Source organism: Vicugna pacos, chromosome 17, assembly GCF_048564905.1.
Source record: "Vicugna pacos chromosome 17, VicPac4, whole genome shotgun sequence".
NCBI lineage: Eukaryota > Metazoa > Chordata > Mammalia > Artiodactyla > Camelidae > Vicugna > Vicugna pacos.
In genome coordinates this window covers 43,490,373-43,562,461 of record NC_133003.1, presented here as the reverse complement: position 1 = coordinate 43,562,461, position 72,089 = coordinate 43,490,373, and the positions used below count along the sequence as shown (strand labels likewise).

At 34.8% G+C, this 72,089-nt stretch overlaps 1 long non-coding RNA gene across 2 annotated transcripts; it reads left to right on the top strand.

Moving 5' to 3' along the window:
- The first annotated feature begins 21,031 nt into the window (after positions 1-21,031).
- Positions 21,032-50,614, top strand: LOC140686606 (uncharacterized). 2 transcript variants are annotated; one of them, XR_012060443.1, is made up of 4 exons: positions 21,032-21,180; positions 29,179-29,235; positions 30,648-30,758; positions 50,442-50,614. It is a non-coding gene; the product is annotated as an uncharacterized lncRNA (long non-coding RNA). The 2 variants fall into 2 exon arrangements; XR_012060444.1 differs by lacking the exon at positions 21,032-21,180 and adding an exon at positions 21,655-21,731.
- The last annotated feature ends 21,475 nt before the right edge of the window (positions 50,615-72,089 follow it).

Sequence of the window (72,089 nt, the reverse complement as noted above, 5' to 3'; positions counted from 1 at the left end):
GGCAGCATGGTACATTTAAAGAGATGAAAGAGAAAAATCTACAATGAAGAATGCTCTGACCAACAAGACTCATTCAAATTTGATGGAGAAAAAGTCCTTGTCTTTACAGACAAGCCACCGCTAAAAGAATTCAGAACCACCAAACCAGCTCTACAACAAATGTTAAAGGAACTTATTAAGGCAAAAAAAAAAAAAAAAGCCACAACTAGAAACAAGAAAATTACAAAATGAACTAGCTCACCAGTAAAGGCAAACATACAGTAAAGGCAGGAAATCATCCACACACAAACTAGTAGGGAGGTTAAAGGGCCAAAGTAGTAAAATCATCTGTATCCATAATAAGTAGTTAAGGAATACCTGAAACAATTAGATATAAAGTATGATACCAAAAACAATAACCATGAGGGGAGGAGAGTACAAATGAAAGATATTTAAAAATGCATTTGAAATTGAGATCAGCATCTTAAAACAATCACGTATATATGTGATTTGTATGCTATACAAAAACCTCACGGCAACCTTAAACCAAACATCTATAATAGATAGACACACAAAAAAAGAAATAGGAATCCAAACATAACACTAAAGATAGTCATAAAGTCACAAGAGAAGAGAAAAAAAGAAGAAAAGCAAAAAAGACCTACAAAAACAAATCCAAAACAATGAACAAAATGGCAATAAGAACACACACATTGATAATTACCTTAAAAATAAATGGACTAAGTGCTCCAACCAAAAGACATAGACTGGCTGAATGGATACAAAAGCAGGACCTGTATATATGACACCTACAAGAGACTCATTTAAGATCTAGAAACAGATACATGCTAAAAATGAGGGAATGGAAAGAAGTATCACATGTAAATGGAAATCAAAAGGAAGCTGGGTAGCAGTACTTATATCAGACAAAACAGACATTAAAATAAAGACTGTTACAAGAGACAAAGAAGGACACTACATAGTGATCAAGTGATCAATTGAAGAAGATATAACAATGGCAAATATATATGCAACCAACCTAGAAGCACCTCATTATATAGGTAAATATTAACAGACATAAAAGGAGAACTTGATAATAACACAATAATAGTAAAGGACTTTAACACCCCAGTTACATCAATGGACAGATCATCTAGAAAGAAAAATCAATACGGAAACATGGACTCTAACAATACATTAGGCCAAATGGACTTGATATTTAGAGAGCATTCCTCACCAAAGTGGCAGAATGCACATTCTTTTCAAGTGTACATGAAACATTCTCCAGGAAAATCACATATTAGAGCACAAGACAAGCCTTGGTAAATTTAAGAAAACAAATTGTATCAAGCATCTATTCTGACCAAAACACTATGAGATTAGAAATCAACTATAAGAAAAAAATTAACTGCAAACAAAACAAAACAAAAACAAAACCTCTAACGCATGGAGGCTAAACAATATGCTACTAAACAACCCATGGATTACGGAAGAAATCAAAGTGGAAATTAAAAAAAAAATACCCAGAGACAAATGGAAACAAAAACATGACTATCCAAAACCTATGAGATACAGCAAAAGCAGTTCTAAGAGGGAAGTTTATAGCAATACAAGCTTACCTCAGAAAACAAGAAAATTTTCAAACAAACAACCTAACCTTACACCTAAAGCAATGAGGGAAAGAAGAAAAATAAAATCCAAAGTTAGTACAAGACAAGAAATCATAAAGATCAGAGCAGAAATAAATAAAAGACACAAAAAGTAGAAAAGATCAATGAAACTAAAAGCTGTTTCATTGAAGAGATAACAAAGTTGATAAACCTTTAGCCAGAATCAATCAATGTGCTACACCAAATTAAGAAACTGAAGAATAAAAACCATATGCTCATCTCAACAGAGGCAGAGAAAGCTTTTGATAAAATTCAACATCCATTTACGATTAGAAACTTTCCAGAAAGTAGGCATAGAGGAAACATATGTCAACATAATAAAGGCCATATATGACAAACCCACAGCTAATATCATCCTCAATAGTGAGAAAACTGAATGCATTCCCTCTAAGATCAGAAACAAGAATGTCCAATTTATTGAACAGAGTTTTGGAAGTCCTAGTCATACTGATCAGAAGAGAAAAACAAAAGAGATCCAAATTGGAAAGCAAGCAGTAGAACTGTCACTGCTTAAAGATGACATAATATTCTACATAGAAAATCCTAAAGATGCCAATAGAAAACTACTAGAACTTATCAGTAAATTCAGTAAAGTTGCAGGATACAAATTAATACACAGAAATCTGTTGCACTTCTAGATAGTAACAACACAATATCAGAGAGTTAAGTTAAGAAAACAATCCCATTTACCATTGCATCAAAAAGAATAAAATACATAGGAATAAATCTACCTAAGGAGGTGAAAGACCTATATTCCAAAAACTATAAGATGCTGATAAAAGAAATTGAAGACAACACAAACAGATGGAAAGATATACTATGTTCTTGGATTGGAAGAATCAATACTATTAAAATGGCCATACTAACCAAGGCAATCTACAGTTTCAGTGCAAATCCCATCAAATTACAAATGGCATTTTTCACAAAACTGGAACGAATAAAATGTTTAAATTGTATAGAAACACAAAAAATCCTGAATAGCTATAACAACCTTGAGAAAGAATAGTGGGTGCGAGAGTCACACTCCCTGACTTCAGACTATACTACAAAGCTACAGTAATCAAAATAGTATGGCACCAGCACAACAAACAGACATAGATCATTGGAACGGAATAGAAAACCCAGAAATAAACCCACATACTTACATCAATTAATCTATGAAAAATGAGTTAATAATATACAATGGAGAAAAGACTACTTATCTTCAATAAGTGGTGCTGGGAAAACTGGACAGCTACATATGAAAGAATAAAATTAGGACATTCTCTAACACTATATACAAAAATAAATTCAAAATCAATGAAAGACCTAAATGTAAGGCCAGATACTATAAAACTAGAGGACACCATAGGCATAACACTCTTTGACATAAATCATGGCAACATTTTTTTGGATCTGTCTCCTTTAATAATGGAAACAAAAGCAAACATAAACAAATGGGACCTAATTAAAAGCTGTCGTACATCAAAGGAAATTGTAAACAAAATGAAAAGACAATCTACAGAATGGGAGAAAATATTTGCAAACAATATGACCAACAAGGGATTGATTTCAAAAATATTCAAACAGCTCACACAGTTCGATACCAAAAAAACAAACAACCCAATCAACACATGGACAGAAGACCTAAACAGACATTTCTCCAAAGAAGATATACAAATGGCCAACAGGTACATGAAAAGATGCTCATTATCACTAATTATCAGAGAAATGCAAATCAAACTACAATGAAGTATCATCTCACACTGGTCAGAATGGCCATCATCAAAAAGTTCACAAATAATAAGAGGTGTGGAATAAAGGGAACCCTCCTACACTGTTGGTGGGAGTGCATTTGGTGCAGCCACTATGGAGAACAGGATGGAGATTTCTTTAAAAAACTAAACAAAGTTACAGTAAGATCGAACACCCCCTTCCTGGGCATATATTCGGAAAAAAATGAAAAGATACACGCATTCCAATGTTCACAGCAGCACTATTTACAATTGCCAAGACACAGAAGCAAGCTAAATGTCCATCGACAAATAAATAAAGAAGTGATATATGTATATAATGAAATATTATTCAGCCATAAATAGGAATGAAATAATGCCATGTGTAGTAACATGGATGGACCTAGAGAGTAACATACTAAGTGAAGTAAGTTATACAAGGAACATATATAACATATGACAAATATCATATGATATCACTTATATGTGGAATCTAAAAATATGACACAAATGAACTTATTTACAAAACAGAAATAGACTCACAGACATAGAAAACAAACTTATGGTTGCCAAAGGGAAAAGGGGCAAAAGGATAAATTAGGAATTTGGGAAAAACAGATACACACTACTGTACATTAAATAAACACCAAGGACCTATTGTATACACAGGGAAATACATTCAGTATCTTGTAGTAATGTATACTGGAAAATAATCTGAACAATTATATAGATATAGATAAAGATGATATAGATATATCTGAATCACTGTGTTGTACACCTGAAACATAGTAAATCAAGTATACTTCAATAAATAATAAACCTATAGTCACTAAATAGTTTTCATCCCCTATTTTTCTCAAGCAAGTTCACAATTATTTATCATCTATGGATGACAGTTCCACTTCACAGGAATGACAGATAAACTACTTTCCCTCAGTAAAATTACATGACATGACATCTAAATTATATGAGCATAACTCTATGTTCATATAATTCCCCCACAATTTAACAACTGAAAACCACATCTTGGTTCTATCAAGGATCTAACTTCATTCTTTACCTTGCTTTTCATTATTCTATTTTCAATTATTTGTGTTGATTGAGATAAGGGAAAGCAAGAAAAAATTTATCCATTTTTCATCTAGCCATTTGTGCACAAATATTCAGTCATTCTAGAGCAGAGTAACCAGTGACAATTTGGGTGCCTTGGCACTTTAGTCTCCATTATCCTACTTTTTTTGGAGAAGGCAGGTAGTGAACTGAATGCCAGACTGGAGGGATGAAGAGGATGGGGGACAAAGGATAGGTATGATGCCTAGATAAAGATAAATTGCCTCCAGCCAGGTAAGAGTTGTGAGAAAATGTGTCCAGGCCTCGGCATGTACTCTATATGTTAGTGGAACACCAGCCAGGCAGGCGGGAAGTAAAGCCACAAGTGGATGAGAATGAGAAAATGTTGAGACTAACTGCTGGAACCCTTAAGGGCAACTGGAATCTGCGTCTGTCAGTATCATCACCTTGATGCTAGGGGGACTTGCAAGAGAAGCTGGCTTCCCTCTTGATGAACTGTAGACACAACTGGCCAAGGGTTAGAAGTTGAAAGAGGAGGCCCAGCTGGAGGAGCTGTGGGTCTGTGTGCTGCTGTGTATCAAGTTGAGCGAACAGATCGATGATAACGTGTGTGATCAGCCATCGAACCTGGGGCTCAACAACGAACTCTAATATATAAAAATTTATATAGGTACTACTTCACGTTCTCCTTCGAAATCTTACGTATAATGTCTCTTGTGCCAAGTGATATCCTGGAGACAGAAAGAGAAATGAATTCTAGGAAAAGTCATTAGAGCTTAACCACGTTGGCACAGTATAAAGCTATCATAACTGGTACTAGAGAAAAGACATTGAAAGAAATCTATTTAAAAGGCAGATCAATACTTCACTCGTTTTTTAGGGCTAAAAACATAAAGCATGATTGAAACTTTATCTTGAAAAGTGAAACTAAAATTTATGAAAAAGTGAATTTATCTCATTTAATAACATTTATCTCTAAATTCAATTATGTGTTAATTTTTTTTGGAAGGATAAAAAAAATCAAATGTTGATTTCTCTTTTTTTCTCATATACCTTTCTCGTATATCTCTTTTTCTCATATATTATATATCAATATTGATAACATAGTATGTTATTCTTTACTTGTCAGTTAACTAGTCCAGGAAAATCATAATGAGGGTTGTTTTTAAAGAATAATTTGGAGGCTTCTCAAGATTTTCAGAAATTTCCTCAAGAACTCCTCTTAATCCTTTGGGTCACAAAGCATTCTCATTTGAATTGCCTATTGTCTCTGTATTCCCATTGATTTCCTCTTCATTTTAACTGGTCTATCTCTGACATACCATCAAAGGATTTGCCTGGAATTGATTAGTTCTCCATAATTATCTTCAATGACTTCTCATTATCTTGCATCATGTACAAAATTTGTAATTGTTTACTGCATGTTAGGAGTCTGACCTACAAAGACATTGATGATAGCCGAGATACACAGTAACAAGCTGAGAAGAATGTCTGAGTGGCAGTTCATTTTATAAATGGTCAATTCATTAGTGAATACTGTGCAATGGCCACTTCCTTCTTTCAAGGCAGCTGCAAGGCTTGGGCTTAGATAAATGTTCTGACAATGAGGACTCAGAAACTATTCAATAACCGAGGAATAAATCGATTTCCTATAAAGAGGAAATTTCTAGAGAGGACGATATGATTATTTTACACACTGACAGGCATTTTATGTAAATTTCCTCACACCCAGAGAAATGTATAACTCTTTAGCTTCCCTCAATTTTATTACATCAGTGTAAAGGCCTCCTTTTATTTCTTCTTCCAGTGACGGGAAAAACCTGTCTACTCAGTCCAAGAGTAGAAATGTCATACAGGCTCTCACAATGGTTTTTCCCACTGATGACCCCTTTTCATAAATAGACTCTGAAATTATTTATCTATGGTATCTAACATTTGACTAATAAAACTGCTCTTAAATATGAAATAGAGACATAATTTATCATTGCAATACTCAGCTTCCAAAGTAACCAGCTAACCATTGATTTAAATGCTTTTATTTTCTAAATCATTATTTATTTTAATTTTGTTAAAATGATGTGAATACAGATCACTTCAATATAGATTCCCAATCTGATAACATTTAATTAGAATGATGCTTAGATATATTAAAGGCCACTTGATTTGCAAGTGTTGGGCTTTGAAGAAACAGTAAAAAGATGTTTCTCAGATTCCAAGATATAAGCTTTAAACATATCAAGTTTAAAAAAATGTCAAGGGAAGGATGTAAAAGTCAAAAAAGAATATAAACTATACGCTACTGAATAAGGGAAATATATGGTGTGATCCCTTCTTCCTGCCCAACATAAGTAAGATTTTTAGAAGAAGTGGGATTCAGAGCAGGATGAGATAAGAGTGTAGACATGAATGGGTGCCTAAGAAGAGGATTCTTTTTCTAACTCGTCCATGAGTTTGCAGTGGGGGGCAGTGGGGCAGGGACATTCCAGAGCAGAAGTGCTTCTATCACGGAAGACAGACAACCTCTTCTAGATGCCTGCACCCGGCAGACACTGAAGCATCAGGGCATTCGAGTTGCAGTAGAATAGCAGTGACTGTGAGGGATTTCTTAACCTGAAGGGAGAATAAATGTCTCAGTCTGGTGTGGAGAAAGCACAAGGATCAGTGTGGAAACGTTGAGAAAGCCACTGGACGAAAAGAAGACTCAGGCGTAGACTAGAGGTAGAGCAGGCATGGGCTTTGCTGACAGGAAGCAGGAAAGAGAGGATGGCACCCCGAGACGAGGTGTGGACTCACAGCTCAACAGAAGCAACAATGATCAAAGGCAGCACATGCAGCGAAAGCCCGGATGATGCAATATCCCCTACACACATAAGACTCAGTATCATGGCAGAGTAGAGGGGATGAGAGGAACAGGGGGAATCTTATATTTAACCGAGCACGTACCTGGAAGTGACTGAGTTTTAAATAAAAGATGATTGATACACTTTGAATTAACAAGTATAAGTATTTTCAATAATTCATTGAAATGAGAACTCACGAAGTACATTGAGTTCAGTGACTGAAAAATTAAATCACATATTTTCTGACCAAGGTTGTCTTTATAAATTTCAGCATCATCACATGTTGATTTGAACAAGCCAATCAATCTCCACCTAAGGAATCTGCCCAAGAGAAATATAAGCTCACACAAACTAGCAAAGATTGTTGATTATAGCTTTTCATTTTATGGTAAAAAGCTGGAAGAAATTCAAATGGCCATGTACAGGGATTTGTGAAAAAGAACTGTGGTATATCCATTGTACACAGAATGGTATTCAGCTGTCAAAAACAGGTGCTCTGTAATTTGTATTTTGAGGGATTTTATTGAAATTTATTTAAGGTGACTTGGCAGGTTATAATGAGAATGTAAATAAATGTTTGGCATTTATTATGAGGTGAATTGTATTTATTTTAAGGTGAATTGTTGACCATCACATAATGGAATAGAAATTCACATGTAAACTTCTATTTTGTATAGAACGCTCTGTTTAAACAACACGGCTTTCAAATACGTACTGCTTTAGAGAATCCTTACTTTAAATGTACCAACCTATTTGAAATATCTACTTCAGCTTGAAAATTTTAACGGCAAAGAAGATACAACTTTAGCGAGTCATTGCGTCATTATTTTGAATACTAGAGAGAACATTATTAAGATATTCTTAGTTCATAGGACTGCTGTGAGACAACAGTAGGCTTTGTATAACTGAATTACAGGTAAATCCCCCAATGCTTGGGGAAAAGGGGGTTCTGTTTAATTAAATATTTCATCTTACTCAGTGTTGTCACATAAACCATACATGGTTTCAACTTTAAAGTATTTGAAAAATATTTAAAAATATAAAATCTCTGCGGACAAAAACTGGAATGGACCATACCTTAATTTGTGTTTATTTTTAGAATCTTACAGTGTTTCAGAGTCATGGGAAAAAACTGTTAGATACCAGCCAGAGAGGTATGGCACACAGACTGAAAACTGTTTAGCTTCCTTGAATTTACCTCCTATCTGCTATGACAGAGTTCCACAGAACACCGCAGGCTTAAATGACAGGGATTTATTCCTCACGGTTCTGGAGACTAGGAAGTCCAAAAACAAGATGCAGGCCAGTTTGGTTCCTTGGTGAGAGCTCTTTTCTAGCTACACAGAACTACCTTCTCACTGTGTCTTCACAGGGCTCCTGGGGGAGGGAAGGCAGTATGGTCTGTTCTCTCTTCCCCTTCTTTTAAGGACTCATTACAGAGGTCCCACTCTCATGACCTCATCTAAACTTAATTACCTTCCAAAGGCCCGACTTCCAAATATCATCACATCATGGGTTAGGCCTTCAAACTATGAGATTTGAGGGGGGACACAATTCAGTCCATACGATCCACTTACTTTACGAATGGGAAAACTTCTGCTCAAAGAGGGAAGAAATTTACTGGCAGAGCTTAGCTAAGCCCCATTGCTCCTGATTTCTGGTCGGTAAATTCTCATAATACTTTATCAGACTCTCTTCTAGGAGACAATTCCCATTCTTCCTTATTATAGTTACTTGTCTGTAAGTCGCATTATCCTACCAGGTTGTAAGTTCCCTGAATAGTGAATCTACATCTATAGCATCTATTGAGTTGATGTCCATATATTACCTATTTTATTTTTTCATAAAAATTAAGGTGTGCATTCAGGAGGGATATTGTATTTCTGAATTTTCTCACTGTCATGAATTCAGATATATCAAGATTTACAACAGTATTTTAATGATATATTTCATTCTTATTACTTTTGTCATATTGCAATTTTACATAGTTTTATATTAATTAAGTTTTGAGCAATAGCATTTATTATACATTATACATGTTTATTCTCCATGTTGCCAATCACTAGTGTTACAACTATGAAACTGAACTTTTTCTTGTGTGGTTTGGGTTATATTACTTTTCATTAGATTTCAGCTCATATAGGAGGCATATGGAACATGACAATGCCATACACTATGTCTCTTTGGTTTACTCCTTGGACATATGCTTTACATACAAAAGTTATTTCAGTTCACCATATGTGATCCATATTTAAATGTAGAAATGGAGCCTCACAGGAGATGTATCAAAATAGCACATGCAAACATTTACTATTTGTGCCAGTAAGTGGATCTTTAGTAGAAAACTCAACAGCTACCATATGCAGCAGCTGTTATTCAGTGGACCAAAAATAACGGCCTGGAACAATGCAAGCTGCAGTTTCAGCGTATTTGAACCCCATCCACTTAACTTCTCAAAATTCATTCAGATGCCTAAAAGATTCTTTGTTTGCAATTAACAATGGTCTGACCCAGACATGCTAGTTACGGGGAATCACTCCAAGAAAAAAAAAATTCTGAGCTATCAGGTAATGGCCAGTTGGGGGATAAAACAGCAGACAGATTGTCTATTCCCCAGGACAATTTTTGGAACTCAACATGAACTATTTTTTGAGTAAGTCTTCGGATGGCCAACATGGCTGAAACAATACCTCATATGGTTTAAGAATATCAACCAGCTTGCTAATTAGATGCCTCTCTGGCATACCACAAAACAGCTATTTTCTATGTATATTATTTGCTCAGATTGTTTTTTGGTTGGTTGAGATAATCAACATGAGTATGTGTTATTTGTTGGAAGACAGTTAAAGTAAGACATGTTGGGAGTTAATATTTTATGCATTGGGATAATAATGCAGAAAACTCTGATGGTTGTCGCTGAATGGTAGTGAGGGCAGCAATGTTCAGCAAACAAGGTCACTGGCTTAGAGCTCCAGCTCTATCACATGCTTGTAGGTAAGGCCCTTACAAGCCTCAGTTTCACTTCTTACAAAGTGTAATGATAATACTCTTGACTTTTGTTTATTTCAAAAAGTCATTGTGAGGCCAGCTGAACAATGACTACTTCCACTATCTGACATCACTTACTGAATTCACACTATGAGATAGAAACTGTGACATTACTTTATACCATCATGTTATTTAGTTCTCAAACCAACCTGCAGTGTAGTTTATTTCTAAGCCGAATCAACAAATAAACCTGCACATCTCAGTGGTTTAACACATAAAAATCTGATGTGGAATCAGCTGAAACTTCAGAGAAGCTCTCTGGCATGCTGTGACTCAGAAATACATGCTACCTTCATTTTGTGTTTTGATAGACACTCCCTGAGTCTGCAAATCTGGATAAGAGAGATCTGGAATATTGCTATCCACTTTTATGTGCCCAGAAGTGACCCAGGAGAGCTCACTGGCTGTCATGTGGCCCTGACTAGCCTCTGGGGGCAAAAATTATGGGGGAGCACATAGATATTAGATGGGCAATCAGAACATCTGATGTAGACAGTGTGATTTTTCCCTGTTTTACAAATGAGGGAACTGAAGCTCAGAGTTGTCAGGTAAATTACCTAGTCATTTAGCTCTTCAGTAGTCATACACTATTGTCATCCTAAATCTATTTGATTTCGGATTACTATCCTAATCATAATTTTATTAATATTTTGACGACATTATCATGTATTAGTGAATCACAGTAGGCCCAGAAAAAGCACATTTTTATAATTATTCCTTAATGATCTTCTCATCTGGTGAGAAGAGAATTATTTCATTTTTGTTCTTCTTCAACATCGTGAAGAAAAAGAACTTATTGTTTAATTTCATATATTTGAGAATTAACATTCAAATTACTCAGACACTTTTATAATAGAGAAATTACTTGAAATAAAAATTTTAAACAAATATTTAAAAATAAAGTTTAGATATTTTGGATAAACATATACATATTGTTTCAAGTAAAAGAAATAAAATCCCATATTGGATGTATATTTAAAAACATTGAAAAAACTAAGAAAGCAAACTAATTTGGGTACTTTTATGTAGAAACTAAAAAAATTAGAAAGCAAAAAGTTTTAATTATAATATTTTCTTCACTGTATTTTTGAGAAGTGCATATCCAAAAGTGGGTTAGAAAGTCTCCCAGTATTAAAATAGCAAAATAAATCAACAATAAATATTCTAATATAATTGAGACTGTACAATGGAACAACAGATAAACATCTAAAGACATAACTGAAATATGTAATGTACTACTAGAACACAGCATATGGCTTAATAATTGGGTGTTGCATATGGTAATGTCTGTCATATTTGTACTCTTATTTATGGCTTTTCAAGAACTACAAGAACAGTGGGATTAATCCAACAGACTCTGATAGGACAAAAAAATCGACTATGATTACGTGAGCTTTGCAGAGAGCCATAGGCAAATAAAATTGTATGCTAGGACAAAAATGCTGGGTTTTTTGTACTAATGGGTTAGCTTCAAAAGCAGTGAAATTCCCCCAAATTAGGTATGTATCAAGTAATTCTGGGAAGCACTTTTATTGTAACCATTGATAATATTAGTTTATGTAATAGAACAATCTTCCTCCATCTTCTTCTATGAACCACACTCAAGAACTGCAATCTTTGTTTCTATTTGCAAGAATTTGAACACCTCAATTCATTCTTTCAAATTGACACTTTAGATAAAATTCAATCTCCTATTTGTTTTTCCTACTCTAAATTCAAAAACCATTTGGTATGGTTTGGAAATATACTATTCATGTGTAAAGATACATTATGGAAATGGATACGTGTATTTATATTTGGACAGCTGAGGGAAGGAACAGCGCCAAAGGCAGTTAACATTTCTTTGGTAGGTACAGTATTCCATTCCCTCTTCTAAGCTCCAGTGTGTTTTACACTGTAATAAATAACTAGTAATGAAAAGGATACTAGTCTTTATTGAGTTCTCTTCTCTTTACCAGACTTTGTTCTGAGTGGTTTACATACATGAACCCGTTTGGTCCTTACAGCCTATGAGGAGAGTGCTTAGTTACCAGATGAGAAACCTGGTGCTTACAACAGTGAAGTGAGTTTCAACAACCCACTTGGGACCGAGCTCAGTTTTGAGTCTATGGCTGTGTGATTCCTAAGTGTGACTTTTTAAAAATACTATGATGCTCCCTCTATCTACTTTGCCCCTTCAGCTACACCTAAACAATTGTGTGATTGTGGCTTCCTGGCCAGTGGTTTGAGTCAGGGTTAGGAAAGAGCGTTTCTATGCTAACAGAGTTGTCAATGGTACGATTAGAAATTGTTGATTTCAGGATGATGGCCATGATAAATCTGACCAAATAAGGCTCAAGGAAATTAATTTGTTTTTCACTCTCAAGTAAAAAGCATTAGAGCATTTCATTCTCTTTACAGGAGAGATTAAAGAAGAACAGTTAAGAGACAAGGCTGTTCTCCAATGCCTACAGAGCCACCATAAAATACTGTACGTCTTTCTTAAAATGGGAATATTGGCTCCCACTAATAAGGAAAAAGCTATTCTCAAATTACTACTTAATGTCATGCGAAATAAATGAAAAGCACTCTTAAGCTGATTTTAAGACTCTTGTCAAAAGAATTGTCTACTAGATCATTTCATAGTCCTTATGCAAGCTTCCATGGAAGGAAGAAAGTTCTTTTGTGGAATTTATCTCTAGGAAAGTCCTCTTCTCCCCTAAGGAACTGTGTGCCTTATCCAAGTAATGTGCTTTATTTTTCCTCTGGAGGTTGGGAAGCTCAGACCCATTATGAACACTTTAACAGAGAACACATTTAGCATCTGTGGCAGAGGCCCTATCATATTTTCCAGCCTCCACTGCAGGTAGATAACTAATTCTAAAGAAAACAATGTAGGTCAAAGGATGTGTGTGATGTTCAGGCCTGGCCACCCACTGCTGAGTTTTCCCTTCCCCAAACTACCTACTGATTTACAATATCTAAGGTCATTTTGAAAGGTGGATGTAGAAGAGAGCAGAGTATCTTTCAAACCCACTCTCTCATTACCCTGCAACATTTGTAGCTTACAAGGGCAGTAAATAAACTTCTAATGCATGAAGCCACCAAGGCTTCAGAGTCTATCAGTTATAGTGACTACTAGCATGTTCATTATTATAGGAATTGGTAATAGAGATTAGGCATTTCTTTTAATTTTCCCCTTTTTCCCCTTTGCTTTCAGCTTTCTGGAGGTAAGACATTGTGTGTTTCTGTAACAAAAATTAGAGCACAGCAGAGTGGGTCCTGCTTCACACAGACATTCAGGTTCCCAGGTTGACAGAGGCTCTGCTATCTTCAAAGCATCCCTCTCAAGGTTGTTCTTTGCTTAGTAGTTAATTAGTAGGCAGCAAGAAAAAACTGATGTCAGAATCCAGAAAGATATAAATGCAAATTGTTCAATGGCAAAGCATTTGTTTTCCTGTGACAACTTGTAGATAATATATACACAAAGCCTTTGGCTATAGGAAAAGGGGTTGAAAAACAGTGTCATTGATGAGTATTGGTTGCCACTGGCTGTGCAAAACATGGTATTAGAAGCAGGATTATGGGTTGAACAATAATTAGCTGTTTTTCACAGAGAAAGAAAAGAGAATAGAAAGTTTCCGGAAATTTGAGATGTTCCTTTGCCCTTTTAATCACAGGTGGCAATCCATAAAGAGCCACACTGCGTCCTCACGGGGGTGGGGGGTGTGCTTCATGCAGAGACCTCAGAAACTGAGCTCCTTGCAGATCCTGGGTGGGGCTTGGGAAGGAGATGGATGGGTTCTACGCATGCAGTGAAGACTAACCAGGTATTGATGATGAGCAGGGTGGATGGTGGCACAGATGAGATAGATAGTTACCAAACCACTTCCATTGCCTTTCCCTCTGGAGTATAGTGTTAGACTTTATTTCCCAGTATCTGTTGCAGTAAGTTGTGGCCATATGGCTGAGTTTATGCCTCAGGAATGCCAGCAGAGGTGATATGTGTCACTTCCAGGTTTAGTCCTTAAAACTTTCTTGTACAGTCTCATCTCTCTTCTCCAGTATCTGCTGAAGGAAGTTAATGCTCTGGGAAAACTTGCAAGGAATATGTTAAAGATGGTAAAGTTTCGTCAGCCTAGATCCTTGAATAACTATCTTGAGTAAATGCCCACTTCTGCTATAAATGACCTTTACTTAAGACAGAAATAAACTTCTGTTTTGTTAACCTACTGAAATCTCAGTTTTCATTTCTATCATCTGGAATTATCTCACTCCATTTCCTTACTTTGACTTAACTATAATTTTTGATGATATATTTCAATATTTTAGGGGTGTAAGCTATCTTAAATCCATTCACTAGAAAGAGGCAGGTGTAAATAAAACATTCAAAAAAGTGGATAACTGTGAATTCATGAAACCTAGGAAATAAATTGTCCAATCTACTTCCATGAAATTAGGAAATTCAGTTCTTCCAATTCTGGTTACTTTAAAAAATGAGAAAGGATAACTGTTACAAATGTACATGTATATTTTGATAATCCTCTCTTTGCCTAAGGAATGTATTTCTGATATGACCAGATATACTATGGGAGCAATTACTTTTATAACACATGCAGTGTTTGACAGACTTTCTAAGTGAGATACGATTATCATCATTAACTTTTAAAGTTATGCACAGCAAGGTCAATTGTACAGAGCAGTACTGAAGAGCTGTCTCAATACTCAATACTTTGAGCTTCCTTTAATAGAGAGTAGGTTTAAAAAATGTTTTTTAGAAAATATCAGAAAATATCAAGCTACAAATATGCATCTATGACCTTAGAACTGATCCCCAGGGCTCCCTAGCTGTAGAGTAGGAGCCAAGCTCTTCAACAGATTTAGGGGCTGCCTGAATTTCTTTTAGCTATCATTATGCTCTCCTAAATTCCCGTCCACTGATGACTAAGCTGCTTCTCATAATTACAGTCTTCCCTGACTCAGTGTGGCCTAGTCATCGGAATGTTCTCTCTACTTCTGATCCTCTTATTTCAGCTAATGATACCACTAAGTCTTATAATTACTCAAACTTGAAATCTTATAGTCAGTTTAATATCTTCTTCCCTCAACCCTGTATCCCCATCCAATCAATTTCCAAATTACCTACATGCTATCTCTGCAAAGGTTTTCACATTTTTAACCTTCTTTCTATTCCTGCTGCCTATATCTCAGTTCAGATCCTCATTACGTTTCTGCCTTCTGTACTATAATACCCTAGTAATTGGCTTCTCCACTTCCACCTCTCTCCACTTCAATCCATCTTGCACACTGCTGCAAGATTAATCTTCCTAAACTGCATCTGTGATCACAGAATCACAGACTCTTAGGATAGAAGAGGACTTAAAGGTCAACCGATCCAACCTCCTTTCTTTTCTTTTCATTTCTTAATAAATTTAAAAACTGGATATATGCACTCAGTTTTATTACAGAAGTTTAAAAAAAAATTGAACAGTACAGAATAGCACCAACTAAAAAGCAAAAATCTTATTCCTCCCCTCCATCCCAGTTTTATTTCCTAGAAGCAACAGCTATTTGCACTTACAGTTTCAGTTTTTATTCTCCTAATGACCATCATTAAAACTTTACATAATAGTTATAACTTTATAACTTTCTAGATATAATAACATTTAACACTATGTCTACTGACTTCACATTACAAAACAGGAGTAAATTGGTGCATTTACTCCTTTTACCTACCTTTTAATTTTTGTTAGTTTTATTATTGTCTTCTTTTTCACATTTTCAAGGCTTATGTGATTTAAATTATGTTCTATAATTACAATTTAAATCCTCAATGCTTTGTGTATCACTTAACTCTAAAAATCAGAAAAACTCCAGCTTTTAAAATACTACAATTATTAAACTGTAACACTGCAGAAGCAGCAGTGTAGTTAGAAATCTACAACGGGAAATGAGAATGAGCAAAAAGGAAGAGGGTGGTCACACAGACTTAAGCAGATTGTGTCATATACAGAAGTATCTGGCAAAAGTGGTGAGAGTAGCTAAGGTCCTGGGCACCTTAGCCTGATGACATCACTATCTTCCCATTTCCAAGAAAGTTTCCTACATGCTACTTGAGGCTCTCAGTGGAAGGAAAGCAAGATAAACACAAGGTCATCATCAATGAAAGTTTCAAGGGAGAACAAATAATAGAGTGTCAAACCCTAGAAGAGACTAAATGCAAAGAGGAATGTGCTATTTCCCACTGGTTACCAACAGGTTATTTGTTACTGGCAACTTTAGCAAAAGCTGATATACTGAATAGATCGGGGTGGAAGCCAGGTTTTGGTGTTTTGACGAAAGTATATTGAGGTAATAAAGTCTGAGAATATAGACAATTTTTTCTAAAAGTTTGAATGTCCAACTGAAAGGGAAATTGCCTGCAGGATAGTCAAATCTAATAATTCTTTTGTTTATAATTTCTTTTATTACTTTTGTGTTTAGATTTGTCTGCAACCTGTGACATGATGGAAGTATTCACTTATTTCTTCTACTAGTTCATATGTAATTTCATATTTAAAAGTTTAGTTTTAAAACCCACCTGTTATATACTTTCATAGATGGTATTTTATAAATCTTTAACTTGAACTGTTCATAAATGGTCCATTGTACAAATGACCCACCTTCTCTCTGATGAGCTGGAACATCACCTTTATCACTTCATCAATTTTTATTTTTGGGGGAGCATTTTTCAGATTCCTCTCTGTTCCCTTAATCTAACTCTCAATTACTGAGTCAGTACCAATCTAGTTTAATTAAAGTCCAATATTTTGTGATTTTTTTAAATCAGAAAGCTCAAGAAGAAACTAAGGAGAACATTCTTTGCGTAGCTCTTTGAATCTTACTTCTGTCCCATTTGTATAGGTTAGAAACACTCATCTGAAAGTTAAATCCCCATTTTCAGTCCTGGCTATCTAAAATTTTTCTATCGTCATTTTTCATTCTTTTGTCCTTTTCGTCTGTTCTGGTAAAGCATCTCATCATCTTCTTCCAGTGATTAAATTTTCTGCAATGCCAGTTCAACTCCTTACTGCCAACAACCTCGCTATTGAACCTATAGTTTCCTGCAATTTTTCTTATTCCATTCAACAATGTACACCTCTAAATTGTGACTTAATGTCTCCTATAGCTTCTTGCTTTTTAACATACTTTAAATTTTATTTAAAACATAAAGCATATTTTTCATATTTTCTTTTCCTCTATAAAATGCTTTTTAAAATACATTTTCCTCTAAATTATAAATGAAAAATAGACCCTTTTGTGGCACAGAATCTTTTTCTGAGGTCCCCTTTATTTCTCTGTACTTAACTTTGCATGGGGAATTTTTGATTTTTGCTTGTTTGTTTTTATTAAAGTATAGTTGATTTATAATATTTATTTCAGGCGTGGAACATAGTGATTCACATGTGAGAAGTTTTTATAACATCTTATCCTGTTTCATTTAAAAATCGGACAGTAGATTCTTTATTGTTCCATGCCACACGGCTGCTGCTAAAATACTCTTTTTAATAAGAAATTCCAGTGCTTTTACGTCAAATAGGAAGTATCCTGTAACCGTTTACCAAATACGAGTATGTGTCTTGAAGAGGGTATGTCTGGTGTTACCTGACCATATGACAATTTAGAAGTAATTTTATTCCTTTTTCATTTGAAGAAGTGCTTGGTTTTTCTTTTATCAGAAGAGTGAAAGAAAATAGTAAAGCTTTTCTAGATTCACTCTTTTGTGGTCATTTCTATTTTTCTCCCTTCTCGCTATCAGCTTCTCATCCTGGAATGCAGTGCACACCACCACTGTCTCCTGCTCCCCTCTGCCATTATGCATTCCTGGGAGTTGAAGAGATATAAAAAGTGATATTGAGGTGAGAGATGGAATAGTAAAGGAACCCTAGCTGCCAACATAGTAGCTGACAAAGAGTAGGAAGAGAAAGGGAAAGAAGGTAGATGGTGATGATTAACTTTCTAGTAAGTGACAGTTAACTGATTTTTAAGGAAGAGGACACTGGAAATCTTCCCCTCACTTTTCATTATGCTATTTGGCCTTATTACCACTTCTGACAGAGAAAATTCCTTCTGCTTCAGGACAGATTTTAGCCTTAAAGCTTCATTTTTTTTTATTTGTAAATATTAGATCAGCAGTTGTTGCCTAATTTGATGTGTTGTGCATAACCAATACACTGCTCCAAAACAGTAAGTGTCCTATCTCATAAAGAATAGAATACTGCCTCTCCTGCCCTGAAGCCCCTGCAACACTGCCCCAACCTTATCTTATCTACAGTCTTATCTCTTTGAAATTCCTTTCCTTTGTATATTCTACAGCCAAATTGCTTTCATCTCCTTACTTGTGACCTTCACTTTCTTGCCTCCAGGACTTTATGCATCTCATTCTCTCAACTTGTAATTTCATTCATTTTTAAAGAGAATTCCTTCTTGACTGGTCATCTTCACAGGGTGTCAAATGACTATTGGACATGAATGTGTGGTCTTTATATACCCAGTTTGCTGTTCAGTCATTGTGTATATAATGCATTAGATCCTGTTAATGAAGTCTGTGTAAATCTTTTATTTGTCCTGAGGCCCCAAATATTGTTAACATTTAAAATGGGTGAAATAATGATAGCAAGAACAATGAATAACAACGGCAATGACAACAATAATTCTAACCAGTAGAAGAATCACACTTGAACCTCACTGTATTTGCTAGGCTGGGCTCCCAATAGCTTTCTGTAGCGTCTGTTTTTATTGTAATTTTTCTTACACAGATGTGCCAGTCACAGGATGGTTGTTTTTTTCTACAGGTACTTTGCAGCAGATCTCTCTGCATTTTATGCTCCTCTTAATTGCTATTGCTTCTGTAGGGGCAGCAGATTGTGCTGCAGCTGTCCTTTCGGTGTACAAGGAAGTAACGAGTTTCCCTTGTAGTGTCCATTGCAAGCGTATGTGTGTGTTTCCCAACCAACCAGCAATTTCTGGTTTTCTCTTCCTTTTAGCTAGTGCTTGCACCCTCTCTATGTATCTAGATCTGTCTACCTCTCTATCAGCCTACCTCTATCCATCTATCTATCCATCTATCCGTCCATCTATCTACCTACCTATTTCCACTTATATTATCATTCTGATCAAAAATCTTTGCTATAAAAACAGCCATTTAGGAGACATCCTCATTTTATTTCCCCCTTCTATGCCTTATAGAAGTAATGCTCCAACTTGGTTCCAAACTTCCAGTTGCTCTTAAATTAGCTAATCATCTAAATGACAGCAGTGACATTTCGGAGTGCAGAACTCTCTTCCATTAACTTTATAAACCCATTAAAAACTTTTTTCATTTACTGACATCTAACAGCTTGGAAATAAAGTGTTTCTTGAAGCCTTGATGAACCCAGATTTGGGATAGAAAATCAATTCAATTTCAAGAGTTTGGTTGAAGAAGGGGCACTAAACCAGTAGGCAAATTTGAGGACTGAGAGTAGCATGGTGCAGGAAATATCAGAACTGGGTCTAAGCAGCATGGTTTCCAGTCTGATGTAACAGTTCAGGTCTTAGCTTCTCTATATACTAGGTATGCGATCTTATACAGGTTACTTAACCATTCTAAGCTTCATTTTCCTCATCAGTGGAATGCTGAAGTTTAGTGAGTTAACAGAATATAAAGTACCTAGAATAGTGTTTGAATTAATGTTGGTATTATTATTATCACTGTCCCAGGTCTGCCACTATATTGCCATGGGACTCCATATATAATATTTGAGTTAGCAGGGCTTTTGTTTTCTCTCCTATAAAATTAAGAAATTTATCAGATGATTTCTAAGTCTGCTTTCAGTTTTTAAAGTTTATTTCCTCCAATTCGTAGAACTGATAGAATGATGGTTGATTTGGTCTCATTCTAGTGTGTGCTTAAGTCTGACCAACAAATCTCAAACCTTTAGGATCATATGTATAATAGTTCAATACTAGTTTCATACAACACAGCTCACTAGAATGTGTCCTAAAAAGAAAATTCACAACATAGTGCCTTCTGGCCTATTAGTCAATCAATGGGAAAGTCATCTTTTTTCTTTGGATTTGGGAGACCCTGACATTATTTACTAAGACAACAAGAGTTGAAGGCAAGTGACACATTTCACCTGTGTATTTCTAAAGTTACCTACAGTCGTGGCCTACTGTACGCAAGTACCATTTAGGAGCAGGTCCCTGAGGAAGGCACTGTTCTGCCTATAACAGGTCTCCAGCTTATAGTTTAGATTTGATAGAACATTAAGGTGAAGCTTAAAAGTGAGGAGGATCATGCCAAGTTCAACATGATTGTATTCTAACAAGAAAATTCACCAGACTTTTCATCTCTCTCAAACACACTTAAGCCTAGCCTCTGATTCATCTTTCTATGATGGGTGGAAAAAAGCTGCTATGATCTTTTAAATAATGAAGCCCAACAAATGCTGCAAGATACTTAGAATGATGAGTAGGACAACTAACTGTGTGACCTATGGAAAGCCGCTAAACCAACATGGGTATGTTTCTTCATTTTTTAAAATAAGGAGTGGATTCAGATGATGTGTCCCTGAGGCAGAACTACTTCTATCTCTCTGGAGTTACCATACTAAAGGTTCCATCAGAATCCTGTGATTAGTGTGTCACAAATGTAGATTTCCATACCCCAAGTTCATTTATTCTGATTAATAAAAAATGAGCCTGAACATACGCATTTTTAACATGCACGTATGAGACTTAAGATACAGGCCTGTGGTGATGGCAATGGTGAGGGTGGTGGCAAAACAACCTCCTTTCATGAATGGGTCACATAAATGTGCTAAGACCTCATAAATCTTCACAGAACAGCTTGCTAAGGTAGGTACCCTTTTGCTAATGTTACCTTTAAAGAAACAGGATCATAAGGAGCATGTACATACATACAGTTAACAGGTGGAAAGCACAAGGCTTTGAGCACAGATTGGCTGAACCAGGATTTTGTGGCCTTAACTCCAACTTTTCATTGCTTTTTGGGGCCACACTAAAGTTTGCCATAGCTGTCAGCATGTCAGTCTCCATTCCTCTAATTTTGATAGACTGTCACATTGGACCTGGAATTTCAAAACCACCGAATTTAACTTCACTTGTTCAGGCCTCCCTGCTTATGTTTCTGAACTAGCTGGAATGGTACCATGATTGTTAATCTTGGAAGTAGAGAGAATCACAAAAGCAGCTTTCACTTCTTTCATTCAGAGCTACCAGGGCCCTGCAAGAACCATATGGTGCCTTTGTATGAGTCAGAGAAAGGGACTTCCACTGGATGATCCAACTAAATCCCACCAGGAGTGGGACTAATCCCAAGACTTCTTGGTTCATACTGATGCAGAACCACCAGGATTGGGGCTTGGGGAGCAGAACTCAGCTTGAAAGTAAGTTCTGATTTATGCCATTGACTGGGTGCCTCGTTCAGGATTCAACGCATACGAATGTGCACTGTACCACTACAGGGCTGGAGCATTTTTCTCTCTCTGCCCTTCAGTTTTCCCTTCAAAGTCCTATACTTAAAATTATCTGATAAAGTTGTACAAACAAAAAAGCAGGTAGGAAATGGGGTATTGAATACGTAAACTAGGTTTAACTTGGAGTCCTCCTTATGTGGATGTCAACACATAAAGGACAAACGTGCAGGAAAACGAAGTCTATCCTGGGCAGTAATTTATCTTTGTCAAGTGTCAATGGACCTGGCTTTTATTTGAAAGCAATTTAATTAATGAGATTAGTGCTCCCAAAGTTCTTCAGTGCTGAAATAAAGGAATCCATACATCCTAAAGTCTTGTATGGATTTCCTCCTTCCCCTCACCCTCAGTTTAATATACTTTTCAAATACCAATCATTGATCATTCACTCATCAGGATTTAAAAACAACAACAACAAGAACTTAAAATCAGCTTTGGATTTAAAGAGAAGCAAAATACACATTTGATAGGGTTGAGACTGAAACCATATCGAGGTTTGTGTTCCATGAGATTTGTTTATCAAACAGAAACCACCCACCCCCCACCCTCCGCCAAAAAAAAAAAAAAAAAAAGACAAATCTTACTTTGATGCTATTTAAAAGCCCAAAGCAGTTTCTACCCCATTTGTATTTCTGGATTTTTTTCAGCCCCATCTGTTTATTTTCTATTGAGCAATCATAGCAAAACAGAAAGCCAGTTTCTGAGGATCTGAAGGCAGGTGGGATTTGGAGATAATTTGAAAGGCATAATGATAAATTCTCAGAATAGAGGATTTCAGATTGGCTGATACCATTGGCATTTAATACTTCCTTTAAGTTTGCATACTATTTGCATGAAGGATAATTTATTTGTAGTGAGAAAATCTGAAATGTTCACAAATCATCAGAGTTGAGATCTCTAAATGTGTGGGTTTTTTTTTTTTCTAACTGTGAGACATAATTTTGGATCTTTAAAAATATGGAAGAGGGCTTTCTCAAATTCTTATAATAAATTCCCGGGTTATAACATCAAACCCAGAAGATATATTTTAAACTTTCCTCATTAAATGTCTAAACATTTGATTCTGATGCAAGACATTTCAGGAACTCAGATACTATAGGATTTTATTTAAATAGTAGCTTCATTCCAGATTATTGAAAGTGATAAGGTCTAAAACACAGTATATTTAAAAGGAGACAGATTTCCCTAAAAATGAGAGGAAATGATGGTAATGTTACCTTGCTTTAACTTTCATTTGACATTTTTTTTAATGACAAAATTTTGACATAAAATCATCCTTGCCAAGAATCTGAGCAAATGTCCCTGGTTTTCCTGGACTTTTGCCAAAGGGAGGTACAGCTTTTTATGACTTACCTCAACACACAGGGACAATGGTGACCATCACAGAAATTTTACACACCCCTTTCATTATGGGTGAGTAGAACCTTCTGTCGACTCATATACTAAAGACTATAGGTAACAATGAGGCCATTCCCTCATCAGATATGCATCATCATTTCCAATTTCTATGTACTGAAAACCCAGATGCTGTAAAGCTGGTGTGGACAATGGCTGGTCCTGGGCACTCTGCTAGTGGCTAACACATACAGGCTGTCTTCCAAGACAGGGTGTCTCTGAGGTGACAGAAAAGACATGCATGGATGAATAGATAACTCCATTTTTTTAACCCATGGACAATGAAACTTTAGTACTAGTCAGATTAGCTTAGGCTATGCTAACCTCCAAGTCTCAGTCACTTAATTCAATGAATTTCACACAAAATCTTCTCCCAGTGCATGTTGGGCTGCCATTATGTACCTCGTAGCCATGCTGTCTGAAACACAGGGCTTCTAAGAACTCTGCAGGGAAAGACAGGAATGGGTGAACTATCCCAGCCCAGATATAAAACATGTCATTTCCTGTCAGTATCCAGCGGCCAAAGTAGATACATGGCTCCAGAATAACTGCAAGGGAGGCTGGGAAATGGAGAGAAGCAAATGGAGTAATTGGTGAGCACTAAATATTCTGCAAAAGCTACCCAGTAATAGTCTGAGGTCTTCATACTAAAATAGAAAAACATATTTATTTTAAATGAAGAATCTCGTTTTGCATATCTCCTAAGGTTAGCCTTGGAAGCTATTTTCCCCTGGTGAAATCTTTAAAAAAAATGAAAGGATACATGGAATTTATTGAATATACTTCTGCACTTTGGGCAGAGCAGTCAGCCGTTAATTTACTTAAGCAGTCTGACTCAAATCTGTTTACTTATATTAATAGCCAGAGTTTGAATGAAATAGTATTAAGAGCTTGAGTGCTAGAGACAACTGCTCAGCTTCAAAATCTTTCTCTAGCTGCTGCATGGGCAGGCTATGGAAGCCCTCTGAGGCCAAGCTGCCACACTTGTGGAACAGGAGTAATGATGCTAATAAGCAGTTTCTGGGCTAACATAAGAAGTAAATGGAAAAGAGGTGTGTAGTACAGCATTTGGCCCATGTACATACTCAATAATGTGTTGATATTTTAAATTTAAAAAGCCAAGGGTGTTTGTTCTGTTTCCTTAGAGTTCCTTGTGATCAGTGTCAGTTCACTAGCTATGACAAATAGCTAGCAATAGTTGCTGTTGGTGACTATCCACAAGTTTGCATCTTATGCATTTGTAGCAAGAGGCACAATACTGAATGAAGAATCTGAGAGGGGCCCCACAAAGGGACTTATTAATTCCCTGACAACGGAACTGTTAAGGGCTATATCCCACAATATTTTAATATCTTCACAACAGTTAACTCCTGCCTAGAAACCAAGTTTTACTAATTTTATTATTGAATAAATGAATGAGTGATGTTGGGGTAGTATCTTTGATGATATCTTGTGTTTGAGGGGGTAGCCCACAAGATCTAGACTAATTTCCTTGTGCTATTACCACATTGAATTCTGAACCAAAATAGATAGTTTTCAGTGTTTTATAATTTCTCTGTATGTTTTTTGATTACCCACCAAGTTTCATAAAATGATTAAACTTATTTTTCATCAAATAACTAACTAGATACTCTTTCCATATAATATTTTATAAAGATGTCACAAGAGATCATAGTATTTATTATTTGCTTACATTTTACTTTCATCTCAGAAGTTTTCAGTGAGGGGACCATATCAATTTGAAGCTGCTATTCCATTAGAAGCCCAGATGTATTAAATCAATGAATTATCCACTGAGATTTATTTGTAAATGGTTGAATTACCTGGTTGGCAATAAGCTACAGAATTTGAGTACCCCTTTTTGCATATCTTAATTATATATAATGAGATATTTTCTGGAACAAGCAACCTTTGTGCATTCTTTCCATGCTGCTTCTACATCAAAGTCTTGTGTCGGCTGAAATGGTTCTTCTCACCAATTGGCTGTGAGTGTATGTAGTAACCAGTGACAAGGCACCAGAAGTCAGCTTCTCTTGTGTCTTGGGGGTTAGGGGGTGAGGGTTATAATTTGAGTTTCATTTATTCATTTATTTATGTGAGAATAGCTGATACCAGTTAAGCAAAAATGATTCCAAATGTTAAGAATACATCCTCTAATGTAAAAATAAATTCATATTCTTTGAAAACATTCACAAATGAACAGATTCCATTCTAACTAGTGGCATTCATATTAATATTTACGGGCCATGGGGTATCACTGTCCATTAAGTAGATCTTTATTTTAGAGCATACGTAAGAAATGTCAGTGAAGAAACTTCCTTCAATCTGCAGATTATGTTAACATGGTCCAGGTTTTGAAAATGAATGATGTAGAAGGGCAAAGTCTTAATTATATAAGAGTTCTTGCCACATGATATACAAACAGCTGTTACATATTAATCTAGAGGCACTCAGGAAACAAGAAATCATTGGGGATCAAATAAAGGGCAAAAAAAACTTCAACAAGCAGACTGTCAGAAAAGCCTAATGTAAAACTGAAGCAAAAAGATGGCATCTGCCAAGGTAAGAATCTTGATTAAAGTTGTTCAAGTTATAAAGTTGTTACAGTCCTGAAAATCGGCTCCCAGCAGCAGACTGCTGAAGATGTTTAACAGGTGGCCTGGTTTAGATGCTGTAAAACTCTTAACTATATTGAAGATGAGTAAAAAAAAAAAAAAAGAGTTTGGTATTTTAATGATTTATTAACTTCATACACCCTTTGGAGACTGCTCCCAATTTGTGTTGAAAATAAAAATGTTTTCCTTGTCAAAGTCATGGATAAATGCTACAGACACTTGGGACCCCTCTAAGGGGGAATTGCCTTTGGACTGTCCAACAATTGAGGAGAAGTTGTGTAAGTGGCCGTGAGTGAGATGGAGCAGAAGCCTGGGCTTGGTGGGAGGGCTTGCAGTGACCAGGGACTGACATGTTCAGTGGGCAAGGAAGCCAGATAAAGAGAACAAAGATTAAGAAATATGCAGTTATGATAATGCTGAGAAGTCGGTACTAAATACTAGCAAAATATAACCTCAAGACTGAGACACCGTTCCTATCTAACTAGATGTTTCATAGAGAAATGTATGAACCACCCTGAATAGCACCAGAGAAAGAGCAGATAAACACATCTAAGTAGAAAAAGCAGTTCGAAACATATGAGGTAGATGCTGATTATAGGTTGAATTGCCAAGTGCCCATGAATGACAGCTGTCCCACCTGAGGGACCCCTAAAATGTGGTTTATTTATTCCCATTTCCACCTCACCACTTTAATGTCATATATTTTTAATATTATTTCAGTTTCTTTGACATGAACCTAAATTGCCAGATTCAATTCAAGAATTTAATTCAAGAAGAGAGATGTGGCCAACTTTACTATATTCCATCCAGTCTGTTCACTGCTTTCTTGTCTCACCAGGCAGCACTGGATACTGGGGGAAGTTTGGGGAGGAAAGGGCTTTACAGCTAGATTATCCTGAGTTTGAAATTTGTTATCACTTTCTTCCTTTCTTAATGTTAGTAAAAATTAGGTGAGTTACTTAACTCCCTGAGTGTCAGGTTTTCTTACCTGAAATAGGAAAGAGGAGATACAGCTCCAGCACCGAGTCATAAGATGATGGAAGATAAATTCCTGAAAGAGAACGTAGAAATAGGAATAGGTGGATCATGATTATTTTCATCCTTCTGTTGAACCCTTTCTTAATTACAAAGCGTAACATCATTCCCACAAAACTAACAGTTGCAGGGACGAGTAGTGACGTCCCTGTTTAGGCAGAGCATTGCCATAGTTGCCATAATTACCACAGTTATTGTGCATTGTTATTAACTCATTTATATTACCTACCTATTTCCTATAGGCGTATGAATGAGTCACCTTTATGTAAAATCATACTTAAGTGTTGGTCAGGACCTTAGATTTTAAGAAATTCAAGTATATAGAAAACAAGGTGGCTTGGCAAAATGCCTTGAACATAGTATTCAACAAGGTAAGTGATCCTAGCATCTCTCAGCTAAAACCCCAAACAATAATTTTCAATTCATTTCCATTTTGATATTAATTATTTTTCCTATGTTGAGCTTTTCACATAGAATTTGGAACAGGAGGAAACTTCAGCACTGCCCAGTGATGCTATTCATTTGCCTAATAAAAAAACGGAAGCCTCCAGGGGGAAAGATCTCAGCATGGTAGATCACATAGTGTCAGAACCAGAAATAAACCTGGGCCACTTTATTGACCACTTAAAGTTTCTTCAGATGCATCTCTAATTTCTCCCTGAGTGAGCGTGCACACGAAACATTTAGTATTGTGCCAGGCAGAGTCGGTGCTCAATAAAAGCGAGCTGTTACAATTGCCATTTCTATCTTTCCGTTGTTCACACTGTTTCAAGAACCTATGAAATTCTATTCCTTTCAGTTAATCACAGTCTGACCTGCACTTCCAACTGCACTTTGGACTCTGTTTCTGATCACTACATATTCAGAGCTGGTTCTTTCTCTTATGATGTCCAGTAGTGGTTAGTGCTCCAATCACTTCTCAGCATTTAATCTATTGCCTAGTGCTGTTACTGAGTTTCTTTCTATGTGTATTGCTCAAATTCCCAACAAAATCTCAGTTCCCTGGGAGACAGAGGAATCTCTGCATTGTGCTCACCTACCATAGGGCAGCATGCTCATGTTTTGCTGATGGATTGAAAGACATGCATGCCGAGTGTTCTGAGTAACACAACCATAAAATTTGTGCCAACTGAGCACACCTGTGACCCATATCGTGTACAGCTGAGAACACCAGGGCATCACAGCAAATTATGGCAAACAAAAATTTAAGGTAGTAGATAGAGGATACTATTATTTTTTCGAGAATGGCTATGGCTGAAGTTTACAAAGTACAGTGCCTATGCAACTGCTTAATAAAGAGAATATAAATTCCTTGCTTCTTTCACAACATTACAGAGGCTAGACAACCTATCAGAATCACAAGTATCATTGCACTGGCTACCCTTCTGTCAATGTTTAGTAAGTGGGTCATATTACTAATATAGAAGGGAATGTGAGAACCAGAAGTAGAAACTGTTTAGGAATAATTTAGAGACAAGTGTTTGTTTATTCAACAGTGTATGCATGAACTGATTTCTCTTGTTTTTACCTTAATAATGAGGATGGTGCCAAAATGGACTTTGCAAGTTTAGGGTGAAGACATACACTTCAATTAAACTGCATACAAACGAGTTAATCATGAATAATAATACGTTGGTGAGGTTCAGCCAGTTTTGTAATGCAACTCAAAGTTCCTTTTCTTACTATTTTTTTTTCTTTCTAAGCAGAAGTAAATATGAATTTTAATATAGCAGGTACCTGGAGCATACAATGCGACACAGCAATGAAAATGAAACCAGTGATTGTCAAGTATGTTTAGCTCAGTAACGCCTTGGTTTGGGTAAAAAGGAATATGACTGTGTTCAAGGATTTCAACACTCCACAAAAAGTACGAAGTATTTGAGAAGTTCAATGTGAAACTGTTTCTGATACTTTCTTCCTTTTCTGTTCTTGACTTCCATTTGACTTACGAATCTAAACAAGATCAAGGTAAGTTTGGATTAATGGGAAGTGTGGCATCTCAAATTGCATGGTTCTTTCCTGAGTGTTAAAACTTGCTTTGAGTTTTTAGTAGAAAGCAAGATCAAGCTCCTAAGTGTAACTGATAAACTTGTACAGTAAATCAGTGAGAGAGAGAATGATACAGCAGGTAGATCTTGAGTAATAAGTCACATTTCTGACATGAACAAAATTACTTTAAGTCTTGTAGCATACTCTAGCTCTTACTGATGTTGGTTACCCAAGAGATTGCAAACTAAATGTCATTCTTAAAGTACAGCAGTTGCTAGGGAGAATATTTTCCCTTTTTATTTAATCCTGTATCATTTTCTTTATAGGATCTCCCAAAATGCCACTTCAGTCTCAGCAGAACGCTGGTGGAAGGATCCCACAAGGTTTGTGTTATCTTATTTAAAAGGTGTCACATATATAGAACCAACATCACCATATCAATTATCTGATGGATAAATTACCATATAGCTACTATAGAAGGTGAGTGGAAAAACTAGAATTAGTGCTAAGACTGGAAAGTCTTTAGAGATATCTAAACCCCATGTATTAAGGATCAACCCTGCTCTGTGATATCCTACATGAAGTCCTTATTCATGTTATTCTTCTACAAATTCTTTATTGAGAGTCTGCTATGTGCAAGACATTATGCTTGTGGCTGGATATACCAAAGTATGTAAGAAGTGGTCCCTGCATTCCAAGTGTCATGAGCCCAAGAGAAGAAGGCATGTAACAGAGATTATGTTTCCCCTAATAGATACAATTTTACATTGCTGTTGTAATTATTTAAAAAGTAGACAGTTTAGGACAGAGAATAAGCATTGTTCTTGGTGATTTGTTCTCAGATAATTTTCTGAGATTTCTTTCAGAGTGTAAAAATAGAAAGCTGTTTGGATTGATATTGAGAGAATGGACTGAGAAGAAACAGGCACTAAGTACAGTGGATAAAGAGACCTGAGATTGAGCCTGGATATGCCACTTTTCTGTGGAGATTAAAAACAGGGCTTATCTCTCAGAGATGTTGTAAGAATTAAGTGAGATACTGAAATAATTCTTACAAAAATTAGCACACTGGCTAGCACCTGTGTTTCATGAATATTGTTGTAATTATTGCTATGATATTACATTATGACAAAGATGAAGGCATTATACTTGGGCTATTTGTAATTAGTGTTTTTAGGATTGCAGCCTCAGTAGAATGGATGGGCTCAAAAGTCATACTATAAAGTAGATTTTCTAAATGAATGGGGTTAGGGGTAACAGAGACCCTTAAAGCAGGTACTTTAAAGGATTTCGAAGGTAGGGGGAGTAATTAGAAAGAAAATAGTGAGTTTATGAAGAAGCAGGGCTGAACTGGAGTCCATTTATAAATTCCGGTGACAACTTAAGAATGTCTTTGAGATTGTAGAGCAGAGTGCCAGTAGAGGGAGAGTTTGGAGATAAATGAAAGAGGAGAGCAAGGGAGGAGGAAAAAAATATAGATGTAAAGCAATTTCCACACATAAGAGGTGTCAGAGGGAAATGTTGACACATGCAAAGTCTCTATGTGCACACACATCCATTCTTGGAAGAGCACTGAGGATGTAAGAAATGGATAATGAATTGTGCCAAGTGAAAAGTTCAATAAATTCACTGAGCTCTTTGAAGTAGTACCATATATACTCACTGTCCTTAATGGGCACACTGAGAAGAATTGAAATGCATCATATTTATGGCCTATATGCATATAGAGATATATAGTACAGAAAGATAGGGAGAGAGAATGTCTATTTCATGTGAGTTATTTGTTCTTTTTCAGTCAATACAGCAGGGCAACTGAGATTTCAGAAGATATAATTCACACGGTTGATATGAAAATGTAACTGAAGGGAAAGTGGATTTCTGAATATTTGAAATTTAAAAAGTTTCTGTAAGTGATTGATGATGTGTCCTTTTATCTTATGGGCTTTATTTTGTATTTCAGCATGAAAACCTTTGTAGAACAAGAATATCCAGCTAAAGCATACTTTGTTTTACATGAGTGTAGTGCATATTTGTTGTCTTGCCTGATCAGCTGCCATCTCTCCCATTTTTGGTGACAGCTCCTTGGTTTCCACCTTTACTCTCTGCCCTGCAGTTCGGACATGGCTGATCAATTCCCTACTGCCTAGTGTACTCATAAAACCTGATTTTAGCTAGACATTGTCCTAATTCTGTATCCCAAGCTTGGGAATAAGATTTTAACCCTGTAACTCTTGCTGGAACTTTTGGGAAAGAGGTTTCTTTCTATAGAATTGCTCAGCTGGCTGAATGTAGGCCTCAGGTTGTAGAGATTACCTTAGTGAAAAAGCCTCGCTGAGAATAAAGTCAGCACAGAATTCTTGATAAATCTGTTAGAGTATCTGGATTCAGCTATGCCTGAAGAATATCCCCATACTTAACAGTGATGCGGCCATATCAGTCTGCATTAGATTTATACCATTGGCAAACAACCTGTACTAACAGGTGACAGTACAGATTCTGGTTTCCAAATGATACAAACTCACTGTACGTTTTTTATCACCCACTTTCCTATTTGGCAATCATATGATCAATCGTTTCAACTATGTTCTCATCATCTCTAGCAACCTAGCATGTCTTGCTTATTTGACTTTGACCAAAACAATCTTTGACAATGTCAATCCTGTACGTAATACACTGAATAGTGCAAAAGATCAGATCAGAGCCACAGATTTCTAAAAAAAAAAATTATATATATTTTAGAAATGTAACTTTCCTTTTGACATTCTCCCCTGAAGATTGAGTATAAAAGTGACTTATTTTTAATTATCTTTTATGCGTAGGATTATATTTTGAATGCACCTATATTTGATTCAACACAATGAGGCTGCCTGGCTTTTATATAGGTTATACTTGTAAACAAATAAATGTAATTAAATAATAAAATTATTTTCATATAAAATGAAAAGAAGATATGGCAGGGAAACCAAACAGTGGGCATTCAATTTGTAGCAACAGAGATGGACTTGGAGGGTCTCACGTTTAGTAAAATAAGTCAAAGACAAATACTATATGTTATCACTTATATGTGAAATCTAAAAAATAAAACAGACTAGTGAATATAACGAAAAGAAACAGGTTCACAGATACAGAGAACAAACTAGTGGTTATCTGTGGGGAGGGGCAAGACAGGGGAGGGGGTTAAGTATATATAATTACCATATATAAAATAAATAAGCTGTAAGGGTATATTGTGTAGCACAGGAACTACAGCCAGTGTTTTATAACAACTATAAATGGATTATAATCTATAAAAGTATTAAATCACTATGTTGTATACCTGAAACTCATATAATATTGTAAATCAACTATACCTCAATAAAAAGTATTAAAAAATAATGGGCAGTCAATTGTGCAAAGGGAGAGTCTTAGGAGAAGTTGTGTAGGGAAAGTAAATTTTTAGCCTAACCTTGAAAGATGAGTGCATATCTTCCAGGTATTAGGCTGTTTGACGTGGATAGGTCTGGGCTAAGGAGGTGGGGAAGCCTTCCGGATGATCAGCCTTGCACAGAGGATACATTTCACAAATATTTAATAAATTAGAGTAGCTATAAAGAGGATTTACATATTTAAGTGAAAATTATATGTATCAAATGGCTTTAAGAAATAAAACACCCAAATTACTTTAAAAACAAAGGGACTTGGTCTTACTCCTTTTACTCAACCAAATGAATGATAGTGTTTTTGGATACTCCCTATGTATAGCCTTGCGCAATATGATGGAGTAGTTGGATTATAGAAGTCATAAAAGACTCAAGATCTAACCCTTTGCTGAATGTTGATAGTAGTTCCAGAAGTAACACACTTGCTTATGTTATTGTAGTTCAGATTCCTATTGTAAGAAAAATGGATGAAGTACTAAGCATATAATGTTACAAAATGTTGTTCTACATTTTCCAACTACAGGAAAAAAACACATAATTGTACTTGTGAAATCTACGTATTTATATACACAAATGTGAGACTATACTACTGTACCTGTAAGAACATAGCACTATGCCTGGCACAAGAGAGAATAAATAAATACTTGTTGGATGAATAAATAAATAGAATAATGCTATTTTGTCATTCTTGGAGTTGTGCCATGAAATCAGTACATATGCAAATGTGTCTACAATGAAATATTTTAGTTGCTTCTGTAATTAAACCATGTTGGATGAACTTTAAGGAGGCACTTAATATTGAATTTTGCCTTATAATGAATTGTGTTTTAACAAGGTGGTAATATACTGGAAGACATAACAAAGCTGTACGTACATGACATTAAATGTTCTAAATAAATTCTAAAAAGTACAATAAAAAATAGAGATGCTTCGTTTACCATACCCAGACATAAGGATATTTGAATAGGTGTGGATTAATTGATTGCCTTTTAAAAAACTATTGGTGTAGATGTTTTGCCGAATATCAGCAGAACCAATTAGCACTTTGCCTTTTAAAAGAAAAATAAAGAGATTTAGAATGCTAACATGGCCCAGTGGTCAATTACGGAGAATGTAGGAATTCAATATATGACAGATCTAAATACACTTTTCAGGAATGGCAGAGTTAGTGGTGATTGTGATGATGATGGTGATGATAGTGGTAATGATGATGATGCTACTGACTTAACACTAGTGAATCAACTGCAATCCACCTTACTTTATTTTGCGTTCCATCTTGCAGAGTCAGGTAATGGCATAGACATTAAAATCAATTTTCTTGTTGACTAGATTCTAGGAAGAAGAGCTCCAGATGAATTTTAACTGTCTAATGACAGATTTTATGACTAAGGCATTATGAAAATTGCTTTCAAGGTACAGGGCCAACGAGAGAATGTGTGGTACAGAAAGGTGAACAGCTGTATACCAAATCTAGTGTAGGTGTCTGGGAAAATTCAGCTTCTGCTTTCGCATGGTGTCCTGGGGTGAGTGAGAATTCCAGGCTTTCTGACTTCAATTAACCTCTTTAACAGGTGAAGCCAAAAAGAAAGAAACATGCATAATAACTATTGCAAAGACATATTTCAAAGTCATTAAATGCACATTAATAATGCTGGGAATATATAATTTTGTAGGTGACAGATACTATTTTTACAGCTGTTCTTTAGAGAAAGAATAAGTTTCTCTTCATTAAAGACTAATGAGTGACATTACATTTAAGTGTTCACATTAGATATGCTTCTTTGAATTTAATGATGGGGCAATGAGGCCTTTAATTAAATACTCAAAACTCTCCACTGGGAGAAACAAAACAAATTTATCTGCAATTTTAAAAAATAATGGAATCCATCTGTTACATAATAAAATTTTAAAATTTTGGATATTTAGACATATTATTATTGTACCTTTGAAAGCTTAGTTCTTGATACTCTACTTCATTGGTATAACAAAATAATATGGTACTTTGTGTTGATTATTTTTCTTGTTCTGTTTCCATACCTTTAAAATTCACTATGGAATAATGAAGAATTCCCTATACCACTTGGGTAGTTTTCTGAATTACTGTTATAGTCTCAGTATCCCACAATAGCAGCAAATCTTTAAGCAATAACTAAAAAAAAAATAAAAATTCTAAGATTAAAGATTGCTATCAAGAAATTGGGTTATAACCAGTTTCCTAAATTATTAGATCTTTCTAAATTAGATTTCCTCTATTTTAAACCACAGTATGCTCATTTACCCTATGCTAGAATTCATTATATATTTATTAAAATAGAAAATATAATTACTGTTATTACATTTAAAAAAATCTTAAAATAATAACATTACTGGATTTTTCCCAGTAGGTCACACTTAAACAAAATCATTTCTCCCATTGACATGATTATTTTGAAGGTTTTATAACTTTTGGAAAATCTGGTAGAGAAAAGTAGTAGTTCGGTGCAGCAGAGTTAAGACTATAACAAATCGATGTATCACTTGGTGCATTTACCAGATCTTAGTTTTGTTCTTAGCTCCTGCTATTGTCTAGTTTGGTTAATGGTCATCATTTTGACAAATATTACAGAAGGACAAAGCAAAATGTCATTTCCTTAAAAAGGGAAAGGATTAAAATGCCTTGAGGGATGAAGGGAAGAAAAAAAAATAACTCTCTCACAGTCCATTTTGATGGATTTATGATAAAATCTTTCATTAGGCAAGGGCTTGGGAAGCCTACTGATGTGGGATTAGATACAATTAGATGAGACTTAAAGCAGATGCTACAAAGCTTATGTGAGGCTGGTAATTATTGGTGGTTGAATTTTGTATTTTTCATGGAGCTCAAGTCTAATCTATAGGCTGCCTTTACTTAACAGTTTTACTGAGAATTCATAATAACAAAGAGCAGATCCTGGAGGGTTTTTTCAGCAGACCAATGAAAGAGCTTGGGGGAGACATACTTTTCCCTGAATTAAGTTGGGAAAAGTAATTTCTGAAGTCGCCATAATTTGGGGAGCATTTGACATAAATAACAACAAATCATAGTTTCACACTTATGTAAATAGGAAAGAATTATCTTGAAATATTTTGATGATGTACTATGGGAAGTGAAAAAACATGCAAAATGACTGGTCTTCCATTCATACTTTCAGCATTTTTTTACCAAGGACCTACAGTTTCAGGCATTGTTCTAGGATCCGAAGGTTAAGTAATGAATAAAAGAGATCAAGTGCCTAACTTAGGGATTTGGAACACCATTACTCAAACTTAATATTTGACTATACACTTCTCCAAATTTGCAATATTTATTTAGTTATTTGTTTGTCTCTCCACGTTATTTCTGTTTTTAGATGGACTGATACCAGTTGCTCTTTCAGTTCACTCATTATTTTCTGTGTCATTCTTTCCATCCTGCTGTTGAGTCTATCTACTGAGTTTTTATTTCAGTTATTTTATTTTACAGTTCAAACATTTCCATTTGGTTCTTTATATCTTCTATTTCTTTACTGAGACTTCCTATTTCTTTGTTGAGATTTTAAGTGAGATTCTAATTGCTCAATGGAACATTCAAAATTTTAAAAAAAGTTTTATAAACATAAAACTTTTACATCTTATTTGGCTTCTTTAAATTTTTGCCAGGTAATTCTAATGACTCTGTCATCTACGTATTGGCATCTATTGATTGTCTTTCTTCATTCAGTTTGAGAACTTTTTGGTTCTTGATGTGTTGGGTTATTTTCAGCTGAAACTTTGATACATTTTTGTTAGGTTATGAGACAGGATCTTATTTAAACCTTCTGTTTTAGCTGGTTTCCTCTAACACTCTAGTGGCAGGAGAAGGAGTGGCACTTCCTAATTTTAGCCAAGAGAAGTCTAGGTTCCCCCTTGGTCTGTGTTGACACCCAAGGGAGGGGCAGCACCTTTATTACTGGATTGGGTGAGGGTACCAGTTCCCCTCTAGGCATACACTGATACCTCCCTGGCTTGCAGGGGAGCCAGGTTAATGCTCCCCATATGGCCTCCACTGAAACCACAGTGAGATGGACTTCTAACACTTGACTGTGCAATAGACATCTTCTGATATCACTCAAGCCACTGAGAGATGTGCCTCATTATTTCTGAGTTGAGGTGCAAGTCTAGGCTCTCTGTGTGCACTTTACTGATATTGCAGTGGTGAGGGAGCTGTGCACCTCCTTATCTCTTGACGGGGGTGAAACCCCAGGGTCCTTACTCAGCTTCTCCTGGTGGCGGTGGTAGAGGGGTGTTGGGGTGCCGTGCTATAGTCTGCTGAACATGTAGGACCCACTCCAACTTTGCTGGTGTGGGTGTGCATGACGCCACAGCTTTTTCTGTGGCGTTTGGTTGAAATAGAGCGATTATTGTCTAAAAGTTCTCTGCCTTGTTAGCCTGCCCATTTCCTGGTCCTTAGGCTTTCGAAGAGATTTTATTTTGTCTTCTTGTCTGCATTTTTTATTCTAAGTGCTGGCTACTTCAGCCCAAAGCAGTCTGGGCTATGTGAACAAAAAGAAAATCCAGAAAACCAACTATCATGTTATCCCATGGGATCCAAGGTCCACAGCCAGCCTGCCCTTTTCTCTCCACCCTTGAGATTCTCTTTTTATTTGTTTTACATATAATTAGTGGGATATTAATTGCACATAATGAAAGGAATAGGAAAATGTATGTCTATTTCTTCTTCCTAGAAATCGGTTTCTTTAAAAAAACAAACTCTAATCACTCTAGTTACAGCAGGGAGACAAACCAGGATATATTAATATACTTAGTCTTTTCTTACATATATATTTGAAATGTATTTTAAAATAATTATTTAACCATCAATTTTTATTTTTAAGTTCTAAGTGTATTGTCTTAAAAAGATTTCTAGAATCCCTATAATTCTAAATAATAGTTGGATGTGTGCATGTGTGTGTGTGTGTGTGTGTACCTGTATGCATATGCACAGACATCTGTATTTTGGCAGATGTTATTATTCCTCCACCACAGAACTGTTCACAAGTATTCATGTGGATGTCTTGATACTTCCCCCCAAAATGACACTTCAGTTTTATTAACCAGATTGTGAATTCTTTTATAGTTTCTCTTTTCCTATCAGATTAATTTTTCTATGTCATTTCCCTTTTGGCATATATAAGGCATACTTCTTAATCAGAAAATTGCTATTTATAGTCTCTCGTTACTCTTTATATAATTTGCAATTATTTTCTAATTAGATATATGTTTTCCTACCCCATTGTTTGCATCTAATATACTCTATCTAGTTTATTCTGGTTAAAATCAAAGCATAGTTTTGACCTAACAGAAATGTGGAAGATAAAAATAAATGCTGTGTATGCAAATGTTACATATATATATAGTAAAAGGATAAAAAACAGCTTGTCCTACAGCAAAACTTGATGCTCTTATATGTTTAGCATCTCTGGATGAAGGCTGTCTTTGTAAGTAATAGAGAAAGTTTGCAGATTCCTGGTTTAGAGAATTACAATTACTAAAACCTCTAGATAAATAAAGTAAAGCTATGCATTACTTCTTGTTTCCAAAGGATCCCTGATGTCCACATGTGATAATATATTTAAGAATGTGTGTTCCTTTTAACATTTGATACAAGGAGAAGAGTGACATACTAATATAATGTTGTTATATTTATAGGTGTGAATATGGGTTTGATGCCCTTCATTAAATTAAGTATTCATTCTCTTGAGTGTTCTAGAAAATTCACAGCAATTATCACCAGGTATTTTCTTCTTAATTCTCTCTTTAATTTCCATCTGAAGATCTGTACTTACTGTATTCCCCTTGTCTTTTTCATACTCTCAATTTCATATTCTCTCTTTGATCTGTGTATCTTCTGGTCTACCTTGTAGTTTAAAACATTTCTTCTACAGTATATAATTGCTGCTCAATATTTTTGTTTTCAATTTAATATCTGTATTTTTCCTTTCTAAAAGTTTCATTCTATTTATTTTCAAAAGGAAAATACATCCTTTATTTTTCTATGATAGACTATTTTTTGTCATGATTTTAGTCCTTCTACAATTTCTAATTTTAAAACTTCTCATTTTGCTATTTTTCCCCAAATAATTCTTTTAAGTTCTTTCATACAGTTTGTTGCGTTAGTCCCTCATTAGAGGTTATTTACTTGTTTTAAAAATATCTTAAGTCCCTTTTAAGTTTATATTGCCAGTCTTTTATGATGAAAGTCCTGCATATGTGGAAGTCCTTGATAAGTTTTACATTAATTTTTAAAAAGTTTTTGGCCAGGTATTAGAATTTTTCTAGGCCTTTTTACATGGAGGACAGGGCTTCCAACATACCTGCTTCATACACATATACAGATTCCAGCTCCTTGACTCACATAGGCTTAAGAAAATCTTCTGTTCCTTGGTACATGTTTAGTTATTGGTATAGTTCTTTGAAGTTCTTTGCTACGCTACTCTCCCTCTGATGGTTTTATGAAGAAATCATTCTAGTTTTCTGTCTCTTGGAGATATCTTTTTCTTTATTTTCTTTTTAGGAAGTTTGTGGTATATTTACCCAACATTTTTATATATGTAGTGGTAGACATATCAACTTAGCTCAATTTACATGTTGAAATTAGCCAAGTGGTCTTTTCATAAGCAATTATGGTAAAATCACCTTTCTATTAAAACACTATAATAATCTCTCTATACTCTTAGGATCTGGGATAAAATTTTTACTCTAACCTGAGATGACTTCCTGTTTCAATCTCCCAAACATGATATTCACAGAATTCTTCCCCTTACTTTCTCTGTTTTAGCCACTCTGGCCTTCTTTCATTTCTTTAAATGCACCATATGCTCCCGTCTTAAAGTCCTTACATATGCTGTGCCTTCTTTGTGGGGAGCATTTTTTTCTTACCATATACAATAACCAAGTTTATTGATACCAATCATTGAGAACTCAGCTTACATACTGCTTCCTTGAAGAAGTCTTCTCTGACCCTCTATCATTGTTTAGGCGTCTTTATTACACACACTCATATGATTATATTTCTTTTCTTTGGATTCTTTGTTAGAATTTGTACTCATATGTAATTAATTATGTGATAACTAACTTAGCATACAGCCTTCACACTCCCTCAATGGACTGTATGCCCCTTTCAGAGCAGAGGAGCAGAGCAATGCTTATTGTGATTTATCATTTATCCTTAGAGTCCAGCAACCATTAAATGCTTACCAACATTTGTTAGGAAATTGTTCGATATTATCATATATTGGGTGGCGGAAGATTCCACTTGTATTGATTTTATTGGGTGTGCATAACCTTAAATATATGAATCTAAATATTTCAAATCTAAAACTATCATATTTGATTATGAGTTTGGCCAATGTCACAATGTGAAAAATTCATGTTTATTTCAATTTCCCTTGACCTAAATCAAAAAAAAAAAAAAGGAAATGAGAAACTAAGAGTGCTGCTTAATTTAGAAAAGAAGAATCACTGAACTAGACAGAACCAAAATATATTATCACATAGATATAGCACCAGTGGATTCAGAGACCATCTGTTCTGCCATCGAAAACTAATTAAATTTAAAAAAATCTGAGCAATTAAGAAACAACCATCAGCCTAAAGTCTGAATCAAGAATGACTTGATAATAAAAAACTCTAGCTATTACAAATACAGTTAATTAGGAAGTACCTGAGTAAAACTCTACAAGTCGTTAAAGTAGTATTGAAAACTATGGTGCACAGTTAGTAATGGAAAAATTTACCAAGGGGTAACTATTACCTGTAGCATTGTATTAGACTAACAGGTCTATTCTATCTAGGAAAGAACAGCACACAATTTTAGTAATTTTAGGAAAAAAACTCATAATGTACTTTTGGACCATTAAATACTGACCTATTTAGTTGAAAAGTATAAAATCAAATGAGACAATTCTTTATTATATGCTAGATACCTAATTTTTGTTCTCAGTATAACCCTCAATAAAACTATGTTGATTATTTGGTTTTCAATGAAATAGAGAATTACTGAAATTTCTGTTGATGTTATGTAGGTGTGGTGATACAGTACTTTTCATTTAATATAGTATTTTTCATGTGTTCAGTGTTTACAGATCACAAAATGTTTTCTATTTCCACATACAGGTATTATTTGATCTTTCTAAATCCTGTTAAGTGAGTAAAGCAGGTGGGATTAGTGCCTTGATTGACAGATGAAGAAACTGAGACTTAGACTGGGTGAAAGGTCACATAGATGGATCTTAGTTTAGTTATTCTCACTGTTAAGTCCACTAAGTTTTCTACAACAGTACACTTTTTCTGCTTAACAGATAATTAGTATCTTTATAGGTCGTCAGTAAAACTCATTTGAGAAATACTATGGAAAGATTTTTTTTTCCTGTAAGAGAAAACTGCGTTGAATCCTATAGCAAACCAGGAGCTAGATGAGCATGTGCTTTCACAAATTCTTCAAGGGATAATCATATTTCTTTTACATAAAAAATCTAGTCTATGGGTAGAATCTTCAAAGTAGGAAATGTATAGTTAGGTATTTCTGAGGCTGTAGTATATCAAAGGAAATAAGCAGAGAAAAATCCTACCTTAACCACTTCCCTGATGCTCACCAACATTCCTCAGTGTATGAGTGGATCATTCATTCTTATCATTTGAGTGTGTTCATTACAAACGTAGATTCTGTGCTCCTATTCAGTCTATATCCATGAGGGTAATACCTTGGAATCTGAATGTTTTGTGAGAGCTTCCTGTGAAAACTATATACAATGTAGTTTTAGAACCACTACCTTGGGTGAATCTTTAAATATGAGGGAGATAATTTAAAGCTGAAAGGAAATTAAGTGCTTTGCCATCATAAAGGGATTAGGAAAAAATTCAGAATCTAATAGCAGTAATATGAGTTTTTACCATCATAATTAAGAATAAAAAGTCTCAGGTTTGGGTCACTGTTAGTGCTAGGCTGTGTAACATATAAAGTAAACATAATGCAAAACTTCATTTTTAGGAATCTATCAAAGAGTTAGAATAATTCCTTTTGTTCAGTATCTGATGTTGAAAACAAATATCACTTATGGCTCACATCAACCCAGAATAGAAAAAAAAAAATCAACAATAGTCTTCTGGCCTGGGCAATTTTCTTCTCTGTGTTTATAACTAAACCATAGGCATCCATTTAAAATGGCATCTCTCCCAACTTGCCTCTAAAATACATATTAAGATGCAGAAAAACTCACAACATCACAAAAAAATTGAAACTGATAGAGAGCCTATTGCTAGAAAATGGGAGGAATTTCCACTATCTGTAAAGACATTGGATTTGGATTGAGGAAAAAAAATGATAGCTTTGTCAAAGAGAATAGCTTCACACTACTAAAACAATAGGGAGATACTTTGCTTTCCTTAAGTCTTTCTCTCTTTCTTTTCTCCTTTTCTTTCTCTGCCACTTACATAGTCTGCTCGGTATACCTAATTTGTAGGATCTTAGACAGACACTTTCCCCTTTTCTATATAGTTGTTGCTTTTATAGGTAATCTCAGTCACGTCTGTGTCTCCTTTCCTATAGCAAGAACACAATGGAGTAGGAAGTGGGAGCTTTAAAACAGGAGTGTGTTGCATCATAAGAAGAATGGCTCTCAGAAATAAAGCAGAATGGCTTGAGGCAGAGGGTAGAAAAGCTGTGGGAGAAATACATGCAGTCGAATGTCATGTACAGCTTTAATTTAGAGTGTAAGGACTCCAGGGTGTGGGATAAAAGACATCTCTCTTAATTTCAACAGAAAAGACCCTGGGAATTGGGCCAAGAACTGTGCACATCAATTTACTTTTCATATATAGATCTAAGAAGATGATTAGATTTATAATAAAATGGACAGTAGCTGGGCCAAGGGCATCCTGCTAACTGGTAAACACTATAAAAAGGAAAGATCTCCATTCATATGAGAAAGAAAACACAACAACATGTGTCCTATTAAAATCTAACTGCCATACAGGGAAGGGGAAAATAGAAAATGGTTATGAAGTCTCATTTGAAGAACATTTTATAAAAAGTACAATTTACCAAAGAAACCAGAAGAAAGTGTTAACATACTTTAGCTTGAATTAAACCACAATATGCAAGAAAAAAATTGTGTCTATGCATACATGAGCAGCAATTGTGGAGAGTAAGTGGAACCAGATATGAAACAAAAGGGGGATGGGCTGAAAATAAAACAAGATGAGACACACAGACCAAAGGCTGAGAAGTTAAGGAGCTGATCAAAATAAAGTTTGGCCAATTAAACTGCAAAGGCACAATTAAAATTTGCATTAGAGGCGGTAAAGGTAAGAACTACTATTTCAGCAAATAAAATAATTCATGTGAAACACACAATTGAGATTCATTCCTGCAAATGAAGGAGAAAGACTAAGGAATAAAAAATCTGCTAAAGAAAAAGTGAAGCATACGGAAGTTACAGAAGGGAAATCTAAAATGAGTATTTGGGGTTTTCTCAAAGAAGAAACCAGAACAATTGGAATGGAAACACTCATTAAAGGGCAAAAAAAAGATGAACATTTCCATAACTGAGAAAACGCTGACTCATCTGGTGAAAATGCTCTGTAATATTCCAAGAAAGGGAAATAAAAAGGACCTATACTAAAATGAAAATTCTGATTAGGATAATCAAGATAAATACTCTTAGTAGCATCCAAACAATGAAGTAGGTTGCCCATAAAGAAGCAACTTGAATTGGTCTCAGATTTCTTTAGTACAGTAGTATTGAATAAAGGCATAAATATTACACAAAGGCAATATTTATTGCTTAGAGGCCTCAGGATTTTGATGATGTAAATATGAGACCTAAAAATATAAACCAAATATTCCTCTATATATTAAGATAACAAGAGAATATTTTCAGATATGGAAGTGCTTAAAATATATACTTTATATACACATAAATATATCATATATTTAAATGTATCTATATACCTCTCTCTATTTATATATATATATATATATATATATATATATATATATATATCTTTCTTTAAAATAGATTTTAGTACATACTCCAGCTAATTGAGAATAATGTTTTAAAACTCAAGGATAAGGAACATTACAATCTAAGAGATTTAATAAATTTTGAAAACATTAAAATTATTTCAAGTGTTTATAAAGTCAAAAATAGTTGCTAAAAGGAGATGGTTAATATAATAATAATCTATATCAATAATTTGGATCTAAAACAAATTTTTCTCAAATAAACTGAAGTAAGTTTTTAAAAGACAGGGAAGTACAAGCTTGTTAAATTTTTTATCTTTTGTGAACAGATAATAAAGTAACAAACTGGAATAATTTTATGAAACAACAGAGAAAGATTGATTAATGGAGGTTATCATGAAAATAACAGTCGAACATATAAAGAATTTAAAACTAGAGGAATTACTTCAAATCCCTGAAGAAGATGAGAAAAAATACTTTTCTATAGAAAAAGACAGAAAACAGAGGCAAATTCCAGAAAGCATAAGTTTTATATATTAAACTCTTCTTTCAGAAAATAAAGACAATTGGATTTGGCTGAAAATCTAAGATATAACTGTATGAGCCTCACACAAAAATAATAAAGATGAAATTACACTAAAATATTAAAAAACAAAGAATGATAATAATTTACCCAGCAAACATGAACCAGAATAAGGCAGCGGGAAACAATTTCTGATATAGTGGAAAGTAAAAGCCTTTTAAGAGGCTAAAAAGATCTTTTTCCAATACTGCAAACTTCCAGAGAATCTATTGCAAAGAAAAACAAAAATATAAATGAAGACAGATACAATTTGACAAGGGGTAATGAGAAAAAACTTGAACTACTATATATTAAAATATTCTGTATTACAATGAATATAAAAATCACTGATTGTAATCAACAACATTGTTTTATGTACCACTAAAAGAAAAAATAATTTTCTGTATTATCCTGTAAGAATCATTCCCATTTCAGAAATGCTTACATATAGCAATAGCATGCGAATCAGAACTGATGGATTACAGTATTAAAAAGCTTTCATAATTAAAATAGCATTACACTAGTCACAAACTAGGAAAACAGAAATAGGACAACACAAATAACCCAGAAATGAATGTTTGTATAACTAAAACCTTAATAAACTATATAAGGATTTAAATTTATAATATGATATCCTAAAAGAAGCCTGAAAAACTGACTGCAAATGTATGGCATATTCAATAAATGATATGAAGGAAAATACATCTTTGATAAAAATGCCAAGTTATTGTTCAGTGAATGGATATATTTGGTTAGATATAAAAATTATATAATAAAAGACCAAAGAAAATAAAAGCAAACATTTAAATGACTGTGGATGTTTAGGACTAATTATTAAAACACTGCGAAAAACTTACAAAGGAAAATTGTTAACCAAATGAGAAGTTAAGTTTTCTAAACAGCAAAAACATAACAAAACTGAAAGCTAAAAATTGGGTGAATCATATGGTATCTCTATTTTTGTAGTCAACATGGCCAATTATTGGCAAACTCAGGAAATGGGGAGAAAGTTTAAACAATATGAACATTAAAAGTTGAGTATCATTGATTGATTAAAAAATTATAAATTAAAAAAATACAAGGGGATTAAGAGTTACAAGTTACAATGCATAAAGTAAATATAATACAAAGATACATTGTACAACACAGGGAATATAGCCAATATTCTATAATAACTTTAAATGGATTATAAGCTATATAAATGTTGAATCGCAATGTTGTACTCCTAAAACTAATACTGTAAATCGATACTTCAATAAACAAACTAATAAAATAAAACCCTAATAGAAAAATAGGTAAAGGATAATGAATCAATTTCTAGAAGAAATAGAAATGGTCAATAAACATTAAAACACTTCAACTTAACATATATTTCAGGTAAAAATGCAATTAACAGGGATTATACCAAATTGTTACTTGTGGTTACTGTGGATGTTGGGATTATGGATGATTTTAGTTTGTGGGGTTTGTGGTATTGTTTTGTTTAGTTTATACTTTTTTGTATTTTTAAAATAGTATTCTCAAATGAGCATGAGTTAATTAACATCAGGAACATCACATACATATGTAGCAACTGGGATAGGAGCAAAAGGTATTTAGAAGAGAGACTAGAGCAAATGAAAACTGGAGGCTGAATGTACAAAGTTTCTTTTGGCTGAGGCTGACAGTCACTTGTGTTTCCAAACTCTACACTTTGACAGTATAGTGTATATTCAAGAGATGGCAGTGCCTGGGAAGGACCTGATACTACCTTCATCTTAGTAACACTGATGACATAATGGGTCACAGATGAGGTTGTCTAAAAGGAAAACATGAGCAAAATTGTATACCTAAAGTGAAAGAGCCAACCCCTTTCTGTTACAGACCATTTCAGGGTTTTTGTATCCTGTTTTTGTATCTTTTTGTACCTTTTATATGGTTGATTTAAAACAAGTAACCCATATTCTGATAATTAACTTTTTACATGAGAAAAATGAAACACCAATGGAGATGCTAAAATTGTCAATACATCACAATTGCTAATGATTCCAGGTCCCTGAAACTGTGTATCTTAATACAACCCTAGAAATTGAAAGGTTATCTAGATCAGTAGTTCTTAAAATGTGATTCCCAGATAAGCAGCAGTATTGCATAGGAATTTGTTAGAAATACAACAAATTTTCAGACACTACTCACACCTAATGAAACAGAAACTCTGGGAGTAGGGTCCAACAGTCAGTGTTGTAAAAGGCTCCCCTGGCAAAAAACACACAAACAAGTTTTCCCAAAAAAGACCTATGAATGACCAATAGTAACAGGTACATGAAAAGATGCTTGTCATCACTAATCATCAGAGAAATGTAAATCAAAACCACAGTGAGGTATCACCTCACACATGTTAGAATGGCTGTCGTCAAAAAGACAAAGGATAAAAAATATTGCTGAGGATGTGGAGAAAATGGAACCCTTTTGTACTGTTTTTGGGTATGTAGATTGGTACAGTCACTATAGAAAACATTATGGAGGTTCCTCAAAAAATTAAAAAAAAAATAGAACAATCATATGATCCAGCAATCTCACTTCTGGATCCAAATGAAATGAAAACAGGATCTCAAAGAGATGTCTGCACTTCCATGTTCATTGAAGCATTATTTACAATAGCTAAGATATGGAAAAAGCCTAAACATACATCAATGGATGAATGGATAAAGGCGTATATATTATTCCACTGTATTCTTATACATGACTATATAGGACCATTGTATTCTTCCATACGACTATATATATATATATATATACATATATATATATATATATATATATATATATATAACCAAAGTATAAAGAATATCAGATATAAAGAATATCAGATTTCAATGGGTTCTCCAGAGAAGCAAATGATGATCTCAAAAGCATCATTTTTCAGGGAGTGTTTTCCAGAATCCTTGACTATCAGATGTTTTCTATGCCCTTAATGATTCAGCTTGTAGATTCACAATGCATGTTATCTTACTAAGGATGCTAAGAGGTCCTATAGTAAAGAAACTTTATTGACCAAGATTGTTTAATGTTTCCAGGTATTAGGAAATATCTAATATTACTAGGTAATTAGATATTTAGCTAGCAACATCATTCAGAACTACTGTCCTATGAATCATCCTTTTGTGAAACAATTCTAGCTTCTTCCTCACCATGTCAAAAAGAAAAAGAGAACTGATCCATATTTTAAGTTGAGATTATGGTAGTCAAACTCCTGAAGTTTCCTTTCTTTGGCATGGAAAAAAAATGGGAAAAAATAAGGGCTTAACAGAAACTTGTAACATTCCAAAAAAATAATCTTATGATAAGTAAGATTTAGTGCTGCTCTTTCACCATGGGGAATATTCACAAAATAGTCATTTATTTCATTAGCAAATTCCCCATGGAATACAAAAACCTTGGTTATTCTCATTGAAAAACTTTCTCAAAAATTTATAGAAAAAAAAAAGAAATGTGGGATGTGGATTTATTTTAATTTTATTCTCTTTCATTCTGAAAGTAGCTGAGGTCTAGAAAAGTCTTAAAATTTCCTTGCTCTAAACTTTATGCTTATTTCTGCCTTATGACTTCTGCATTTCTAGTTCTTCACTTGGAATGCTACTTTCCTTATCTTTTCATAGATGGTTCCTTCTTTTTATTCAGAATCCATCTCAGAGGACTTGCTTGAGTACCCAATCTAAATTAGCTACTTTACCACCAGCATCACTCTCTATAGCAATTATGTTCATTTTATTGTCTTTGTGGGACTTAGAGCTATTGGAAGTAATCTTGCATACTTTGCTGTTGGTGCTATTTGTTTGTTTTTTTATTTATGATCTCATTATTCTGGAATGTAGGTACTACACAAGGCAGAGTCTCTGCCTTGATTGCCATTATATCACTACCACATAGAAGAATGCCTGGCACATTAATAAATAGATATTGATGAAAACAGAATTTGACGCTCTATACCAGCATTTGGCAAACTCATTCTGTAAAGAGCCGGACAGTAAATATTTTAGGTTTTGTGCTCCCTGTGCTTCACTCATAACTAAGCACCTCTGCTAGCGGTAGTGCAAAATCAGCAAAGGAGAATATGTACATTTATGAGCATGACAGTGTTACAATTAAATTTTACTTACAGAAAAGAGGAGATAGGCTGGAGGTCCACAGGTAATAGTTTGACAAACTTCAAAAATTGGGGTTAACACTAGTTCCCTTCATCAGTGATGTGAGCCAAGTACAACATGGCTTACACAGAGTAATCCTTGAGGGGCCTTGGGTATGTCCTCCTACCAATTACTTTTTTGAATAACCTTTTTCTTTTAGAGGAGTTTAGATTGACATAAAAATTAGGAAAGTAATAGAGAGAATTCCATGATAACCTGTACCCAATTTTCCCTGTTATTAACATCTTACATTATTATGGTTCATTTGTTACGACTGGTGAAACAATATGAACATATTAGTATTAACTGAAGTTCATACTTAATTCACATTTCCTTAGTTTTTACCTATTGCACTTTCTCTGTTTCAGAATCCCACCCAGGGTATCATGTCACATTTCATGATCATGACTCCTTATGCCAGCTATTTTTAAGGGCATACATTTTTATCTCTTTGACTCTCATGTTTGCCCATTTCCTTTCTTCCTTCTATTTTCCATTCTTCTTTATGCTCTTTCTAAGTCTGGGACAACTGATGCAGATTAAAAGATGCTTGGAAAGACAGCATAGCATAGCAGAAATAAACTTCAGTAACCCATATATGTGAGTCTTTTGGAGAAATGACTTAATTATGTACACATTAGCTTCCACATTTCTAAGTTAAGAAAGCTAAAAACTCCACTGTCTGTTTCATGAAACTGTTTCAGAAGTAAGTGGACTACTTTACGTGAAAGCATTTTTGCAAACTCTAAAGCACAATTCCAGTATAAGGATTATTGTTATTATGAAAGGTCAGAATTGCGTGGGCAAAGTGCCAATCCTTCCTTCCTGACTTCAAGGCTAGAAACTGTTGTTAATAATTAGTTCAATCTATGTTAAAGGGCAATAGGCAGAGTTAAGATTACATTTCAAAATACTTATGGAGAACTCCTAATGATATTTTATCCTTTGACCAAATTGAATAATCATTAGATATTTTACTGCCAAAATAAAATCTAAGCAGATAAAAATGTATGTTCTGTTTAAAATTCATCTTGGTGAATTGTGGAATATTATCAACATGGACATTTTACATGGATAGACAATCTTGAGCCAACATGAATCTTCTTCCAAATATATCAGCATTTGAAAGTGTTACCTGTTTTCCAAGTGTAATGTAAGTAACATAAATATTGATTGGAAAAGCCCCTGTTGTGACTCTGAAAGTTGAAAAAACACTTCAAAGATGCTTATAAATAAATTGGAAAATCAGGTGAGCCTCCATCAGAATTAGGTTAATGTTTGCTGATTTTCCTCCCATTAGAGTCTGCAGGTATTTTTACTTCTAGGCCTTCCTCATATCGCAGACTATAGACTCATCATTGCATGGTGTTTGCTTGAATTTGACTAAACTGTCTAAAGAGGTTGGGCTGTTATTTTATCATCCATGCAAGCCCATTTTTGTACTTTGTGAAAACAGTTCTCTATGGTACTTCCAACCATGGTACACTGACCCTCCTGACTATAAGTGTAAGTATTTCTCAGAGCACCATACAATAGACCTTTCTGTAATGGTAAATGTGTCCATCTGAACTATCCAATGTGGTAGCCACTACCCACATGGGGCTGTTGGGCAATTGGAATGTGGCTAGTGTGACAGGATAAATTATTTTTTTACATTTAATTGAATTAAAGTTAAATAAAAATAAGTGCGTGTGGCTAGTGGCTACCATTATGGACAGCTCAGATCTAGAAATTTCTTTTATCCTGTGCTTTTTAAAAAAATGAATGGCAGTGTAGACAATCTATATTTCCATTTCATTATAGTCTAGTAACTATCTTTGAACCTTCCACTAACTAGTCATGTATGACAACCATAGTTTGATTCTTGGAATTTCTGAAAAACCAACATAGAAAAGGATGTATAGAAAAATTGGGGGCAGCTTCTCTGATTTTTAAAACTGGAAAAACAACTACATTGGATTTTCAGCTATCTCTCCCATTTTGTCCTCAAGTTGTTATTGTTGTTGTTGTTTTCCTAACATTTATTGTTCATTTGTAACCTAGGCTTTGCATGGCAGTCTAAGGTAGCCTGACATAATCAGGTAAGGCCGCATCACACAGATAACAGTGGAATAGAACGGGTGAAAAAACTTTACTTGGGGTCAAACTGGAGTTACTGTCATCCTTGTGCCACTTATCGCAGTTTTAGGACTTCTCTCTTTCTAATCTGTAAATGAATTTGATCATAGCCTGTCTAAAGCCTCTCTCATCCCTGAAGTGCAATGGTGTGACTGTTAGTCCTCACTGAGATTCAGCATGGTATAAATCATCCTTGATATAACCATAGCCACCAAGAGTTGACAACTTGCTGTGTTCCTGACCCTGTGTTAAGTGATATTTGTGTATCATCTTCTCATGATAATCCCGAAGACAGGTAACCCCTATCTTTATCTATATGTTTCAGATGAGAAAACTGAAGAGGCCCAGTGGGAAGCAGCAAAGCCGAAGTTTGAACCCAGGAAGCAGGATTCCCAAGCTTTGTCCTCAACTCAATCATTATATCATGCTGCCTTGTCAAAAACCTGGTGGAAGGATTCATGCTGTTCTAGCAGTTGAAGTCCTTCCCACCTTGTAATGGACTTGACCCATTAAATCTATGTCTGAACAAAATTCTTCTTAATATTTGAATAGACAGTTCAAATAAGAAAATAAGGAATGTGAAAACAAACAGATTTCTCAAAGAATGCTTCCTTCTGTGGCAGAAGTGCCCTAGAGGTAGCAGGCATTCTGGAAATGAGTCTCCAGTGAAAGTGTTGACATATCTTTAGAGGTCTAATTTATCCTGAATTGTTCTCAATTGCTTTCTGTTTGAGAAGATGGCAGCATCCAGTGGTGCCAAAATAGGCCATACCCTGAGTGGTTTAGAAAATAAAGGCCATGAGATACAGAGAATTCAGCAGTGGAAAAGTGACCATGGCAGTAATAATAGCTATCATTAATGAAACACTTACTATGTGCCAGATATTTATTCTAAGAGCTTTATGTGACTAATTTCCTAGTCATGTTGCTCTAGAAACATTTCTATGAAGTAAATACTATTATTATACCTTTGTTGCAGATGCGAACATAGAAGCACAGTGACCTCACAATAACTGGTCCAAAGTCACTCAGATGGTAAATGGTGAAGCAGTAATTCAAACCCAGGCAGTCCACAACCGTCAGGCTGGGCTTTGTCTCTGTCAGCAAACCTCAATGTGGGACAAGATGCCTGTGTAGGGCCACAGAAGGCTGCCCTCATTTGACTTTGATTAGCAAGCGTATTCCCTTTAAAAAAAAAAAAAATCCCACAAGAGCTTGCCCAAGGAAAAAGAGAGAAAAAAATTCAATTATAAAGATGAATGAGATTCAGATTCAACTAACAGGAGGACATAAGAAAATCTGGACTCGGAATGGTGAAGTAACTTGCTATATATAACAGAATCCTTCAAGTTACCAGAAGGCTAAATATTAACTGTCTTTTAAAAATTTTAAATGAAACATTCCTGTTTCTGATTGGAAGGCAGTCAGGAAATGTGGAAAAAGATACACTGAAAAATTGCTCAGATTCTAGGATAATTTTGAAAAAACAACAAGAAAGTTTCAATTAAACAGTGGCATTCGGGGACACTTATTCTGTGCAATCAATCTTTTAAGAGACTCCATAATCATATGGGAAGTGTTAAGGACCTCTGGGAATGAAATACTAGATATAACAATTTCTTAAAAGAAGAAAAACAACGTTTTGATAAATTATAATGAAGATTTCTATGGGCTATGAATAGAATTAGCACAACTAATAGTGTATTAGACATTTCATTATGTTGTTTCTCATGATCTTAGCAAAAAAATTGTGCACCAGTAGACATACAGAACACCTTAATTCAAAACAAACCATACTATACTTAACAAAGTTTAATCTGACGGGTAAAGGCATCCAGTGAGTGGTGTACTTTTTCTCAGTATTATTCATTTTCCCGCAGCTGAACAACCATACAGTCATCAAATGACAGAAACCAGGACAAGGTATATGTAGAAGAAAAAATACATTTGTGTATACAGATAATTCAACTTACTGGATTTTTTTGTGGCCATTTCAAAATAATTAACTCCACAACAGATTAAAAAATTACTCAAAATTAATGTTAATAACCAGAAAATCTTCACATCTACTCAGAATAGAATCCTGAATTGAAATATGGCATATAATTTCATTCTTTCATGAATCCATAAAGCTGGAGTTATGACTGGGTCAACAGCAACAGAAGCATAAAGATCCTGAAGATGTTTCAACAACAGTTCATACATGATGGATCAAGATGCCTGGGGTAGAGCCAGGAAATTTCAACACAAGACTCAGTTTGATCACATAGGCAAGTCACACAGAAACTTAGTTTTCCTTATAGAAATGAGAAACAGTAATAACCTTTAGACTGTCCTTATTACATGACTATGAAAAACAAGTAGGATCATGCAGAAAAAGTACTTTGCAAATTATAAGATAGATATACGTTATCATCACTATGTAGATGAAAAAGAAGAACAAAACCAGTACCTGTAGCTTCTAACAAAGTCTATATATAGACCTAGGGATGGGGAGTTGGGTAGGGGAGAGGAACTATACTTTCTTGTATCCAGTTTATTTCTCTCCTGAGTCTCTACACCAAAATAGTCTTTATAATCCATAATCACCTTGACCTACACACATTTATTATAGCTAACCTCTCTGTCTCTGTCCCCTTTCCCCTCTTCTCCTTCGTTCTCTTTCTCTCTCCGTCAAAAGGAAAAGAGCAACCATATAACTCTATAAAATGGCTGAAAGAATCGTCAGTAAAACACCCTGACAAGATGATGTTCCTATGGAGGAACAAAGCTAACGCTGAAGCATTTCATCTGTTAGAAAGTAAAACTCTTAAAATCTGAAATAAAAATCAGGAATAGATTAAAACTCAAAGATACTGTCAGTGAACTAAGTCAACCCAATTCAAAGAACACATGATAAAACCAAACCTCTCTTTCCCCCAAATTAAAATGTCAAATTTGACTTAGAGCTTTCAGTACTAAACCGCCTATCAGATTGACGGTTTTGTTTAATAAGTCAGCATTTAATTACGAAAAAATTCAGATTATTGAAATCCCTCCAAGAACCTAAATCTGAGATAGTTGCACACTGAAGTGTATAATAAGCTGTTACTAATTGACATAATCAAGTGTGGCAATTCATACATACCAGATTCTGATTGGTAAGAATGCACGTTTTCCAACTGCCAGAGATAGGAGAGAGAGCAAAAAATGTCTCACCCCCCTCAGCCTCCTTCCCCGGCCAGAAAAGAAGTCTTAGAGTGAACATGCTCAAATATTGATAGAAAACAGACACATACAGCCATACCCCCTCTCCTGTAAGGTCAGTGAAGTCCTAGCTCTTTGCTCATTCAGGTGCTCCAACCATGCCTTGTACGGCATCATGGCACAGCAGCCTCGCAATGGCAGAGGTTATTTCATCATCTGGGCAGAGTAGGGTAACAAAAACTGTCCTGAGCAGCATTTATGCATCAAGCTTAGCATGTTGTTCAGAACACTGATCCCTTTAGGTTCTCATACCATGTTCATGCGAGGATGGGAGAATCTCTGCAATATTTCCAGCCATTCCACCTTTGTTGGTCTCTACCAGTTTAACCACTAAAGGCCACCATTAACACTTTTAATGCTGATTATAAGATAATTGGACATAATATACTGTTTATTGTAGCTACCTCTAGTGTGTGACTTTTGATTGGAAAGAACCCTCTAGATGTTAGCTAACCACCTGAAGACTGTATTTCTCATTTGGGAAACTGTTTCTAAATACAGAAACACACAGAGTCTATGCTAAACTATGTTAAAATAGGTTTCAAACAACAAAGAACAATCCAATCAGAAGGTAAGGTGATTCATGTAAGCTTGTGTTATCATTCATGACGGCCTGAAATCTAATAAATACCTTGATTGCTGTCATAGCTATCTCTTGATCGTGCTTTTTAGAAAGCATCTGGATTGTTGGCAGCCTGCAATTACTCATGTTGAAGCCCAAAACTTCCGTTTCAGAATTATCCCCATTTCTAAATATGATTGTTTATAAAATAAGCAAGTCCTGTAATTTATCTAATGAATTTTCAGCTAAACACTGATCAGTTTAACAGAATAGATTCTTATACAGCATAATTTAATTAAAAATAAAACAAGCAAACACAACTTCCACAAACTAAGCAAACATGAACATTTGCTCACAAGACATATACTATTTAGGTCATTCAGTTTGACTTCAGTGTTCGAAAGGAAAGAGCTCCTTGTCCAAGAAATGTCTGGGGGCGGGACAAATAGTGAAGTTTCTTTAAACTCATATTAATTTCTGACCCTATACATAAACATATTAAATGATTAATAGCATCTCCAATTTGATTGACAACATATCTGCAAAGCTTTTCTGAAAATACTACTGAATTTAGTGTTAGTAGCTTTGTATATAATGTGGAAAAAAGCTTTTAAACTTTTTATTCTATTTTCAAAACTGAATTATACCTGGTTTGACTTTCAGTTATTCTGCTATTTAGCTCTATGTCCTTAGGGATTTTCTCAGAGTTACATAACTTTTAAGAGCTTTCCAATAAATGTTAGTGGCAACTTATATTTACTGAGTGCCTATGCAAGGTACCTGCATTTATTTTATTATCTGATTTTCCTACTAATAATTCTGAGATTACAATCTATATGTTACAGATTAGCAAACTAAAGTATAAATAAGTGTGTGAGACCACATAGCTAGTAAATAGCAGCTCTTGGATTTGAAGTCATGGCTCTTGAAAGCTGAATCAAATTTTTAGGTTAAAAATTCTTTTTTTTTCTTACTAAATCCCAGTAATTAATGGAGCTAAGAAAAGGTTTGGAGGATTTGAGAGATTCAATAAGCTTTAAATTTAAACAGAATACTACAAACTCTGACCTGGCTAGGGAGATGAAGTAATTTTACAATTTGAAATAAAAATAATCAGAATTTATTTTGGTTAGAGTGTTTTCTCCTACCCTCCTTCTGCAGATTCAGGAGAATATGGTCATAATTTATCTCTCATCTGGCCTTGGATTCAACAACAGGTGGGACATTTCAATATTCTTGTGTAATTATAACACATAACTACTCCACAGTGACTTAAACAAATGAACAACTTGAAATTCTTTAGGTTAGAGGTCAAAACCCAAATGCATATTAATTCGAAGCATTTTGTTCTTAATGTCTTATGGACAGAGTTGCACCAATTTTTTCTTAAGGTGTTAAGGTTAAGTCAGGGCAGCCAAGATCAGCCCACTATGCTGAAGTAAGCGTTCAGCTTATTCAGTAGGTGGCACTCTTTCCTTCTGTCTACAGATACTAAAACAAAGCCCTAATGTAATATAGGGGGAACTGCTATTGGTGCCATTTTCCAGGAAAAAATGTGAAATAGATACCAGGGACAACAGTTTAATACTCAGATTTTTTTCTTCTTTTTTTCTTTTTCCTTGAGAAATTGGATTGTCAAATTCTAAAAAGCAGCACATTTACCAGAACTGTTTCTGAAATCTATCCAAATTTATCTGACTCTCTACTTCTCTCTCTCTAGTTTATACCATCCTGGGAAATATATACATTCCACCTCTAAATAGCTATTGCAGTTATTAAATGCTTAATAACATGTGGGTAAACAAGTTAATTTTAGTAACATCAAATTCTAAAATGAGAACTGGACTATTGTATTTCTGTCCTTATTTCATGCACCTATAAATGGTCATCTCTTGCTTTTGGGTTACACAAAAATAATATCTTTGATAACAGCCATCCCTATTAATTAATAATCATCTAATCACCACATTCCTCATGGCCAAGGCAGGTTTTCTTACATAACATCTATAATTTGTGACATCTTACAGGTCAGTGAACTTTAAATGTTACTTTGTTGTGGCCCTTTGACCAGCAGCATCAGCATCACTTTGGAGCTATACCCAGTGCCTTTGAATTTCTGGGATTTGGGTCAGGAAGCTGTATTAGCACACTGCCCAGGTGATGCTGAAGCATGGCAGATTTTGAGACACACTGCAATGGTTTAATGAACCCAATTAACATTAACTGGTGAAACACACCAGGGTAAAAGATACCCTTTTCCATGGGGTGCTGCGCCTTCAATCACTTCATTTTAAAATGAAGATTGGGACTAACCTGCAATATTTAAAATGTTTCTGATATCAGTTTTGTCAGTGAATAAACATATGAATCACTTCTCTTTTACTACAACTCCTAGGTAGATCTATGGCTTTGATATGTATAAAACAAAGGATCTTATGTTTTGAATATAAGGCTTTCCCCCCCTTTTTTTGTAGAAGATTCCACCTTAGACCCCTTGGAATATACATGTAATATAAATTTAGAGTATATATCAATAATCTGCACAAAGGAAATGAGGATGATCTAAACAATCATTTCTCATTTCTGTGGAGAAAATTAAACCACTTTATCATTTGCCACACTTGACCTAACCAAACAAGTCTATCAAAATTTACAATTTTACTGTGCAACAAGTGTACTGGGTAACTCTGAACAATTACATTTGATTCGAAGTCCTTCAAATACAAACCTACTTCAGAAATAATAGCAATGTATGGACAGGTATTGTTCCTATACTTGGGATCAAGCTGAATCACCAGTGCAAATTTATGGAGCACCTAATATGTCATGGTATGGTTTTAGATATTATGAAGAAAATACCTTGAGCTTAGTCCTTGTCTTGTAGTATCATTCCTTCTTGGCATTTAAAATGCAGGACTCTAAAAAAAAATTTGGTCATTTCCACCTCACAGCAAAAGATCTTGGGAGTTTTTCAGTGAAAACTAGGTTCATGGGTAGCAAAGAACTGGAGAAGAAAAAAATAAGTTGAAAATTTGTTGCTAGCAACAAATAGAAATCTTCTTTTATATCCCAACGAGAGAAGAATGTGTGCTTACACATTTTGAATATAAATTAAGCCTATAAAGATAAATACAGGCCAGTATTTTTATTATGCTCAACTTTATAGTATATTGCAAGATAATAAAACAGCACAACTTCACAGAATATACAACAAAGTTCTCTATCCAATAAAAATTTTGGAACGAGGATGACATTACATGTACCCCTCTTCCAGAAACTGTGTTTAATAAATTCTATTTTCAATTGTAATGTATTATATGTTTTAAAGTATAGCTATTGGGGAGCAATCTGGCAAAGTCCTATTAATGCTAATATATGAGTCGTAGGATTAACTAAAATATCATAACTGAATTGATAATGACGTATTTATAACTTGATATATAATGAAAAGTGAAGAATAGCAGAAAATGAAAACATCAACTAACTCAAGACATTAATAGCATAAGGATAATAAAGTTTATTTCAGAATTGCTGGAATTCCAACTTTTCTTGTTCAGAATGTTGCCACACACTATGGGGCAGCCAAAGTTCTTAGCGGAATACCTAATTAGAGACTTCAATAAACTCTAATAATATGTCAATTTTAGCTTAAGAATACCAAATCTTAGTTACATTTAATAGCACATTTATTAGGATAATGGTAAGAACCCCTTAGTTCTATTGTGCTAAAGTCAATGGAATCATATGGCATTTACCTGTAAGAACTGAGGGAAGAACTTCTATCTTTTGTTTCAGTTCAGAGCCAATTAAGAGGACTGCATTTTAAAATCGTATCTATTGAGGAAGTTGAGGTATGAACACTAAAACTAAAATCCACCAGAACTATATAATAAAGATAACAGTAGAAAGGATGTGCTGTATATGCATAAGACCAAATGCTAACAGATAATGTGCATATTAATAAGAGTTCAGACAACAGAAAAATCATTTTAATCTGAGTTGTGGGGCTTGAGATAGACCTTGAATCATGCGAAACATCTGGAAAATTAAAAAAGGAAGGAAGTATCCTGATAAGTAAATATTACAAGCCAATGTGTAAAGGTCAAGGCCTTTTCATTTACTACATTTAAATTATTTGATTATCTTTAAAATTAAAGATATGGAGAAAGATATATTAATTATAAATTAACAGGGATGAACCTCAAATCGCAATGCTCATGGTATTTTTTAGAAACATGCAAAGTATTTTCATTATTTTGGATCCTACTAATATTGAAAAGTTCTCATATATTCATATGACAGTTAAAAGCTTTCTCAAAAAAAAGCTTTCTCAGCATTGTTTAATTTGGTCATTTTATCATGTTTTTAAGAGTGGGGGCACATTATTGACAAAGGCAATAAACTCTTTATACTAAAAAATAAACCAATATTGTTGAATTATATAGGGAGGAAGGAATGAAATTAGGGGGACTTTAGAGAGGATGAATACATATTTAAGCCATTCAGTCCTCCAGGTAAGATTGCCTTTCATTAATCTTTATATTACATTGATTACAAAAACTCACTGAAGGTTCATCAGTTTTAATTACTAGGAAGCCAAGGAACATAACTATAATTGAAAGCTGTTATGAGTTCTAAGTCAGGTCACTATAAAATATCCCTCAGCATCCACTTAAAGTTTTATTTTCTTGTAGTAGATATCTTATCCTTTATGTTTTTTCTCCCCTACCATTAACTCTCTCCTTTCACTTTCCCCTTCCTCCCTCCTTCCTCCCTTTCTTCATATGTGTGCATGAGTGTATGTACCCTAAATGTTACATTTCTATCATCTCTTCCAAAAGCCTCAGAGTAACCACTATCTTAAAAGTACTCTACATTCTTCTCATGCATCTTTAACATTTTTAATATGTATACACTTCAGCTACAAATAATTTTACATTTAAATTAGTTACATTATATTTGGAAGTTAGGTCACAATATTTTGAACATATTAACGGGGTGTGTCAACGTCTCTTCTTAGAACTCCTCAGTCTAGTGAAACTAGAGATTTCAAGCTTCTTAACTAAAAGAATATTTTTGGTTTCTTGTATAAAATAAGGGTGAGAAGCAGGAAAAAACCCAGGCACATGGCTTACTGCTTTGGATGGGTCAGGAATGATGCACAGTACTCGTACTTCCTCACCTCTCTTCATTTCAAGACGTACGTGTAGCAGGCATTGTTCTCCATCTGTTCTCCCGCTTACCTCCTCTCTGTGCCTATGATAATCATTTTGTTGTCCCAATAAGTAAAATTAAACTTTGGCTGGCTTGTTCATTGGCTGCTCTAAGATCCCTGGGGTCACTGTCAGCATCACAAACCTTCTAATATCCCTTTTTAATCCTAGTGTCTTAACCCACTCCTTCTCCTTGGCATGTGTATTTTCTGGGATAACTTACTTTAGCATAATGTCATGTACTTTTTAATTCTTATTTAAAAGTTGAATTGCAGTAGACTGACTGCTCCAGAAACTTTAGCTTGATGTTTATCTAGTAGCAGGACATAGTGTCCTATGGTGAAGAGTAAATAAATATGTCCCATCTCTGTGCAGTAGACTAGACTATTTTTCCCAAACACACCAACCTACTTAAACGTACCACAAAATTTTGGCTTTCTTAGAGATTATCATTTCAAGACAAAACCTTTGATGCTTTTTTTCACCTAGTGACTCAATAAATTCCCACAATTCCTACAATAATCTCTAATGAAATACCTGATGGTATGAAAAAGTACATAGGAGCATAAGTTTCTCTTGGCTGTACATACACCTATGAGTGAAATTGCTGAGAGAAATGTGAATATTCAACATCATGATTTAAAGCCAATTTTTTTCTACAATGTGGTTGTACTAACTTACGCTGCCTCCAGAAATACTTGCTATTGATAACTATCTTTTTCCACATTTACTACTGACAGAGTTCTCCATCCCTACCAATAGTGAGTGTAAAGTGATATCTCACAATGGGCTTACTTTGCATTTCCATGATTATAACTGAGCTTAGGTATGCGTTCTTTCATATGTTCACCCCTTATTCATGGATCTCTTCCTTTGTGTCTTCCATCTCTGACGGTAGCATTTCCCTGTTTTTCTACTTGGTTGTATTTTTGTCACTGACCTGTAGTTTTTTGTACATCCTGATTACCATCCTCTGCTGCTTAGATGTGTTGTAAATATCTTCTCCCAGTTTTTGAATTCGTGCTAGTTTTCTGATGAACAGAATTTCTTACTATTAGTGAAGTAAATAATTTTCAAATTCATCCTTAATATTTATTGTTTTTTGTACCACTCAATAAATATTTCCCTAGTCCAAAGTCATAAATCTTTTCTTCATCTTTGTCCTGAGCATTTTATAGTTGGTCTTTTATATCTAAGACATGTTAGCTATCTGAAACTGATTTTGTGTATAATTGAGGTAGGAATCTAATTTGTGTCCCCTGCACACACTTTTTTACCCCTAAGGACCATCTTTTCCCTTTAATCTCCAACATCATCCTTGTCATTTTGTCAAGTTTCTAAATTTTCATTGATCTAATTCTGGATTCTTTTTCTCAGTTGGTCAATTTGTCTTTTCCTGCAAGAATACCACATATGTTAATTACTATAGCTTTACAGTAGGTCTTAATTTGATTGGCAAATAACTGCATTGCATATATTTCTTCAAAATTATCTTGTCTATTTTTGTCCCTTTACCCTTTTATGTAAAATTTCCAACTGTTTTATGAAAAAAAAATTATTGTGATTTTAACTGGTATTGCCTTGATATGTAGTTTAATTTAGGAATACTGAGTATTAAAATCAGTGAAGACATTATCTGTCAATTTTCATGGTTCTTTTTAATGTTTTTAAAGAAAAATTTTCATAATTTTCTCCTTAAATTTTCTGGGAATTAAAAAAATACTAGTAGGTTGGGTACATTCTGTTGTTGTTGCTGTTTTAAATAATGTTTTGATTTTAATTACATTTTTCTTTTTCTAAAACATCTTAAATATGTTTCTTACATTATGTATTTAATAATTCAATGCCTGTAGTGTGAGTAGGTGTAATTCTGTTGTACTCCTTTGCTGATTCTTGCTAGTGAATTTTATTTTTAATTTTAAAAAACATTGTGAGTACATATTCAATGGGAACTTTATGTTTGGAAAGTGTTTTATAGCTGAATTTAAAGTGTATTGCTCCAGAGGTGTGGCCAAGAAGTTAGAGTAGGAAGACCCTGAACTCATCTCCTAACATGGGCTCACCAAAATTACAACTAATTACAGAGCAAATATCTATGAGAATAACCTAAAGATTAGCAAGAGAGATTTTCTACAACTAACGATATAAAGAAGAAACCTTAAGAAAATTGGCAGGAGGGGCAGAGAAGCAGTATAATCAAGACCTTCACTCCCAGGTAAGTGACCCACAAATGGGAGGATAATCGCAATTGCAGAGATTTTCCCCAAGGAGTGAGGGGTTCCAGCCCCACATTGGGCTCCCCAGCCCAAGCATCCTGCCCTGGGAAGATAAGACCCAGAATGTCTAGCTTTGAAGGCCAGTGGGACTTACATACAGGAGAGACCAAGGGCTGTAGGAAATACAGACTCCTCTCTTAAAGAATACATGAAAAAATCTCACATGTTCTTGGTCCCAGTGCAGAGGCAGTAATTTGAAAGGATCCTGGGTCAGACCCACTTGAGGATCTTGGAGAGGCAAGAGAAAATTGGGATTCCCCCTGGGGAATATAAACATTAGTGCCAGTCATTTTTGGTAACTCATTCTACCATGAGGACACTGGTGCTGGCAGGTGCCATTCTGGAGTCCTTTCTCTAAGCCTATTGGTGATTGAGGTGTATCCACCCACCAATAGGTTGGCACCAGCCCTGGGATCTACTGGGCCATGTCCACCAGTGGATGTGTAGCCAGCAAATCAGGCAGGGCCTAGCAGCCAACCAGGCTGGGGGCCAGTCCCAACGCCTAGTATGCCCACAGTAGGTGGCTCAACCACATTAAAAGGGCTCATGCAGTCCATATAGGGACATCAACTACAAGAAAACAGAAACTGAAAAAAAAAAAAAACCACACACTTGGAAGCTAAGTAATATGCTACTAAACAACCAATAGGTCACTGAAGAAATCACAGAGGAAATAAAAAATACCAGGAGACAAATGAAAATAGAAACACAACATTCTAAAATCTATGAGATGCAACAACAGCAGTTCTAAGAGGGAAGTTTATAGTGATACATCTACCTCAGGAAATAAGAAAAATCTCAAATAAACAATCTAACCTTACATCTAAGAAGCTAGAAAAAGGAAACAAATCAAGCCCAAAGTTAGCAGAAGTAAGGAAATAATAAATATCAGAGTGGAAAAATAATGAAATAGAGACTAAAGAAACGATAGAAAAGAATCAATAAGATTAAGAGCTGATTGGAAATATAAACAAAATTAACAAATCTTTAGTCAGACTTATCAAGGAAAAAAAAAGAGAGACAGGACCCAAATATAGTCAGAAATGAAAGAGAAAAATTTACTACATAAAACTGAAGAGGAAGGAATGCTTCCAAACTCATCCTGAGAGGCTAGCATCACTCTGATATCAAAAACAGACAATGAGACCACAAAAAAAGAAAATTACAGGTCAATATCCCTGATGAACACAGACACAAACATCCTCAACAAATATTTGCAAACAAAATTCAACAATACATTAAAAGGATCATGATTAACTGGGATTTATCTCAAGGATGGAATGATGGTTCAATATCCATGAATCAATCAATGTGATGCACCACATTAATAAAATGAAGGATGAAATCCATATGATCATCTCAATAAATGCAGAAAAAGTATGTGATAAAATTCAACATTTATTTATGATAAAAACTCTCAACAAAGTGAGTATTGAGGGAAAATACCTTAACATAATGAAGGCCATATGTGACAAACCTACAGCCAACATCATACTCAATGGTGAAAAGCTGAAAGCATTTCCTCTGAGATCAGGAACTAGACAAGGATCCACTATCACGACTTCTATTCAACATAGTATTGAAGTTCCCAACTATTGCAATCACACAAGAAAAAGAAACAAAAGGAATCTAATTTGGAAAGAAGTAAAACTGTCACTATAGTATAGAAAATCCTAAATATGCCACCAAAAAACAATTAGAACTAATACATGAATTCAGTAAAGTGGCAGGATGCAAAATTAATATACAGAAATCTGTTGAGTTTGTAAACACTAACAACAACCAATCAGAAAAAGAAATTAGGAAAAAAATCCCATTTACAATTGTATCAAAAAAGAATGAAACACCTAGGAATGAATCTAACCAAAGAGGTCAAAGACCTGTACTATGAAAACTGTAAGACATTGATGAAAAGAATGGAAGACAACACAAACAAATGGACAGATATACTGTGCTCATGGACTGGAAAAATTAATAGTGTTAAAATGGTCATACTTCTCAAGGCAATCTAAAGATTCAATGCAATCCCTATCAAAACACCAATGACATTTTTCACAGAACTAGAAAAAGCAGTTCTAAAATTTTCATGGAACCACAAACCCTGAATAGCCAAAACAACCCTAGAAAGAAGAACAAAGCAAGAGGCATTATGAGCCCTAATTTCAAACCACCATGCTACAGTTTCAAAACAGGGTGGTGCTGGCAAAGAAACCAGACACATAGATCAGTGGAACAGAATAGAAAGCTCAGAAATAAACCCATGTTTATAGGATCAATAATCTACAACAAAGGACGTAAGTATTTACAATAGGGGAAGATAGCCTCTTCAATAAGTGGTGTTGGGAAAATTGGACAGCTACATGCAAAATAATCAAACTGAACTACTTTGTTATACTATATGCATAAGTAAACTTAAACCAAATTAAAGATAAATGTAATAGCTAAAACCATAAGACTCCTAGAACAAAACAGAAAGAATAGATCAGTACATTCTTTGACACTGGCTGTAGCAATATTTTTTTGTGTATTTCTCCTCAGGCAAAGGAAACAAAAGCAAAAATAAACACTGGGACTACTCAAACTAAAAAAGCCTTTATAAAGTGAAGGAACTTATTAATGTAACAAAAAGGCAGCATATTGAATGGGAGAAGGTATTGTAGACTAGATATATAAGGGATTAATATCCAAAGTGTACAAAGAATTCATACAACTCAATATCAAAAACAAACAATGTGATTGAAAAACGGACAGAGGACCTGAATAGATATTTTTCCAAGGAGGACACACAGATGGCCAACAAACATATGAAAAAGTGCTCAACATCACTAATCATCAGGGAAATGCAGCTCAAAACCACAGAGATACTACCTCACACCTGTCAGGTCTGCTATTATCAAAAAGAACAAATAAGTGTTGGTGAAGATGTGGAGAAAGGGTGCCCTCGGGCACTGCTGGTGGAAATACAATTTGGTACAACCACTGTGGAACAAGAGTATGGAATTTCCTCAAAAAATTAAAAACAGAACTACCATATTGTCCAGCAATTCTACTTCTAGGTAATTTTTCCAAAGAAAATATAAACGTTAATTCAAAAAGATATATGTACCCTATGTTCATTGCAGCATTATTAACGCTAGCCAAGATACGGTAGCAATCATGTGCCCACTGACAGATGAGTGGATAAAGAAAATGGGTATGTTTAAAATGGAATGCTACTCAGTCATAAGAAGAATAAAACTTTGCCAAAATTTCTGATAATGTAGATGGACCTGGAGGGTATTATGCTAAGTGAAATAACTCAGACAGAGAAAACAAATACTGCATTGTATGTGGAATCTAAAAAAACCAAAACACACAGGAACAGACAAAACAAAACTGAAAAAGACTCAGATACAGAGAACAAACTGGCTGTTGCCAGGAGGTAGGAAGGTGAAGGGATGAAGGAAATAGGTGGGGAAGATTAACAACGTACAAGCTTCCAGAAGTCAAATAAATGATTCAAATTCCTGGGTATGTAATTCACAGCAGAGGGAACACAGTCAGTAAGATTTCAATAACACTGTTACAGTGATAGCTGGTAACTAGACTTACCATGGTGAACATTTTGTAATATATAAAAATATCAAATCACTATGCTGTACATCTGAAACTAACATAATATTGTAAGTCTATTATACATCAATAAAAATAAAATAAAATGCATCGCTCCATTATGCCAGTTTCCTCTAGGCACCGACAACCTATAACCCTTTCATCTGATTTCTCTGCTCGGGATTTTTTAGACTACATAGGATGATATTAATTCTGGCTCATCAGGACTTTATTTGGGTTGCAAAATTTCAGGAAAGGCTCCCCATTCTCCAAGACCTTACCTAAGGCTAAGATGAGCATTTTCCCCCTAACATTTCTCTTTAAATGGTGAGCATTTCCTGGCTCATCCTTTCACTATGCATTTGGCCTTTTGGGGTTTCTAGTTTTCAGCTTGAATACCTGACCCTATTTTGCACCTTCCAAGGACTCTAGGCTATATGTACAGTGACCATTTTGAGGCAGTCTAAAAGCAGTCATTTCAAAAGTGTACATTCCAAACAGGAAAGCCTATCAAACTCCCAAGGGTTCTTGTGAAAAATGCAGATTCTGACTGTGGGTCTCCAGTAAGATCTGAGATTTTTTTATTTGTGTCATGCTGTCAGAGGATGTGGAAGCTGCTGCTCTGTTGACCACATTTTGAGCAGCAAATCTCTGGACCATTACAGATTAGCATATGTGACTAGCACAGCTGCCCTCCTTCCATGCCTGCTGATTCGCACTCTTGTGCGTTTGAGTGGTGGGGGATTTTCCTTACTTTCTTGCCAGCTCATGAATGCACTTAAACGATGTTTCAAAATCTTTTAAAAGTGAGCAGATTTAAGTGTTTTCTACAAAGAAGGTTTTTGTTAAAGGAATGAAGTTTTTAAAAATACTTATTTTTTTAGACTTCACAGCTAGCTGCATGTATGTATTTAGACTTTGAATCTGTGTGTTTATTTAGATTTAGACCTTTGGATTGGCTTGCTGTAAAACAGCTGTAGCTAGTATTTACATGTTACCTCACCTGAGTGTCGGGGGAAATTAAAATTTCTTTTTTCAGTTCTGTTGATTGTCTACAAAGCAAAGTCTGGAAAATAGCAGGCAGTACAATTACACATTAGAGTTAAGATCTTACAACTTGGAATCAGAAACATGGATTCCAAGGAAGTCCTGCTATATTAAAGCTGTATGATTTTAGAAAAAAATACTTTTCTAAGCCTTAGTCTCCTTATCTGTATCTTAGAGGAATACTTACCTTAGTGTTGTGAGAATTTAATGATAAGAGTAAAATTCGGTTATTATAAACGTTTAAGCATTTGCCCTTTTTAAGACACATAAATGTTTAAGGTAAAGGGATTATTGTTATTATATTAAAGAACGATTAAGAGAATTTTATGTAGTGGGGGAATATATAGCTCACTGGTAAAGCATATGCTCAGCATTCACGAGGTCCTGGGTTCAATCCTCAGTACCTCCATTAAATAAACAAACAAACAAACAAACCAAATTACCTCTCCCCCAACAGAAAAAAGAAAAAAAGAATTTTATTTAAAAGTCAAAAATCTCCCTCAAAACTATAATTTGAATAATGATTTCAGAATTATCCATTATACTCATGTTCTAGACCTATGCTCTCCAATATAGTAGTCACTAGCCACATGTGGTCATTTAAATTTAAATTAATTAAAATTGTGTTCCACATGTACACAAGCCACATTTCAATTGCTTGGTAGCCACATATGGGCTATAGTCACCATAATGACCAGTGCAGACAAAGAACATTTTCATCATTGAAATAATTCTATCAGATGACCTTGTTCTAGACCAATAGATACAAATCACTGTTGATAAATATGTGGTACAAAAAAATTTTACTAAATTTACATATATTGTTATTACTGGTTTGTTTCAGTTTTCTTCCTGAAATGACTGATTTTTATTGTTGTTCTTGTCATTTATTTTTAAATGAAGTCAGTGATTAGGTTTATGAAAAGAAAGCTTAATAATTAAATAGTCTTAAAAAAAGAACAAACTCGGTCACTCTACCAGGAATGAAATTACGCCTTGGTTTCTATGCTGTCTTCTAATTTTGCTTAGGTTATTCTTTTTCCTTATGAAAAATGGTGGCTTCAAGGGAGCCATAAATTTGTATCACTTGGTTACTGGATCAAGAAGCAACAAACATATTTATAACAGTGTAAACAGACTTAGAGTAAGATATTTACCTGGAAAGTTAGCACATGAAAAAAGGTATTCTAAAACCAAATTGTGGGGAAATTTCCAAAGGATGCAATGTAGCATGAGGTGGCAGGAATAAAGAAAGGCGAATTCTTGGTTGTGTTTCTTGCAAAATAGATAATAAATCAAATTCAGGACATTGCTATCAATTTAATCTCACCTAGGGGAAGTATTGGGTTGGTCATTATGGAATTCCTTAAGGAAAAGAAAATAGATTCAGAAAATACACAGTTTAGGGTATACCATGAAAAAGACTATTCCAGAGATTTAGTGTGTTGAGGAGAAAGGCTAAGGAAGTGGATCTTATTCTCAGAGGAAAATAGTACACTTCACGATGATTTAATTAGGTAGTTAAAATGGGAATGCAGCTAGATTAATAAAATTGATCCTTAGATCATATTCACACTGGGACAAAACACAGCTGCTGAAAAAGAGGAAAAGATACATTATAGTATATTAAAGGAAATACTGGAGAGTAACTAAATTTGGACACAGTGAAGTTTACAAGATAACACCACTGAAACAATTCCAACTGCTCGATGTAATCATCACAACGATTTGATTGGAAACAGTATCACTAATATATTCAAAAAATCTTGAGCCTCCTACTGCAAACAGATGCATTTCTCAGCTTCATCTAATTCACATCTCCCCCAAAGATTGGTTTGTCAAATGATGTAATTTGCAACAGCATAAGATCTAGAATTTATTATTTCAGTGATATCTGGCTATATTCAAATATTCATTAATTTGAAGAGAATGAAACTAGCAACAACAGGATATCCTGTGTGTGCTGATTTATTTATAATTTCAAACAGTTAATTAGTGGTAGAGATATTCCAGGTTGCAAACGGCTTAACTGAAACTGAACATCATGTTCCTGGAACACAGTAGGTGCTCAATAAATATGTGTTGCAATAATCCCTGTCTCTGCATTAATACTTTTACTCCATTTATCATGGGAAGCACTGCAGAGACTAAAGAGAGAGCACAGATGTGCTTCTACAACGTCTTCATTTCAAGAAAGTTAGCAAACAAACTACAGAACTAGCAGGGTTCTTCCCAATTGTTGAGCATACATACAGCTTAAAGGAAATTGAATTTACATTTTGAAATTCTGTTTCATGAGAAGAATTGAGCTTGCAACCATCCTGGTTCTTCTTAGAACTATCCTATTTTTAAAACATTCTTTATGTTGAGACCAGTGCTAGGTCTTATTCATATTTATGGCTATTCTTCCTTCTTCTCGTTTTATGATGGTGTGTTTGTTACACACAGAAAGTGTTTATGATACTTGTTTGCTTAACTGAAAAAATGATACTAAAAATGCGCCTGAGAAGTCAATGTACGGCAAGCCTGCCCTTTTGACATGCTAATCCATTTTAAGTATGGAAATATATTATTAAATAATCTTTGTGTGTCTCTAAAAATGAAACTATCTGATACTTAAATGTAATTACACACAAATTTCCCTTGACAAACAAAATTATTTCCCGGTGATTACATTATATCAGAAGACATTATGGAGAAAGAAAATAGCTCAACCCAGGTCACTTGTCAAGTCTCCTGACACACTTGCTCTATTTTGTATATTTATATCTATTTTTATTGTTTAACTGAAATAGCAATTGTGAAAGGTTCTCTGGCAGTTTAAATCAGTGAGTGCCCAAAGTGAATATTCTCATTTTAGCAGGGGTCCCAGGTTTTGAGAAAACTGTTTGATCTCTCAGCTGGATTCAACATGCAGATGTTTAGTTTAATTCACTACTAGTCCATGAGAAATTTTTAACAAAGACAATCTGCTTTATAATTTGCAACAAATATTTACTACTGCTCTCAGTAACCCAGTCAATCAAGACAATGTAACGGGTTTCATTTTCTGTGTAACTTTGTTCATTAGTAGGCATATTAGCTATATAATGCAAAGATAAAGTGCTTTAAAATTCTACTTTATATAAGAGCAGTATCGTCATGCCACTGAGACATTTTAGCAGTTGAAGAGGAAACTCTATTGTTTAATATTCTGATTGTTTAAAACAAGTGAAATAAAATGTCCTATCGAAATTCTGTCACATCTTAGGAAATACATTCAATAAGATTTATAGTCACTTTCTCACCACTAGTCTGGTCTTGGTAGTTCAGATATTTGTAAATATTACATATTTGTACTATTAAGGAGATTTTTTTTTTCTTGAGGCCTTGCAACATCAAATTTTAAAGGCCTTTTAATAATTTCATCAACTTGTTATTTTTCATGTGCTATAAAACTTTTCCTCTGCCAGGACGACAATAAAAAAGATTCAAACTGTTTGAGAAAGTACCGTAGAGGTTTGGGCAGGAAAAGTATTGTTATAAGAAAATGTCTAAATTGAGAAATGTTTTCTGTGGCTAGAAGAAAGTATGCTGTGTGAAGGGTTTTTGTAAATGATCTGAAATCTGATCTGGAAAGAGAAAGCAAATTGGCTGAATGAACCACAAGACGTATTTTAATGGAATATTTGAGGCTTTCACTCCAGTCTACTACTGTGACTTTCCAGCCTGTTTTGATTGTGGACCTATAATCTGTGCCTCACATACTAACAAAGCATGTAACAGACTGTCTAATTCTCTTATCTCACCTATTTATGTGTGGCTGGTGAGAAATTCAATTGCAAAATATCAGGGGACAAAACATCAGGGGACAAAATATAAGGGGACTGTGAATACAAAATATCAGGGGACAGATGCATATTCAAATAACACATTGCTAGTAAAGAGCTGCGTTATATTCTGGGGACAGGGCAGAACAACAGAAAAGACCAAAAGAGGAAATAAAGAATGTTTTAAAATTTGGCAAATCTTGCATAAAGTATCAACCAGTTTTGATAATACATTCAATGAGTATTTAAACAGCCATTTTGGGGGGGGGGCGTGGGGCATTTTCCAGTATCCCTAAATGCCCTTCTAATGCTTTCTTTTCAGTTTTCCAATTGTCCATATACTATATTGAGGTTATTATTGTAAAATCAATTAAAAATGCTGTTAAGCTCATCTCACAGTTCTAAAGCATCCCCTCAAAAGTTATCAGAAATTTAAAATGCATCTATTATTATGGTTTAAGAGAGGAGATAAATATAAACCCTTGACTCTTGTCAAGGCAGATTTGCAAAGTGGCCAAACAGTAACTTTGAATTTTAGGAAGCAGTTCAAAGACTTCTGACATAAGACAACTAGGAACATGTTATATTTTGGATATTTATATAAGGCTCTCCCACACACAGAGTAACAGTGAATTGGAACTTCGCTTACTGAGTACATCATAGCACTCTATGTCCTGGGTCGGTTTCATAAACTAGACCACTTTCTACTACGCTGCTCAATGCTGCCGCATTCAAATCACTTACGAATGAGCCCTGAGACAGACTTTCCTAATTACAGAGGGACTATTCCACCCGTCACACTGTGGTAGCAAGTTCCATATATTGTTTACTCTTGACCACTCTTGTCTAAATTGTTCCCTATCTACAAAATGCCTCCTCTCTACTTATTTATTTGCTTTACTTTTCTCTCTACTGTTTTATTTTCAAGCTCAAGGAAGACAAGAATACACTCCTATTTTAAAACATTTAAAGAGCACATCAACCTAAAAACAACGTCAAAGTCCCCTCCATCACCATCTCCTCACTCCTACTTTGCTGCCCAGAGGCCACCACTTTGCTATGTGTGTATCTTCCAGGGCACTTACTACTCAGTTATATAAATAGATTTACTCGTATGTATATATGCAATCTTTTTATTTTTTTACATAAATTGGATTCTAGCAGAATGTAAGTCCCATAAGAGCATGGACTTTGCTGGCTCTTTGATATATCCAGAATTCAGAGGAGTGCTTGGTACATAGCAAGCACTCCTGTAATATTTGTTGGGTGAATATAACTTGCGTTTTTCAACTATCTTTTGGTGACTATCCCATGTCAGCACCTAGATTTGGGTCCACTTCTTTTTTTTTTTTTCCCACACACATATGCCTAGGGTTCTACTGTGGGTATAAGATAAATTATTTAACCACTCTAAATTCTAGCTTTTAATTAGAAGTTCAAGTTTCTCTTGTAAATGAATCCTCCTCTGTGTACAATGTCTTCTTATTGTAACTGACAATATAGTCATTTTACCCCTCATTTACAGTCTCTCTTCTGGAGTTTTTAGACCCTTGGAAGTGTTTGCCTTAGATTATGTGCTTCTGAAGGGCAGAGATTGTGTCATTTACCTTTTTGATAGAAAACCTATAACAGTTCTTCCAACAGAGAGAGAGTAACAAACATTTAAAAATGAGTAACTGTAGAGTTTAGGCAGTAAGGCATATTGACATACACCTACTTAGCTGCTGACTAATGTTTGGAGGAGTAGTTGTACATAAAATATATTTGCAGATTACAAACTATGACTTATTTGTATTTTTTTTTAGTCAAATGGCTTAGAATTAAGTCAACTGTAGTTGTTGAACTATCTGCAGATCTAGAACAAGGTGGATAGAAAATTAGAACTGCCTCTTTAAAATGTTCTTCTCTTTAAATATTAACACTCTCCACAACCCATTCTCCTCGTTTAGGAAAGCTGACAAGAGCATATGAACTTCTTCAGCTGATCAAAGTTGGCCTTAGACTTGTAACTTGATTACTGGCCTTTTTTTAAGACACCTCTAGTAATGCTCAACCGTGTCTGTTAAATTGTGCAAAAATCAGCATTTGTTTCAGATTGTATTCAAATTAAATAGAAAGTAGGATGATGAAACCTGGAGAAAAGTGTGAACTTTTCCCACAGTGACATGACAATTGTTAAGCTAAGCAACTTTTTTTTTCTTTGTGGATGAACTTAAATAATGATACATC